Here is a 71,100-nt window from a genome sequence, read left to right as displayed (position 1 = left end):
TTACCTTAATATTGGGCATTTTAATTTTAAAAAGTATTTGATTCTTACAAATTAATTTTTAATATTTAAAAACTTTGTATTATATTTTAAAATAAAAATATTAAATTTTGAAAAGGTTTTTAAAGTATAATAATGTAACATATTTGATCTAAGTCATTGGAAAAATAACTATTTATAGTTTTATAAACAAGACAATAAAATTAGTAATAAATTATTTTATAATAAAATCTGTTTATTTTTATATCTATATTTAATGACAGGTTAAGATAGATATGTACAGTGAGCAGTATTGAATCTAAAACTCTGGTACAATTGAAAATTTTGAGGCCTTTTAAAAAAATGCCATTAAGGTATATAAATCTTTAACCATTTAAATTGTCTTTAGTATATTATCATACTTCCATTAGTCATCTGCACACTATACTATATCACTATGTTTATATTGTTTATAATACTTTGATAACAATAATTTAAAGGGCTCCTACTACTTTAAAACTAAAGGGTCACAGTATAATGCACTGTTAGCTATATCCAGCACTGTTGGTAAGCATTATATTATACAATGCAATATAACTGGTTTTTAAGTAAATTATCATTGGTAGTATTATTATAGGTTCATTATGAGAAACTGACTGATATAGTGCATTTAAAATCTTAAAATAATTCATAATAAATACAATAATAAAATACAGTGGCGTATTTAGGATTTTATCAAGGGGAGATATACGTTGGCAAATATATATATCCTAGACAAGTTATACTTATCACCACTGTTTCTAAAAAATGTTAAACATGTATAAACTTTTTATCAATAAGTACCTAAACATAAATATACATATCTGTTCTTTTGTTTTGAAGATTTATTGTTCATAGGTAAATAAATTTTTATATAAAATCGAAAAAACTATGAGAATACAATATACCTATTGATAAATATACAAATTTATATATAGGACAAAATTAGTAAAAAATAGTTTACCAGCCAATGCTTTGAATTTAAGGGTCTCAGTGCCTCCTCAATGCAGCTATTAAAGAAGGGCCCTTTTTTGGTACTCCGCCCAGAGCCTAGGCTCAGGGAAGGTAAAACTACAGCTACCTTTAAAAAAAAAAAAAGTTTGCATAGGTGGAAGTTTGGTACTGGCACTAGTGGGAGTGTTCAACTATAATGAGTAGTGAACTATAATACTGGATTAAAAATAAAATATTTCAATATTTTACTGTTTAAGTTTGATTATTATTTGTATTTCATTTAATTATTGTAATTTATTGTTTAGAATGCCTATTTATATATACATGCTTTCATTGCTTTCGCCCTGCGAAAATAGCAACCAAACAGCAAACAGCAAAAATTAAAATCATGATAATAGCCGGAACGTTATTGACAGCATTTTACGATTTACGATACAAATTGTTTTCAATAATTTACATATTTAACAGTACATGGACTACAGGCATCAACCATAATATTTCCAAATTCTTAATATATTTAATATTATAATAAAGTGTAGCGTTTTCAATAATTTTATTCTGTATTTCTACAATATATGTATGAAATTATTAAACCTACCAGTAAAAAATGAGCAAAGGTAGGATCTATTCCCCATATCACCCCTCCCCGTAAATACGCCACTGATAAGATAAAAATGTGTTAATGGAAAAAAATTAATACTTTAAAAAATTGAGGTAAAAAGGATATTTGGTTAGATTATGTGTGGTTAAACAAATTTATCATATTGTTACTTACAATAATAATACATATACGCATTTAAATATTCATACAAATTTTATTGAGAAAAAGTATACGGGACACTAGTAAATTATACAAATATTTCATTGTTTTTCATTTATTAAAACTTATCAAGCTTGACACTGGTGAGCATATTGATAAATATTAAAATATAAATTTATACATAAATATGTATAATATTATAAGTTCCTACTTAATACCTACATAAAGAATATTTAATGAATACTGATTTTAATTTAATTTAATAACATTGCCTTATGGTATGGAATCTTAATTTTTTTAATTTTGTTTTTTAAAAAATAATATAATATTTATATTTTATAAAAGGAAATATTATAATAAATACTAATCTTTAAATTATGACAATATTTAAAATGATTCTCAATGAAAAAATATAATTAAGAATTTTTAGCATTTGTAATTTTCCTATAGAAATAGAAATATAGAACATTTAATATACAAATATAACTTATTAAAAGGTTCAAACTCTAGTTTAAAGCATTAAATGTAATATTATATTTAAACATATTGCATATCACAATGCTATAAACATATAATAATTGATATGTAATAAGCAAAAAATAAATAAATCTTTAAAAAATATATTATTTTAATGTTAGTGTCTATATACATTTGTCTTTTGATAATATCTAAAAATTTTAATAAATTAATCAAATAATTAAATCATTAAAACCCATAAGATACCTTTTAAAATTTTTTTTTAAATTATTGTACAGATAAAAAAATTATAATTACCATTAATGAAGAAATATAATATATAAATTTATATAGAAATTATTAATCAGTCAATACTACAAGAAAAATTAAGTTGTGAAGTTTTAAATTAAAAAGTGGTGACGCTCACCTGTGCCTTTGGTTATAATAACGACTATAACTTCTAGTTCTGTCACGCGAGTTTGAATCACTCGAATACTTACTCATAATTATTCCAGTTCTTATTCCTGCAAATCAAAATTGAAACTTAATTATTTTTATTTTTATTCTATAATACACTTATTGGTTATTATTAAAATTTTTGACAAGTATGCAAAATCTATTTACTATAATCATTATAATGTAAGCAAGTTTTAAGCAACCTTCCTCCAAACAAAAACATTTAAGAATTATATATACACCAGAGTGTATATAGTTTATATTAAGTTATACTTATTTAAGTGACCTTAAATGGAATATATGATCCAATCACAATTTATAACACGTATGATAGTTTTATTTATAATATATAAATATTTAAACTATAATACAATAGAAATACTTTAAATATAAAAAACTCTATTCACGTAATTATTAAAAGATTTAATGAGGTTTAATTTTTTTCATTATCCAGTAGCACTATTATATTGGAGAAAGTAGTTTTAGACTAAGAAACATCAATGACAACTTAATAGTTCAAGACAATCAATTAACATTAAAAATATATATGTAGTTATAAATATCTAACCATTAGTTTGAATAAAAATGTTTATATATATATATATATGTTCAAGAGTTTAAATAAAAATGTTCAATCATTTATTTTCCTTTTATCTAATAAACCAATATGTAATATTATAGAACTGTTATGATAGTTAATAATGAAAAAATATATTATGAATAATGTTATATTTGAATTTGATATTTTAAATATGAAGATTAAACCATCAATTTATATCTTAATTTTACTTGAACTAAAGAAGTAAATTAATTTTTAAGAGCAACAGAATTACTGAAATCTTTATAATTTTTAATAATAAATATCATAGAAGATTTAATATATATATATATATATATATATATTTATATTTTTATAACACTTATTGAAAGAAAGAGTAAAATTAAATTTTACAGCAAAATCATTGATATTGAGAACTTTTTGACATGATAAGACTGAGAAGTGAATCCCAAGATTTAGATAATAATATAAATTTATAAATTTTATTTTAATATTTAAATTTGAACATATATTACTAAATATAAACCAATTACACTAAGTATTCAAATTTCAAATCTATATGTTGTAATGATATCACCATTTGTTACCTGTTTGATAGGTAGGATGAAATCAAACATGTAAAGCATCATGAATATTGAAATAATAGAATTTATATATAAGTATAGTATGATTTGACTAAATAAAAGCTTTACAAAAATCTGTGTAAATAACATAGGAATTCTATTAATATTATACAGAATTATCTGATTTTTTTTAGTAGCTGATGTTATACCGCTAATAAAACTATACAGGAAAACACATACTAATGGTGAAAACATCTGTTTAATCTTTTTTTTATATAACTGATTCAAACATTTTTGATACTATTTATTAAAATACAATTTGGATGATAATTTATTATACTAGTTACATCACCAGCATTTGATAAAGGCATAACAAAACTGGACTTCAAGAAATAGAAAAGAATCAGAGACAAAGCTAGATTAAATAGATATAACAAGTTTACTGCTAATACAAATTTACAAGTTCTAAAGAAAATATTTAGAATTATATCTAGGCTTAGGCTGGTTTCATAAGTAATACTATTTAATTAATTTAGAACATCGTTAATATTTAAGGACATAGAAAATAAGTTAACTAAGATAGTGAGGTACAGTGAGTTCCGCTTAATGTGATCACTAGTTTATAGAACCAACCGTTTATTGGAATCAAAATTGTATATCCCAAACCAGATCTTATGTTACTAATGTTTAAATAATATTTTATTAGAATCACCAAGTACCGGATAACTGAATCATTTTTAAGAACATTCTTATCGTTTTAATGGTATTTCAAACTTTCACTAACAAGAAACAAGAATTGTTTTGAAAAAGTTAAAAGGAGCTATTCAAAAATATGTTGAAAATGATACTTTTCAGTTGTTCCAAAAGTTATAGGTACAATGTACATATATTTATTTAATTTTAAATAATTAAAAATCATGTATATATTATATTAACTGAGTATCGATTTTAATTTCAGGCTAATATGAAAATGAAATTAGTAGATTCTCAAGTACAATCAGAAATAGGTAGTTTCTTTACTTTATTTTAAATTTATTTAATTTTTACTTATAAATATAAACTCATCAATAAAAAAAGATGTTTTATAGAATCAACCAATTAATATAATTAAAATGATCTGAACTAATAAGATCACTGATCACATTAAGCGGAAGTCACTAAATATTAAATCTGGAAAAATTGTAGCTGATCATATGAAACTGAGGTCGTTACAGATTTTATGTTAATACTTTGAATTAATAGAAGTTATTAACCTAACCTTTAGCTTATTTCAAGCAAATTTTATATCACTAATATATTTTATTATTTTATTAAGTTTATTATCACTAGTAGTAATAGAATCTTATTCAATTGATTAAAAAACATTTTTATAAGAATCATCCTTGGTTAGAAATAGTAATAATTAAAGTAATCAAATATAGATTATGAACAAAAAATTAAATATGTACATAAACAAGCACACAACAAGCTATAATAATATAATATAATATAATAATATAATATAATAATAATAATATAATATAATATAATTGATTTCTCATTGTTGTTTTTAACAACATAAAATAGATTTTGCATGACATAAATTTACTGTTGTACATTTTTAAGACATAGAAAACACATAACAGCATTATGTCCTCATACCAAATCAAACTTTTTAAGTTCAAGGTCAGATAAATTTAATTAAGAAACACATAGTTATATTTTATTTAATCAAGAATACAGTTGTATCATTTGACTATTCTTAGACTATACATGTTTAGATGTAAATTAATTTAATACTTTAACAGACACTTAATTTTCAATTTATGTACAACAAAAATATTACTTGTGTGTAGAAAATGAAAAGTTAAAAATTATTTTAGTGTCTTACCCACATCCAATGGCGAGAAATATGTACGTTCTTGATTCAACTAGTTCAGTAACGTATAATAAGAAACAGAATTTGAGGTACAAATCCCAATTATGTACGTACCACCAAAGTAGTAAATACAAATAAACAATTCAAAATTTCAAAACATTGTCAATTTGTGATTAGTGAAGTATGTAACATTTTTTAGTATAATCAAAACAATAATATTGATAACAGCTCTGTGGAGGTCGAATATAATATTATATGACTATGGTTATAATGGTGGAGGTCCATACCTAATAATAATATGTTGGTATAGTAAATACTATACGTATATGTAACTAATTGTTTTGAAGAGTGCACAGAACGTAGATAGATTTTTAACTGCCTAATTTCTGGATTATACAATTATGCGATGCGTAGATGTCGATGTGTACCTATACTTGCTTTTTGCTTACTATTAAAACGTGTACACTACTAAAACCAAATTACATATACATAAGTACTGCGCAATAAATGCATCGTGTATTCGTGTAAACTGAGAAAACCTAACATAAACTTTATTTTTTTTTTTTAATGCTTTTTTAGTATAAATTTATTTTTCAGTATGAACCATTAGATTATTAGAACGATAGTTGGTACAAAACCGACAAATAAATGAAAATAATAAACATTGTCGGTGACTGGTGAGCAACATAACAGATATTTGATCGACTTCCTCTATCTCTCCCTTCCGTGAATACTTTTATGAAAATAGATATCTAAATAATTTAGTTCCTATACTTACCTACATCAATACATAATATAAATAAATATAATTATATAATTTATATCTAATTATAAATGTATTCATATTAATATTATATTTTTTAGTAACTATATAATGTCTCCATGTATATAGAGTAAGAGTATAGTGACTATATAGGTACACCATATACCATATACATTCGTGCCAATATATATGTATATAAAGTTAAATAATAACTGTATAGATACACTTAGCCATTTAGGTATTTAAATCATTTTGCACGATTTTTCTCTAGTTATTTTATAAGTACAAATAATACAATAATATTATAAACATTAATTTAAATTATTAAAAAAAAAATACTAAGACAAAATATAAAAAATACCAACAAAATTAGACTTTCATGGATAAGGCATTTTAATATTTTATTCCAATAAAACACGAATTCTTTTGTTATAGAGTAATCATCTCATTTAAATATAATTATTCAAAAGTAATAAATTGCCAACATTTAGTTGTATATTGACATATTGTATACTTATAAAAAAAATAGATATATTATTTTCATAGTTTTGATTACAATATATTATATAATATTATAAAATGTTTATGTAAGAGTTCCAAACCTTTAAAATTCTATAAATTATAACTGGCGGAAACGCCGGAAACCATGGTAACACCCACATGGGTAAATATTATTAATAGATATACCTCTATAAAACATATTTAAGTTGTCACTCCCGCACCCCGGTTTTAATCTAACATTTTATACTATTTCATATAATATGATCGTTTGAGACGCCTTATTTCTCGAGATTTATTATAAGTAGTTAAATTACTACTAGATTTACTGGCACAACTCCACAGTTGTAAGTCTATATTGGTTTAATTATCGCTATGTCCTATGTATATTAGCCGTTTTAATATTTGCTTGTAAGGTCCAGTTTGGAATGTCTCCTGACCAGCCATATGAGGTTTTCTCATTTTTTCCTTAATGTTCAGTTTTTTTTTGACTAACATGATATTTCAAGTTAAGTTATGAGTCAAGGTGTATTCCTAAATACAAGATATATTGATAAAATAAAATGTTTTAATTTTAATATCATAAATTAGGTAAAAGATAATATTTAAATATACCAAGTAATATAGGCGGATACCCTGATAGACTGTCTCGACTCAAAATCTCTTTTTTGTCAATTGAATGATTTTCTCAACAAATTCTTCTTTTATTAGGTTTCAAATTCTCCGTATATACATAAATTGTACTTCATACACCCGTCATTTACTAGCTTGATGCTTTCGATATTTTTTTAATGCTCTTATGCATACGCGTAAATTTGCCTTATTAGAAGGAGGGCTAAAATTATAAGCATTATAAGCAAAGAATAGGCCCGAGGAAGAATTCGCCCCCCGCACCCCCTACATAAACATTTTACAATTTTCTTATAACATTTATTATATAAAAACTTCAAAATGATTTATTTAACGGCATATAATACATAACTTTTTATCGTTGTCGTCATAAAATATTAACTTATAACTCAATAATTTTAACTATATTACAAATTTACAATATAAAATTCATACATGAAGCTTAAATGTTCACATAACGTCATAACGTTATAACACATACCTATCGCGGATATCCTGATTAGGAATTACATTTTACATTTTATAATTTTTTCTAATAAATAACTTTAAATTTCTTGGTAAATTAAAAAAATGTAGGGGGCCAAGCACCCCTAAGTCCTCCCCCAATTTACGCCTATTGTCTTATAAAAACCAATATTAAATATAGTTAAACATATTATGAATTTTTGTCAAATATTTCTAAGATACTTATATTTGAAGTCCAAAATTACAAATAAAAAAGACAAATTGAAATTGGCTCCCAAATCCTTCAATTAGCACAACCGTGAAAAAATCTGTATACAATTATATAGTACATATAAACTTAAATTATTATTATTAATTTTATAATTTGATCCATAGGATTGCGTATTTGCGTACTTACTATGATAACAGACTAAGCAGTGAAAAAAAATTAAGTGACCCTGTCGTTGGTTAATAATTGTATTACAATATTATCCGAATAAATATTTTTAACAATATTATCGTTCATCAATGTACTCGATATACTTTAATGTTTACATTGTGTAAAATATAAGATCCATAGATCATCTCTATTCGCTATTCATAAACCATTGATATTAAACACATGGAATTCTTATCTACATTAAACACACGCTTTTTGGTCAGCATAACAAAGAGAGCAACGATGGTTCTCACTCACATAGATGCTTTAGAGCGATAAAGAAACTAACATTTAACATTTTAAACTTAATTTTTAAAAGTAGTGAAAAACTGAAAATAAAAGAGATGCAATTATTTTACTGCTAACAATACAGGTATAGTAAAACTATGAAATACTTATAAATAATACCTCAATGCCCGCATCCATAAGTTATCAATGACGAAACCTTAACACTTATATTTATTATCTTCGTATTATTATACTATTAATAATTATTATCTTTCTGTAAAATGTAATTGATTTGTCTTATTTATTTATTTTTTAGAATATTATAATATCCAAATATCCAAATATCCAAATATCTAATGGAAATGGCCGACAAAAAACCAAACTTCAGTGTAGATTATTACGATGATGATGTAAGTACCTACCTATTAAAATAGTAGGGTAGTATAGGAATAAAATAGTAAATAAACCATTTACATTAATTAAGTATACTTAATCAATGCATTTAGGTAAAAATGGTAAAATAGTTAACAATAAAATAATTATTCGTTTTTGTCACTGACACTTGATTATAACTTTCGTTGACTCCATCGATTCGAAATTATACTTACCCATTTTTCATTAATAAAGTAGATACACGAAACATGTTTATAATGTATTATTAATTATTATACCATACTATAATAAATTACTCTGGAATAATTAATAAAATATAGCAAAAAATGTCCATGACTCTACAAATAAAAAAAAAACCAATTTTCTATAAAAAAAAAAAAAAAACAATTACATTTTTAAATCCGATGTAAAGTAAAATTGACGTTAAAGATTAGCCCGTCATATTTATTGAGTAATTTTGTACCTTAACCACATCATTTCAACTTGAATGGTCATCGGTCTTACTAAAATTAAAGTAATAGTTGATAGTATGATATTATTATGGTTAATTAATTTCACAAGGATTAATGAAGGAGTTTAGTCGTAAAAAATAAAGACGTCTACTGACTATTAACACAGTTCTATCAGTATATTTATTAATCATATACACGGGTAAAATTATTGATTATAGAATTTCTCGCATACGTGCGTATTCATATTAGTCCGTGACTTTAATCAACGGTAAAATCTACTAATAACAATTTATTAACAATAACGAACGGCATATCGCATTGATTTGAATTTTGATTGTATGGAGGCGAGTGTAAAGTGAGAATATAGGTGATTGAAAACAAATTATCAACAGTCACACACCAATCAACCAGAAAATCGAACCTAGACCCTAATATGGTTTTTTAATTATATTTACTCGTATGTGTATCGTCACTATATCAGTTAGAACGATTAATAGTAATAATAATTGAATAGAATTATTCAAAAGCAAAGAGAGCGAAAAAAACAAAAAAAGTCCCCTTCTCAACACGGTCGTCGACGACGAGTTATACGGCCGCCGCCGCCTCAGCATCCGACGAATAACGAGTGACGACGACGACGCCGACAACGGTCGTCATCAGCTGTTCAACGGAATGCCATCTGTCCCGGTGCAAAAGGGTCGCGGAGCGGGGTTTTCGGTGGCGCGCTCGCTCCTCCCTTCGCCCCACAGCCGCCGACGACGCGAAGACGAATCCGTTTAATCTGCGTTACGACGAAACTTGTACACAACTTCATACACGTAACGTAATAGCATATACGCTACGCGCGCATAACATATTATACACACACACACATACACTCATTAATATATATATATGTATGTGTTGTGATCTTTTTTTCTTTTATTTGGTTTTTTGCGCTCTTTTTCTTTTTTTTTTTGTCCCCTATTCCGCCGGACCGGAGAGAAACATGCGGATCGCATAGCCGTCTCCACGATAGCGTACTGTTTTTTTTTTTTTTTTTACCGCACCGCAACACATTACAGCCCGCGCCTCCCGACGACGACGACAATTATACACAACAATACCTGTAGTAGTTGTAGTAATAATAATAATAATTATTATTATTTGATATAATTTCGCATCGCCTGCCACTACAGCCGTGTTCGACACGCAGACGTCCGCCGAGCGGTTTACCGTTTACCACAGTACATCAGCATCACCGTCATCGTCATCCTCGTTATTTATTAAATTAATATCAGTACTACAACAGTTCACTTGTCGTCGCACGGCCGATCGTTTCTCCGAATAATAATCACACAAACTGCATTGTTATCACCGTCGCCGCCACCGTTTTTTTAACAGTCGCTATTACAAAAATCGTACACTCAGTACTCATTAGACTATCAACATGTCTGACGACAAAGTAACCGGTCACCGACTCCAGAGTTTCAAACATAGAGGCAAAACCGAAATCGTAAGTACATTAGTCAAGTGTTCGGAATAAACACAACATTAACTCAATTTGTACACATTTTCTAAAGAAGTAAAAGATTGTTCTAGTTAAGTTCAATTTTTATATTCTTGCTGATCTTGAATAACATCTTATTTGTATGCAAATCAGGTTTAGATCAATTTTACTATTCTTGGTTTCCCCTAGTTAATTCTTTCAAAAACATTAATTTTGTTGAGTGTGCTTTATTTGTAGTGCATGTTATTTAAATGTCATTATACGTGTCAACAAACATTGTTCCTCAATATCATGTGAATTCTTTGGTGATGGTCTATACTCGAATATTTATTTAAATTGCTAGTATATTTAAGAGCATAAGCGGCGGTTTAGATTACTATGTAAGATAACATAGAAACACTTAATGCAGCCTATGATTAGACATTTATTGTCTTTACTAGGTGTTATGGCTATAGTCAAGAGTAGTAAATCTTGGTGAGTGTATATTTATCACCTGGCTTTGCCCTTTTTCAATGGGTATTGACTAAAAATTTGTATAAATTAAATGTTAAGTAGTTATGAAAAATTATTCTTCTACACTTCATAAGATATATATAGGGTGTAACAGGACTATTTAACAAACACAGTAATATTTATAATGGACATTTTTCAAATAGTCTTGTTACACTTTATATATATATATATACATAGATGTCTTAAAAATTAAAAGCATTTTTAAAGTCAAAGAAATTATATTTAAATATTTATCTAGAATCTATTAATTTAGTGGAATGTTGATACCTACTATCGTGAGGTTTAACAATATTACCTAGGACAATCTTTATTATTAATATGCTACATAGTAAACATTTTTAAGGATGGAATTAAATTATTATTTATTTATACTTTATCAGTCTTGCATTGTGCCTAAGAGAACTTCATACCCACATATGTTGTCTCCGTCTTTCAAGTTCATAACATAGCAAGTTTAGTTTATGCACAGTAGATCATATTTAGCTTCATTAGTTTAAAAATTAGAGTGAATCAACCTATAATGAAGCTTGATGGTAAGAACATTATTTATGTTCGTAAAAAACCATCTTATGAACACAGATAATGTTCTTAATATAAATTTTCATAATAGGTCAATTCACTTTAATTTTTAAACTAATGGAGCTAAAAGTGATCTGCTGAGCGTAAATTTGCCATGTTACGTACTTGTAAGACAAAGACCTATGCTAGTATGGTGTCCTCTTAAAAAATATTTTTCTAATTTGTATTTTCATATACATGTGTACCCTATATAATTACTTACAATATACAATTCAATATATTATTTACAGTTCCTAAATGGTTTTTGATAGGTTATGTATATATTTTCTTCTATTTCTTAATAATTTCATATTATCTAGGTAAAAATAGGCACTTTATGATTTTATCTATATTTATAATGTTATAATACAATATAACAGTTCAATTCCGATGGTTATATTAATATGTGTTAATGATAATCTAAACATTGTTAAATTACTTTAATTTCTTAAACCTCATGCTTCATGCTTGTGTAATAGATAATAACTTAAATTTTCTGTAGTAAGTTTTCTTTTTGATATAACTTCTAAATCAGGAAAAATCAGTAATTAATGCGTTCACTGACTGGTGTTATTTAGTAGGTATAGTTAATATATGGAAAATACACTTATTGGTATCACTAGCACCTATTTTTCAATGCATTGCAACTTAGTGTAACTATTAAATAACTAATAGTTTATCAGCGTTTCTTATAATTAATATTATTTAATATGTGTACAAGTTGTATGTTGATATTTTTCTGCACGGATACCTATTAATATAATCAGCATCAAAAATATTAAGTATAATAATATGTTGGGTACTTTAATACTTACAAAACTTTAATTTTACTATTAGATAAATAAAAATTCAAAATAAAATATATTGTAAAATTTGAGGTAAAATCTTTTAAAGAAGCTAAATTTAACATGCATCTAGTGATAGCTCAATAAATGTTTTTCATACAAAAAAATGCTTTACGTTTCAATTGATTAATTATTTATTGTACCTACCTACCTACAGAAATTATGTGTTGCTTTTAATTTAATAATTACTGTACCTATAGTTTGTTTTCCTATCTAATTATTTTTATGTTACTATGTAACAATACATAGTTACAATTGGATTATTGCATTTTTTCTATAATTATGTTATATTATTCTTAACTTACCTAATTTAATTATTTACAAAGAGTAAAATATTTATATATATGTTGATATAAAACTGTAAAATATACTTTTTATTTGTTCAGTGGTTAAAATACATCTAGATAGGTATACTAAATAAATAAACAATTATTAAAAAACATCCAAATTTACAATGATTGATCCACAAACCCAGTATACCCTAATAGTACATATATAACTGCTTTAATCATCAAGGTTTATCCATGTTCAATTTTGAATATTATTTATGGTATCATTGAAAACTAATTGAAAATATTCCTATGAAAAATGTTTTCTTATCATATTTATTCTTGTATCATTAAAATTAAATCATTAAATCCACAATTTTGTTTTTCATTAACAATATAAAAAAAGAAAACTTAAATTCTATTTATATTTATCTTTTGACAAACCTTATTGATTCTTATAGGGAATTATTTCACAAAGAATACAATATTGTTTGATAATATGGTTTAAATAATCAGCTGGTAAAATAACATTTGATAATAGTTTTATCATAATTTTTTTATTTATCTAACAAATTATAATAACATTGAGGTTTTTCAAACACTAATATTGTATTGGATAAACTACCACCAAACATTAAATTAAATATTGTGAACCAACTTCTTAACATGATTTAAAATGGCTATTATTTGTCAATTTAATAAATCTGTTATGCAACTTAGTCACCATACTTGCACAAGTTTTTTTTTAATTTTGATGTTGTTTTCTTATTATTTAAGTACACCGTATTAAAAAAAAAAAATTAAATAATAAATCTAGTACTTAAAACATATCTTAACATGAATATCAGTATATCACATAACCCCAAATTAATATATAGGTATACATATAAACATTTTTTTTTTTAAAAAAATGTACACAATCAATTTAAATTATTATGTAACTTTTTATAACTCAATTTCATATTTTTAGGAGCTTTGTCATTGCTGAGATATATAATAAATATATATAATTTTGTTATTTTGATGCAGAGTTGCAAACAAAATAATTAATTTAATGGTTCACTAAAATTGAATGAACCAATATCAGAGTTTCCTAAGTTATATTTTTGGGACATAAGCTCACTAGCATTTTAGCTTATTATTGATTCATTAAATGTTTAGTGATTGTTAATACAATTTGGCTTTATAATAAATAAATATGGGTCCTTAAAACTGTTGAATTCTCATATTCCCTGAAGTTTTAGAAATTTGAACAATTCAAAATTTATTGAAAAATAACTACTTGAAACTCAAAAAGTTTGAAAGAAATCATATTTGATATAAATATTATTAGAAATTATAATTTATTTTTAAACTATTCAATTGTGTAAGTACCTAATAGCTACCAAAAGCATTAATAATTAACATTTTAACTTTTTAATAGTTAAAACAAGATATATTTTTGTTAAGAATTAAAATTAATTAAAAACCTAAATTTAAAGTTCATAATTTCAAGATGTTAATTGAAATTTCAAGTTAAAAATAGATTTGTTTTCAAAAAAAATTTAGTTGGAATCTTATTTATAAATGATTTAAGTTTAACTCATCTCTGATAATAATAAATATGCTTATAAATATTAGTAGTATGATTTTTTTAAGTTACTTTTTTGGCTATGATACAATACACCAAACTACATATTTGACAAGAACCCGATACCAAAGTTGAAAAAATAATTTAGAAATGTACCTAATGATTTTATACAATGCTTCCATATAATGTATTTAAAAACAAATGTATCAAATAAAATAGTTTATGTATTACAAGTATTACACTTAATTACAGGAAAGGCGAAGAATTAGGAGTGAGGCAACTGTGGGGCTAAGAAAAAACAAGCAAGAACAAGAGTTAATGAAACGCAGAAATGTTGGAGAAGTAATGAATGGTAAATAATTATAATAAATGTTGCGATCTAAAAATGTATTAAGTATTTTTATTAACTTTCAGATGATTTAGACTTGGAAAAACCATTAACTGAACATGATCTACGTGCTTTAGTTGAAGAAGCTGGTAGTACTATTCCTGATGTTCAACTTAAAGCCATACAATCTGCAAGAAAATTGTTATCATCTGATCGTAATCCTCCAATAGATGAACTTATTAACAGTGAAATACTTCCTATCTTGGTTCGTTGTTTAGATGAGCATAATAAGTAAGCAAAATGTTTTTATATTTGTAATCTTTAGACTGAATTATGTATAGTAAAAAATACTCTATTATATGCTTACAAATATGTATCATTAAAGCCTTAAATATGCATAACAAACAAAATGAAGATAATTTTTGTTGAATGCAAAAAGCATCACTTAACACTAACCATATTGTAGAATTTTAGTGTTGTGTTACAAGTGATAGACATAAATATTAAAATTGTAATAATACATAAAATATTTCTGTTCCTGCATATGATTGTGAGAAAATAACTTTAAGAGCTAAGAACTATGTAGTTTAACTATTATACAATTCTGGATTTCATTCATAGAAACAATAGCAAAGCTTAGGACTCAACTAGTATAATTTGAAAATTATTTCAAGAATGCAATGGTAAAACCAGAAAGTTATAATCATGTAATCGTTATAATATAATATTAATAAATTTAATATTTATATATATGCATATATTTTATACATAAAATTAATTTTAATTAAATAAAAACTTATAGTAAATCTTGTAATAATTAATATATTAGTTTGTTATACTGTAAAAATATATTTCATTATACTCAAATAATTTATTTATAACTGTTGTTTAGCCCAACATTACAGTTTGAAGCAGCGTGGGCTCTAACTAATATTGCAAGTGGTACATCCCTTCAAACTCAGGCAGTTGTTTCAGCAGGAGCTGTTCCATTGTTTTTAAATTTATTAAATTCAACTAATCAGACAGTTTGTGAACAAGCAGTTTGGGCACTAGGTATTTAATTAATTTTATTTATTCAGTTTTTTTTTAACTAAATCTAAAATTTATAATTTATCTTGTATAATTTTAGGAAATATTATTGGTGATGGTCCGCAACTACGTGACTATGTTATAAGTTTGAGTGTTGTACCAAGGTTACTTCTTTTTATCAATCCAGCTATACCAATAACATTTATGCGGAATGTCACATGGGTTATTGTTAACTTGTGTCGAAATAAAGACCCTCCTCCGGCACAACATGTTATAGATGAACTTCTTCCTGCTCTTAATTATTTGATTAATAATAAAGATATTAATGTAATTAAAGCTAACTAAAATTATTTTCACTAATGTAACACTTAATAATTTTTATACATTTTTTTCTAAAGATTCTTGTTGATACTGTCTGGGCTATTAGTTATTTGACAGATGGAGGAAATGATCAAATTCAAAGAGTTATTGAGAGTGGTATAGTACCTAATCTAATACCATTATTATCACACAAAGAAGTGAAGGTTTGCTAACTTAAAAAATAATTTTGAATTGGAGTTATAATACTATAATTATTTAATGTTAAAAAAAAATTTAGGTGCAAACAGCAGCATTACGTGCAATAGGAAATATTGTTACAGGAACTGATGATCAAACACAAATAGTTCTTGATGCTGGTGCATTATGTCATTTCCCAGCTTTACTTTCACATTCAAAAGAAAAAATATGCAAAGTATTTATTTAAATATTTTTTGTTATTATTAGTTTGAAAAAAATGTTTGATTTTCTTTTTACATCTCATGAATACAATGAATTTTATTTGTTACGTGCCCATAGCATATTTAACTAATTATTATTTTTTTTGCAGGAAGCGGTTTGGTTTCTCTCAAATGTTACTGCTGGAAATCAAGTTCAAGTTCAAGCTGTCATAGATGCTGGGCTGATACCAAAAATAATTACACATCTATCAAAGGTGATAAGATTAGTTTTTAACACGGACTAAGATATAATGGACTGGCATCCAAACAATTTCGACAGACCTCAAATGTCTGGTGTTATCACGTATTATAAGATCTTAACTGTTACTAGCACGCATAGTAATTTAATTTTAAACTACAGACTATACAATACTTTCTACCCCCCTCACCATGATGATGCCAGTCCATTATATCTTAGTCCGGGGTTTTTAATATTAACTTGGGTATAGTATACTATAGATAAGTAACGATAATCTAATCATTTTCATTCATTATCTTTAGTTTAGATTCTGCTCATTAGTAGAGCATTGTGACTAAAGGAAGTGGTGAATAACTATTTTATCTTGCTACCATTAGCTAATAATGAACTGAATCTAAAATAATATAATAAGTAATAAATGATTGCATTGGCATTAGGTGTATATAATGTTATTTATTTAAATCTATGATAATAACTAATAAGTATGTTTTATATATTATTATATATTATGTATTATATTTTTATAATAACTGTAGAGTGAATTCCAAACACAAAAAGAAGCAGCGTGGGCAATTACTAATTTAACTATCAGTGGAAATAGTCAACAAGTAGAATGTGTTATCAGTGCAGGTGTTGTAGCTCCTCTTTGCGCTCTGTTGTCTTGTCAAGATAGTCAAGTTATTCAAGTCGTTTTGGACGGCTTACAAAATATGCTTAAAATAGCTGGTCCTGATGTTGATGCCCTAGCTAATTTGATTGAAGAATGTGAAGGTAATTTCATGTTTTTATATGTAATTTCTATGAGTTAATTATTAAATTTAATGCATTTATTAATTATTATTTACAGGACTTGATAAAATCGAACAACTTCAAAATCATGAAAGTGTTGAAATTTACAAAGTTGCATTTGATATCATTGAGAGATATTTCTCAGAGGTAATATATATATATATATATATATATAGCATACAATGCATTGATAATTTTTATAATTTTTATTTTTATTTTAGGAATCATCTTCACCTACACAGCCTCCATCATGCTTTGAATTTAATCCGGCTACTACAAACACTCAGTTTAAATTTTAGTTTTTTTTTTTTACTATCATTATTATTATTTTCAATATTGAATTAACGCGATTACCTTGGACAATAAAATATTGTACCTGTGATTTTTTTTTTTAAATCATTCGCGTTGCTTTATATCCAATTTGAATCAATTCATACTAATTCAATTAAAAATTATTATTTTTTCACATCCATTTTTAAATTGATATTAAATCAATTTGTTAATTTAACCTTGGGCAGAACTCTGAAAAAAGAAGGGAGAAATTGAGCTTTTATTAAAAGTAAATTGTTAACCATATTATTGTGTATCTAATATAAAAAAAAATATTTTTTCAATTTTATTTTGTGTACATTATGTGGTTAGTAATTTATTGATCACAATTTGTCGATAAAATTGATGTTGGCCATTTTATTCTAGTTTTGAGTATTTCATGAATCTAAATAAATTAATTTATTTTCATAGTAAAATATATTCGATGTTCTTTTGGCTCCTGTGAATTTAATAATAAATTTAAACTAAATGCTGTTGGAATTTTATTATTCATTTAAAATATTATACATTTTAAATACTTTTAACACCACACATTAAATCTAAGTTTATTTATTTGATTAATTACTTGACATAAAATTGTTGTCAAATTTAAATATTGGAATCGATTAACTGTTAAGCATTGTACCATGAAATATTTTTTGTATTATTATTTAGTCCATTGGTATTCACTTGTTTAGAAATAAAAATAAAACCTCAGATAATCGTACATAAAATTGACTATATTTTCAATGCATGTAGAATGTATTAATTTTGCTAATTTTTTTTCTTAATCATATTGACATTTTAACTTTATTTATAATTTGTATGCATCTTGAAATTTAATAGTTTAATCTCATATCAGTGGAATATTTAAATCACCACTATATAAGTAACATAACTTTTGTTTCAATAATTTATACTTTGAAAAAATTGATATCAAATATAATTGTTTAACATGTTAAATTTGATTATTTTTACTATGAGCTAATAGATGTTTTATTTATGATCATATAGTGCTTTTAATTTTAATGACATTGGTTGTTTAAAAGTTATGAACTTGTTTGCTACTTTAAGTGATAATTTTTTTTATACACATTATGTTATGTTCAGCTCAATTTCACCCTTTTTAATTGTACATCTATTATGTTATATCCGTGATAATTTTTTAATGTATTTAGTATTGTTATTAAATCTACGTATTATAGAATTTTTTCATTAAAACATAATTTTACTTCCAGTCACAATTAATAAATGTAATTCAAATGTAAAATATATCAAGCCTATTATTTATATGCAAATTTGTTGAGTGAGCATTAAAAGATAAATAGCTTTATCTTCACATTTACAATTTTGTGTAAATTAAAAAATACCATGACAATATTGTATGTTTAACTATACTAGTTTACTTATTATAAGAATATGAATTTAAAGTGCTATGCTATGTGTAATAATTCAAAGACATCTTGTACATTGACAATTATTAGGCTGAAGTACTCGTTTTGTTTTTCCTTCAACCATTGATACTTTGCTCCCAGATGGAAACTTAATGATAAGATCTAACGAACCTTCGTTTATTTCAATATAATTTAAATAATTGTTTGTTTCGATCATTATGTTATTATTGATGTTTAACTTGTTATCAATTTTTTTTTTTGTAACTGTGCTTTTTATCTGGCTTTGTCTAGACTTGTTCAATACTTGATGTTTCATATTTTTAACAACCTGTGACAAAATTAAATTATTTGCATTTAAACATATTTTTATATTCAGTTCAAACAATTTATAATTTACCCCATCATTATGAATGGATAAGCTCCGTAATTTTTTCGATAATTTTTTTTTTGGTGGATCCCATGGTATTCTCTCCTCTGGTATGTTGGTCTAATTGTTAACATGACACAATTTCATTATTAACTTAATATATTTATGTTCTGTATACAATTATTTTCACCTTAGAAATTGACAAATTTGGATTACATGCAATGCACCTTTCGTTTTTTACTTCAGTTTGTACTTTACCAGACTCTGACAATTCTTCAATATCAACAGTTAGTTTGTTATTACTTTTTGTAAATAAATTGACTCTATGAAAAAACCTAACGAATCAAATTAATTAATATGTGCATTTGTATGTAAATGTATTTTATGTTAATTGTATTTAAAAGTAAAGAGTGTTACCCTATTATTATTTTCAATTAATACTGCTCATTGTTTAATTCACTATTTAATATTTTGTACTATCTCGTAACATTCTTTTTACCAGTGATTAGTCCCATTTAAATAAACTTGTTAAGTGAGTCCACAGTTATTTTGATATTATGTACATCTCCATAAAAAAACTATTTTACCCATTATGATTTTATGTTCTTATTGTGGAGGAAATAAGATAATTAAAAAAAAATATACATGATCATACTTTTCTATTTTGTCGTGATCTAAATTACAAATTTTATTTTAAGATTTATCTTTTTTCTTGGGAACTGAAATTTATATGTTGTAAATATATTGAATGTAAAATATCGCTGTTCGATTTAAAATATAATATTATACCTATAATCTAAATGTATAAAATATATTATAGTATTATCATACAATTATACTATCCAATATCTACAAAATAGTCAAATAAGTACCTTATTTAGTATGTAATGTAATGTTTCTATTGATTAATTCTCAGTTGATATAAATATACAATTTTAAATGCTATAAAGTATTTTCTACATTTTTAATAATAATAATAATAAAATGCTCATGGATGACAATTGTTAATATAATTTACCTTACACAATGTTTTAACATCTAGAAATAATTTATTATTTTTGTGATACTTGTAAAAAAGAAATATTAAATGCTGGTTTCATTGAGCTTTAGGGTCATATTGGCATTTTTTCATTAAATCTTAAGTAGTTAAACAAAACTCAAGGTTATGTAGGCACTAGTATTATACATTATGTACTAATACTACAGTCTTACTACTGCCACTAGTAATTGTCAATTATATTTAACTAGCTCCCTACCTATGAATAATAAGTAGCATTATTCTTGTTTTCATGTGTGCACAACACATATGTTTGTACTTTTTTAATGTTTAAAAATTATAGGTAGGTAATCAATGACCTACTTAGGTTGTTCATAATCCCATTGATTGTCTACTCGTTTAGTGCTCATTATTTCACTCAAGTGTCGCCACAGAATACCGTTGTTCAATAATATTTGTGTACACCTCTCTCGTTCCTTTTGGTATTTCTTTGTCTTCAGCACTATATGCTGCCACTCCTGTGGTGGTGTTGTATCCACCCTCGCAGTGGCTGATTTGAGCTGAAATATTCACAGAAAGCATAAAAAATAAAACTTAGTTATGTTTTACTAAAACTTAATTAAAACATAATGGCCACTAAATAAATTTAAAAGACCACATTAGTTTACAATTGATTCATATTAATGTTTTGTGATTTATGATTGTTTATGCTACCCGGGCTTTGACATAACTATATAGTGTATATATAAATATCTAAATGTTAACCTATACAAAAATTATTAACAATATTATATGATGCTTGTCCCATAAGAAATAAATTTATTTTGTCATGGTAAATATGATGATCTGGGTACACATTTTTTATTGCTCTTAATCATGTTAGCCTATTCATTATTATCAGCTACAATATTTTTTGTTAACGGTAACTTTTATTCATAGGTATTGAAAAAAGTAAAGCACATAATTATGTATTTTAAATTATTGATTATATTAATACAGTGTGAAAGGTCTGGAAGTCTAGGAATCCTTTATAATTTGTCCATTATTAGAAATATTGGTCATGTTAAAAAAAATTGTGGCTAAATAATATGTAATACCAGGGGTATTTCTTTCCATTTACTTTTAAAACATTGAACATTATTAATAAAGTATTAATGAGTTGTATTATATTATATAAAAGTTAAACCATTAAACCTATTACATTTATTTTCAAAAACCAGTATAGTAAAGAAGTGTTCTACCTAGTACGAAATTGAAAAGTACTAGTACATGATGAATCATAGCAAACACATAAACCTAATATTAATGTAATATGTTATGTAGGAATTCAATATAGAGGACAACTAAAGGAACTCACTTTGACTTTGTGCTGATGATATAATCTTTGTTGAAAAGGCTTCACAAATAATTCTTCTTTACGTGTCAACATTTTTCTATATGTGTAAAAAAAATATTAGTTAAAGTTTTTTTTCTTATTATTATTTGTTATTTTATTATATATTCTATACTGATAGAGCTATTATAATTACTCAAACATCATTTCAAGCAAATAATAGATGCCTGCAGTTTATATGCATATAAAGTTATACAAATTTAACTTAGTACCAGCAAATGTCTAATTATTTATTTATATTTTAAAAATTCCTGTTTAAATAACTGTTTAATATCACACTACATACACTCACATGACGTGATGTCTGTCTTACATAATATACCTAAAACACAGTGAATTTGCGTTCAACAAAATCAATTTTATGGTATTAGCTTTAATATTAGAATAAATTTACCTATTATCAGACTTAAAGGTACGGATATTATCTAGACCATCGCATACGTTTTTATTGATATTATTATTTTAAAGTGAATTATACTTTTTATTTATGTAAAATATTACAACTTTAAAATGCTCATAACTCATTTTAAAATTGTTATATTAATAAACGCTTATGTGCTGGCTGGCCTAGATAATATTCTTTTATTTAAAGTTTGATAAATGGTAATAGATAAATTTACTCTAATATTAAAGTTAAGAACATAAAGCAAATACTATTAAACGAAAATTTGTTATGTTGTACACTTGGCTAAACAGGTACTTGTTTAGCTATAGTTGTACGTATGTTCGTAAGTAAGACAGAGAAAACACGCGCGTGTTATACAGGATAGAGTATAAATTAAAAGATACCTACCTACACAGTATGGGTACCTATTTATAGTTTATACTACAATAAAAATAAACACAAATCTGTTTGAACTTTTAGAATAAAAATAATAAAACGTTATTTAAATGCATTCAATCGGAGTAAAAACATGTCTACGTCGACCGATTAGAATAAAAAAAAAACAAAGAAAATACATCATTAGATAATAAGTAATAGGTACTACGACCCCTAATGATATTATCGTCATGTGCAAATCGGTAGTGTATACACTATTTTCAAAACGTGTAAACATAATACGTGAGTAAATCAAATAATATCTAATAATATAATATAATATATGTTAACATAGAATACCCTTCGCCGATATGACAATATCAGCTGTATGGACGAAAATATACGACGATAGACTGTATATTTAGACGACGTGTGTAGAAGTAGAGCCCTGGCCGATTGCAGTGGCTGCACGAGTTTACAGTGGACAATGTAAAATGATTCACTACCTTCTATTGTCGAATAATAATAATATATATATAGGAGGTATATTATCACGAGGCGAGTGTTCGTGTGTACGTTGCGAGGGCGATAAATATTTAGAAAACGAACGTACCGCCGTTAAGTCGATGTCCCTATGGTAACTATACATTAATTATGTATAGGTATAGGTATTTACAAATAATATATATATTTAAATAAACTTGAATTTGTAAAATCTTAAAGTGATTATTATAAATGCTTTTATAGTTTTATGTGTATTTATTCCTAATACTTATATAGTATTATATTTGCAGAGCGTAGAGCACAGCACGTTTTAAATAGTAGGTAATAATGCCTATAGGCAGGAAGAAAGTTTAGGAATTTTATTTGGCCGTAATGTCGGTCTGTGAGGTTTTTTTTGATTTTCCTATCGGATAGTACCTACATTTTTCTGGCTTTCAGAATATCTAGGTCAAGTGCTTCGACTCTTTTCGGAATTCGGCGAAAAGAAATAAAATCCACGCCCGGATAACCGATTCGTGTCGGGCGGTAAAACAATCGTCTGGGCCTTACGAGCGCCGAGTACACCTGCTTGATAATAAGCTATCTATGAGGTTTTTGCAAATTTGATTTTTACGGATGATTATCACGGCGCTGTCTCGTGGTTAGTTTACGATATAAAGTCTGACAAGACTAGTCGTAAGAAAAACAGTCGTCTAGCTTTGGTCACCTAACTTCACACCCGTTTTTATACGGTTGATCGGGGTGAAACACGATTGCGAACGATTTTCCTTTTTTTCGCAACACGTTATACGATTTTTAGTGTAATGTTGCCAAGTTGTACGACGCAGTCTGCTGAGTCCACGGAGTAACAATTTTACGATCGGTTTATCGTCCGAGTCAGTGGTGGTTTTACCGAATAGGCCACGGAAGGGAGGCAGTACCTCCCTTGAAAATAAGAAAAAATACCATTGACTATTTACTAATATCATGGACATATATAGCACGTTCATGACTAATAGACGCGAAGTGATTGCACGCCGGGCGAGAAAAGATAAGAGGGCGCTTTTCGGTGACTGAGTGACTGTAAAATTATCGTATACCATAAAATCATAGAGTAATAGAGTATTACTCTATGCATATTGCATAAAATATATTATGCCATTATAATATAATATTAATATTATCATTCACCAATGCCTGTTCGTCGTACGTGTTTATACTATCAACCGCTGTCTGAATTCAAATAAAATTTTAAATTTGATTTTATAATTGATTTATTTAAACATGGGTTATAAATGTATTATTTGTGGAGTTGCGAAGCAATGTGATACAAAACTATTCGGGTAAGTTAATTAGGACCTGAACCATAATTTAAATATTGATCTAACTTGCAAGGTAATTATTCATAATGAGTAATTAGATGTGAAGAAAACAAATTGATAAACAATGTTGTGCTTGAGTTATTAGTTAAAGGCGGAGCATAGCATTTTTGAATCCGTAAATATTGCCGCGTTGTAGCCGTGACGTCATAATCTAGGATATTTTGCGCGGACAATGGTCTCATCAAACGGGTTTATAATGTTTATATTGTTCTGTGTTTATATGGAACACAGAGTAATATTGTTTTAGGGTATTATACTTTTGAAGTTATAGCTTTCCAAAGTTTGCAATTTTACGTTTATACGAATGCGCAGAACATTGCTTAATAATGTCGCGCGGTCGCGGGAGGACCTCGAGTTTAGCATTTAATTATACTTACGAGTTATGTTACTTTAACATACTGCTGTAAATTAGGCATAATTTAACCTCAAAGTAGTGTTTCATACTATGATTTCGCAGCATGAAAAAAATAGTAGGTTTTTCAAACACATTTAACGAATAAAAAAAAAAAAAAAAAAAAAACCGAAATATTATTACGGTATATTTCTACTTTATACCGGGGCACCGGGCCCCTAAATTTATAGCCATTTGAAGTTGATCGTTTTTTGTAATTTTTGCATTTGTTTTAAACTCCAAGGCCTACTTAAGATGTTTTTACACAACAAGTCGAGGAATAATTTCGATTTTTTTTTCCGAACGCAATGTATGAAAAACATGGTACATTATAGCGTATTGGATATGCGTAAAAAACGCAAAATTGCCAACTTTTAAAGGCTATAACTGAAAAATGGATTAGGTGTAAACAAGTAAAAGATATGTATAAAAAAAAATTTCATTAATAAATTGTACCCGCAGATAAAAAATAATGTTTATAGTTCTGTTTTTAATACAAGTACTATGGATACCCATATATCAGGTCAATCATCATTCACCAACCATAAGAAGCAACTTGTATCAATTATAATAAATACATATATTACATTAAGATTGAGAAGTATAGCAAAACAAAGTGAAAATTCAAAAATTATTATTAGTAAAAAGTTTACTAAATAACATTTAGAAACGAATAAAAGATGTCTGCGGATCTTTGTTTTATATGACATAACTATTATATCATAAAAGATTTTGTTAAATTTACTAATCATAACTATTAACTATTAAGTCAATGTTTTTTCTATAAGTATGTTATTTTCTGTTTTTTAAAAAAAACTTATTTGTTGTTAATATTTAAAATTAAAAATTATATTATATTTTATTTATTTTATTATGTTTTAAACACTATATATTAAATTACAGTTAATCAAAACGTTTTAATTAATTAAGTTAATTAGTTCTATAGGAAGCTGTGTTCTAAACAAATATATGTATATATATACCTATCCTATTAACATCAATAACATTTAACACATTGTTATTAATCGACTCATCGTATTGATAATAAATACTATTATAATATAGTATTTAAAATCAATTATATAAGTAAGTATACGTAAGTAGCCGATATAATAATTAACTATTATGAGTAGGTACCTATTCAGTAGGTACTTCCTAGTTTAATGGTGCTTATTAGCTGAACAAATAATAAATGTACGTATTTACGTAAAACCATCGAGTACAATAATTGTACGACAATTTCCATAAGCGTATTATCCTAAAATTAGCACACTTGTTGTTAAGGCGGGCTACATCACAACGAGATGTTTGCACGCCGCTCGTTATGATGTTGTTATACACACTCCGTGTCTATTAGCATAAAGTCAATGAAAAATACATGGTTAATATTATTTAAATTATAAAATATTGTTTGTTTACATTTTCAAGTATAGATACTATTATTAAAGGGAAAATAAATAAAATCTATGTTTAAGTTATGTATTGTAATGAGTAAAAAATATGGTATATAGTTCTATTTTAATATTAGTATATAAAAATTAATATATAGTATTTAGATTGATATTCTTAGCTCATTACTTTATATATATATATATATATATTTATTAACGTATAAATTTAATTCGGGGTGTGAATAAGAGAGTTTTCCTTTTATATAAATAATATGTGTTAGATATTTACTTAATAAATTGCAGCCTATTTATGCCCATGCATACTGTTACCTACATCAAGTATGACGACCATAGTCCGCAAATAAAATATTTGTATCAATTTATAATCATAAGAGCCTATATTATTTTACCTATTCTTTTGGTTGGAAAATTAACATAATTTTCTTGTTAAAAAAATACACAACACTGAGGCAAAATTTCCGAATAATAATAAATAAAATAAAATAATGTGATCCCATGACATAAATAAAATAAAATGTTGTTTGTATTCTTCAAAGGAAATTGTATATATTAGGTGATTTTATTTCACTAAATAAATTCAGCAAAAAAAATCATTTATATTACAAACAATATACAATAAAAAAAATACATTTTACTATTATTGTGTTTCTTTAATCTAATGTAATAAAGCTTTGCATTTCTAAACCCTTGTGAGCGTGTTGCCATTTATTCGTTTTACAAAAAAAAAAAAAAATTCCGGAAGCATGAAAGGCATTGAAAATTGTCATTAAACTATAAAATATGTCATCGTTACATTATTATAATTGCGTTTTATTAAATTATTAGTTTACTATACTCATATTTTACCTATATTATTTCAGAAAGCAACAGTTCTTCGCCAACGACCATACCACGTTGAATACACCAGTTCTCGTCCGATCACTGAAGTTAAGCAACGTCGGGCGTAGTTAGTACTTGGATGGGTGACCGCTTGGGAACACTACGTGCCGTTGGCTTTTTTTTTTTCTTAAACCATACCTTCACGATATAATTTTTAACTAAAATATAGGTTATTTTTGATAGGTACGTTGATATTTTTTTTGTTATTAGTTAATTTATTGTTATAGTTGATCACTGACTGTTGTTTATTGATGCATCTTTAATTGTAGTAAATACTTTATTTATTTTGACAAAATTAATAACGTCTTCATAAACTCCGAATGTCTTGTGGTCTCGTGCGAGCAGCGCAGCTACTACGCCATGGTTTAAGATTATACGATAGGTAGGCAAGTTTCAGAGGGCCCAACATTTTTTAATATATAGATACTTACATATTACCACACTATATATTATACCTTATATTCACCACTAAAATGTTTCTACTTTTAAAAATGTCGAGGGGAGGGGTGTCCGGACGTCTGGACCTCCCCCGGTTAGAGCCTTTGGCTTTAGTATAGGTCAGGGCCTAAAATACTGTGTCCCCTTAAAATCAAAGTAAGTCCCCTGAATGACAAATGTGTGTCCCAAGTTTTATAACATGTTTTTAGTTTTGATTGCAGAAATAAGTAATAACATATATTTAGGAATTTCAACACAATTTAAAATATTTTGAACTTATTGTTGTATTTATTTTATTATTTTTTAGTCCAGTATCATATAAATAATATTGATGTGACAGGTACATTTTGGGAGTTATAACCTCCACAGATTTATTTTGCTATAGAAATCGGTCAATGCCCGAAGTTAAATTAATAAGTGTGTCCCCTGAAATTAGATGTATTTTAGGCCCTGGGTATAGGTATCTTAAACCGTGGACTATACAATAATAATAATAATAATAATAATACAAATGCAAATAAATTATGATAAGTGATAATAATTATAATGAACAACAACATTGACGTCGTATTTTTATATAGTCTTTAGAATAATACGATTACAAAAAAATTGTCTAAATCAAAAACTATAAATACATTACATATAGTAATAGATATGTCGTATAAAATAAAATAGAAAGTGCTTAATGTATAAATACATTTCATTTTGTATTTTTTCTCGTCTGTATAATGATAACTATAAATTGTAATATGTTTTTGTAATTTCTTATAATCATTAAAACTCGTTTTATTAATAATACGCATTAATACTCATTTTTAAAGAGGTCATAAACATCACATTACCTATTTACCTATCGGAGTATTATATTTATAAGTTTGGCAACAGTTGTCAGAAAACGTGCAGTTTTCGAGGATCCATATAGTATTGTCATCAATCATCATACTGTAACCGTCCGTAATAATCGTGTCTCATCTATTTTGGTCTTGAAATAGGTTCCCAATAAAATATCAACATCATCATGCTGTGCGTCGTGCGTGTATAGTATGCGCGATCCGTAGTTGATATTGGATTTTCACTATTGCCGATTATTACTGTCCGATAATACTCCGGTATTTGTGAGATACACATTCCTGCAATAGCCAATAACTATATCTGACTTACCTATACGACATGACTGGTAAAAATTTCATGTCCCAGCGAATAATATTTTAAAATTACAATGAAGCTACAAAATTCGTTATTCTTTGTTTAAATACCTAATTTTGTTAAGATTTTAACTTCAAATGTCTATGAAGGAAAATTCTATATAAATATTTTGTAGAGTTTTTGATTTCAACATGAATTATTTATATAAGGAACCTATGTTAAATTTTCAAGCCTTTGCTGTATAAATTGATTTAATGTATAATACATTTTTGACATTTTTGTGATTTTGACAAATTTTATCTCTAAATAATCATTATGATAAATCGCGTTATTTAATAATCTAATATTTTTTAATAGTTGTAAAAGAAATTTTTGAGGGACTTGATAGTAAATTTTCTAAGCTTTTTAATTAAAAAATGATGAGGAATCTAGAAATTAATTTTCAAGTTTTTTGACAATATAAACCTATATAATATTGTAGCGTAGAAGACAGAAGTGGTACAAAAATATACCACCGAGCGGTCAAGTATTATTTAATCGTGTATCGACGACGATCATCAGATTATTGTATCTAGATTAATGAAGACTATAACAATATTATATGCCTTAAAAATATCTTAACTATGGAATTGTACCTACACGTTATCGGAATTTTCGTAACGATTGTCCATCGTCATTTGGTTATCTATAATCGAAAATCGGCAGTCATTCCGCATTCGTTTGGAATCGAGTTAATTATTTAATACTTACTGTATTTACTCGACTCTCAAAGAAAACAAAAACAGTGTTTGAACATTTAAAATCGCAAAAATGAAAGTTAAAAGGAAAAAAGATGCGTAAATACTACAAATACACATTTTTCTCATCTAAAAAAACAATAATAAAATAATAATAAAATAATTCTAATAATAAAAGAAAATGAGGTGATGATTTATGTAAGTACCTACTTTGATTAATTTATATTTTGTTTTCATAACCTCAACTTTTTGTATTTCGTACATTGTAAAGGCTTTTCTAAATACAAAAAAATTATGACCCAGAGATACGGATTAATCGATTAATGTATTGCACTACGTATTGTCAGAAGATCAGCCTTATGTTCAACATCAAAACAAAACAAGTAATAATTCATTTTATCAAAAATATTATTTAGTAGCGGTTAGTATTGATCTGTGTTAAGATGTTTAAAACATTTAAATTAATTAAATATGGTTTTGTTCAAAACAAATGATTTAAACAGCATAAACAACTAAAAAATCAATAATTAATCGCCTTAGTTAGTAGCTAGTACTTACCAGTACTGGGCACCATAGTTACTTTTATTTAATACTATTCTTTTTAAACAAACAAATTTATAAAATAGAATCAGGAATTAAAATACTTAAATAGTAGTCATTCACAATATAGACTAGTAAGAATTTTACTAATTTAGTTTTCCAAATTTATACTTCGATAATACCTTAGTTCAATATTTTATGTTTATTTTTTATTTTATAACACAAAACATAAATGATAAATGTATTATTTAATCATAATTCATAAAACTATACGCAGACGAGTCATAATATTAAGCAACTCTTTAAGAAACGAAATTTCAAAGAGTATTAATATAAAATAATTATAATTTAACATAATTAACTACTTTTATTATATTATTTATTTTTGAATTAGTTATTTTAATAAAATAAACATTTTTCAACCATACTTTACAATAAAATATTTTTTTGCAGTAAATTTTAATATATTATTATTATGTGGAATTGAAAAATAATAGCTATTGCTAAAGATCTAAGGACGGGACCGGAGCCTCTACATAATACGTTCCTAAATTCAGCACTATAGATGTGATATGTAGGATTTATATTATATTATTATATTATTGACAAATAATAGAATATAGTAAAAACATTACATACAATAATATTGTACATTTTATATATACCTACATAAATTATCGATAACATAAGTGTATTTTATAAAAAATACAGACGTACTACGGATAATATTAACTTTTGGACTTCGTTTCCATTATTTTCCTATTATTTCAGGATATTCATAATAATAATAATAATAATAATAAAAATGTTTGGTCAATACAGTTTCTGTTATGTTGTTCGCTTTATGAACTTTATCTAAACCCTAATGGTAACACACTTATAATACATAGCAAGCTCAATGCTCAACTATAACTATTATAGTATAACATAGATACTATTTTAAGCGGTATTATACGATGTTGTACTTTTTTACTATCTAACACGATTGGGAACGATTTTTTGAGCGACGTCGTTGTTTATTTACATTTTTAGTAAGCATCATCTCGTGTAATGTGTAATATGTAATATATTAAGAACATTAAAATATTATAATGTTTATTTTGGACACAAATAAGAAATTAGGGACATAATATTATCGATCTTATTATTATGATTTATTATAACCTGTGTCTATAGTAGGTATATAGAGATTCTATACATGTAACAAATACAAAAAATATAATTGTTTTTCAATTGTCATTCAATAGAATGGATTTTATTTAAAAATAGTTGTGATTGTAAAATTAATAGAAAATAAGCAAACATACGAGTATATGATAATCATAAATGTCGAGGTGTATATATTATCATACAAAGAATTGTTTCCTTTTATTTATGAAAAATAATTAAACATAAACATAACTGTTGAAACTATGAAAAAAAAAATATTATACAGAATATAATGACGTATAGTTGAACATTTAGTATTTTAGTAATACTCAAGTAATTAAGTATATAAATAATAGTTTACATAAAACATTATTCCTTTTAGTATGTTAACACAATCCTCTTCCATATCTCTATCTACTTGGTGAATCACGGACGAAAAGTCCGGGGACAAAAAGTCCGCTTTAAAAAAAGTTGGACAAAAAGTCTGAAAATACAAAATATTTTATATTTTTATATACCTAATTAATATTTGTTTTAAAAATTTAAAAATGTACACATATTAATATATTTTTGTACAACTCACAAAAATATAACGGAAATCCACTAGATTATGATATACTATTTTTTTTTTAGATTTAGATTGTCGTGTTTATAAATAATAAAAAAAAATTTATTGTTTGTTAAAATGTATTTAGTTACAAAGAAATGCTAATATTGTTGTAATCAATTATATAATTATAAATGAAAATAAGAAAATAGAAAAAAAATATAATAATATAATGTGTGTAATATATAATATCATTAATATTTACAAACATTTTTAAATTTTTAAACTTTTAAAATAAATATTAATTATATAAAATATTTTATATTTTCGGACTTTTTGTCCGACATTACAAATGTACCCGGACTTTTTGACCGATTACCCTATTTGGCTACAGAAATATTCTATTTCTGTAACAAAGCTCAAAATTGACATTAAATTATTTTGTTTCCTATTTTCTAATTGTCTTTTAAAATAATTGAAAATCCTATAGGTTGAAATTCGTTTTTAAACTCGCTTTCTAAATTTCCCCCTTTATTTTCTAAATTTTGTAAAATTTTGTTAGCTGTATTTTTTAAAAATATTGATAAAAATTGTATTTTTTCATATATGTCCCAATTGTTTATTTAAGCTACTTTTTCGTATTGTATTATAAAAGTTTTATATCTCCTTGACCGAAAAAATTAAACCAGATGTTTAATCAGCATATTATTTTTATCCATTCTAATATTGTTCGAATTTTTATTTGCTATTTTAATATTTTTCTGGTGTGTTTTTTATTACAAATTTTGAGGTACTAGAGAAGGTAGTATTTAAATTTGAATCTGATTTATTTGGACTCTCGATATCTTCATATATCTGTTTTTTATGGTTAGGTTCCATATTTATTAAATTACTATTATAATTATTATCATTTGGTCTAAATTATTTTGATATAAATTATTGCTTCCTAGTGTTTAAAAATTTAAAATTGTATCTGTCTGAATTATTAATTTATTTGCGTTATTTTCTAAATCGTTAGTTATATTTGTTATTTTGTTATTAATTATATTTGATCTATTCCTAGCGCTATTTTCTTATTTCGGGGCTTGAATCGCTCAAATTACTTTCTGCAAGTAATTCTTTAATAGCAATTTTGTTTTTAATTGAATCTTTTTTAATTTCATGTTTTTGTTGTTCGGTTAAGGTATCTTTGATGTCGTTTAATTCTATGATCCCTTTATAATATCTAGTTAATCTAGTTCTTTAATTGCCAACGGTTCCTACACTAATTAATTGTTTAGATTTGCATAATTCAATAAGTTCTGTTCTTTTATGTAAATAAATATCTATTAATTTAGTTATCTTTGAACCTATAACTATAGATTCTTCGTCATTCAGATCACAATAAGATTTTGAAACAATTTTTGAATAATATACTTAGGTTTAACACTTCGTCACTGCTCACTATTTGATTATTGAAAAAATTAAATTTTAAAATTTAGTTAAATTAATAAAATAAAATTTAAATGATTGAAAATTAAACTAAACATTTTATTTGATTGCTAAAACATGTATAAAAACTAAATTCTAATCTACAATTACAATATTAATACGAATATAGTATATTATTACAAAAGGTTGCTCGCCTTGCTGTATACGTGTAGACGTACAGTAAGCAAAACTGTACTCGTGCGGACGCGGTACAATAAGCACTGTCTTCTGTCATTTCACTTGTACATAATGAAAAAGGTGACAAGGTTGAGATACCAGAGAATACATACCAAAAACGTCTCCGACTGTGGATAAGTAACCCCGTTAGGCCCCACTTTGTGATATCACCATATAGGTGACACACAATTAAATCTACTATGCACGCTTTACTTTCGTACCCTTTAGCTGTCTAGCGAATGACACTCTCTAAAATAATTTAGAATGGCACTGTTAACTCGTGAGTTGTACAATGGTATGCGCTTAGCGTTTGTCAATTTTTACATTCATTCCTAATCGGCTGGAATAACTCAAAGATTACATACACCTAAATACTTTGGCACTATTCAGTTTCATTAAAACTTCATTGGCACATAGTACGTATATCCCGGCGCTGTTCCCATAGGTGGAAATCCACTGAAAGAGTTGGGGAGACTAAGATTTTTCTCAAAAACCAAAGCTGTGGGAGGCTACGTCTCCCAAACCCCCTCATAAATAATTCTAAACAAATTTAGAATTTAACATTGGAAAAAAATTTACTGAACAACTGAACAAAAATATAAAATTACTGTCCAATTATTTTTTTTTATATTTGCAATTTAATAATATAATATATTAATATTATTATAATTTGTATAATTAATTCACTACAAAGCTTAAAAAAAACAATTAAAACACATTTTGTTAGGCGTTTTTTATGTTTTTAAACTTTATAGCAATTGTAGTGAGTTAACGATTGAAGATAAAGTTCTGCAAATCTTCACAGCACTTCTCCTAGACAATGTGAATCTAACAAGACCCAAATTAACAAAATCCGTTCTCTGGTTTCGGTAATCTACCATGTTAAATGAAAATCCAGCAAAAAATAACTATTTTTTTAACTGTGAAAAATTATTATATATTATATTTTTAAATTAATATAATTTTACATATTTTGTTTTATTCGACAGACGATAAAACAAATCATTATAGGACAGTGTTCCAACTTATAATTTTAATTTTCGTATAAAATATTATGTAAAATATTATACAAACAAATTTATAATATAAAAATTATTATGTGTTATATTTCTAGTTTTTTTAAGAATATAATGTATGAAAATGAAACTACAAAATTTTTATGTTTGCAAGAATGTTTTAGGGGGCTTGGTGGGCTTTTTTTTCAGCCCCCTCAAGCTCCCCCCCCCCGATTTTCGCCAATGGCTGTTCCTATCAAAGGTAAGAACGTAAAAATGACTGAAATAATAACTCATAGACTCGGGTATATTAGTAGGAAACACTTTTATTCAGGCGTAAAACAAACATAAAATTTATACTAATTCGAAAAACACTTTAAATGCACGATCGTCGTGTCCATGACTATTTATTACCAGGTATTACACTTTTTTCTAATAGATAGTATTTTTTTTCTAACATACTTCATCCGTCAATGTAAATATTACTATTTTTCTGTGGTTTAATTATAACTTAAGAATATATTAATCAACTGCAACCTTTAGAAAAAACAATGATCAGGAAAATGGCAATGTACGTCTTAACTCATATGTAATGATTCCTAGTGTTCACCGTACAGAACTACAGAACAAATAATAAAGGATAATTTAGGGTATATATGTACTTTAAAAGTAAAAGCACTGAAAGGAAAATGTATGTTCAGTAAGAATACTTTTACAATTGTGTGAACAAAATAAAGTTTTATGTATTTGTATTGTTTGAAGTTATATGAGATACAAGGAATATAAAAATGGATGTTCAGCAATAGGATCGATATCCACAAATATGAACGAACAGACATTTTTTATTAGGAAGCTGCATAATCATCTAGTATAAGTATATATCTATTATAAATAAGTATTCTTGGAGAACAATGTGTAAATCATAGCCCTACGCCTTATTCACCCAAATGTTTGTACACGGAAGCCATTAAAAAGTAATATTAAATACAAAAACTTGTAAGGCTGTAAACATAATTATTAGAATTATTAATTTGGTCATTTCATTTTCAGTTGTCCAGAAGGGCATACAACTACACCTACCTGCAAGCGACAGAAAGAATGCGCCAAATAAGAAAATCCATATGACCATATACCATCCAACTCCAATGAATCTATTACACTTTCATCAACTTTTGGAAATGGATGAGAATCAACATTTTATCCTCACATTTCAGACACAACCAAATCTGTTAAAGTTGATATTATTCAGTCCAAAAAAAAATAAATATATATATGATTGTTTTAATTTACAGATTCTATCAGGTGCCATTGATGGTAAATGGAATATTATCTGGCTTAATATATTGCAAAAAAACTTTTATTCAGAGCATAAAGGTTGAGTTATAAAATGTAACTTAAGATTATTTTTTTTTCTTATTTTTAAACATCTGTTATTAAAAGTTTTATACTATAAGTCACAGTGGCTGAATGCGATGGTACATTTAAGACTGTCCCAAAGACAACAGAAAATGGTTGCTACCAACTATTTACATTTCAAATAGTGTACAAAAATGTTGTAAGCTTTTATCTATATTTATAGCAACTATGAAACTGTTCATATGAAAATTAACGTTCATTTCTATTATAAAGCTATTTTTAGGTATATGCATTTTTAAATGGCAAGTGTTATTTCGACTAAAAAGTTTAGATGTGTGGAGTTGGGTGGTACGGGGTTACCCCGCAAAATGTTTGTCCACTACTCCGCTTGTCTAAACTTTAAATACGTATAACTCATAAACTACTCGCCCTAAATTCGATAATTTTTTAATAAAAACGTTGATTTTTTAACAACTTGAAACTATGTGAAAATGTTTTCAAAAACATGAATACTTTTTGAAATAATGAGTGGTTCATGATAAAAGAATCACCCCGTATAAAATAAAATAAAATACACTACATCATCCGATCATCGTCAATTGTCAATAGCAAAAGGCGTGCATAACATTTGCAAATTAAAATTATAGTAGGTACTATTATAGTAGTAATATAGGTACATAATGTAACATTATGGGTCAGATATATTATAATGTATGTTGTATAAAACAGTGCCAAAAACAATTATATAAAACTTACTGTCTACTGATATATATTAAACAACATAAACCCATAGGCGGAGATTTGATTGAACTTTAGGGGGGAGCTTAAACCTTTCTCTACAAAATAAGCCGTGGGGGCTTTGCCCCCACACCCCCTCACTAATATCAATGTATACAGGGGACGCCGTTTATAAGACTCACAGATATAAGGTTCAGTCGCTTATTAGACTCAAAATCGTCTGGAACGATCCGGACGTATCCAAATACATTATAAAAAATTCGGTCATAAGACTCACCACTTCGCTTATAACACTCAAATATTGTAAAAAAATAAACATTTTTGGTTAAAATTTAGAAATAAATTGGTTTTTAAAAATTACATATTCTTGAGGTTATTTCTGGTTTCAATTCATGCTTTTTAATATGTGTATTTACAACAAATTTTATCGCATTTCACATTTTTTGCAACTATCATTATTGTAATATGAATACGAGAAATATATTTTCGAAATATTAATACTCAAAACAAACCAAAATCACAAATATTTTTCATAAATAATAAATACATCATACATTTTTTATAATTTTTTATTAATGTATAATAATTTTTATAATATGTATAATATGTATTATAATCTTAATTTTTTTATCAGCATTTTTAAATTCATTAAATAATAAATGTGTAATGTGTAATATTATATGTATTAAAGTAAATTAAAATTAAAGCAAAATATATAATAAAATAAAATTCATTAATATGTAATTCAATTTTTTTTTCCACTTCGCCTGTATGATTCATTCGATTTAAGACTCACTTTGTGCTAGTCCCAAAGTGAGTCTTATAAGCGGCGTCCGCCTCCAATACGAGTTAACTACTAAATAACCAACTAAAAAGAAAACCTACTAAATACGCATTGCTAACTACATATGTACTTTAAAATCATTTATTTATAATTCAATAAATATTTTATTATTTTAGTATAATAAACCTATTTTGATTAACAAATATATTAATAACGTTCTCAATACCTATTGATATTGATATCTTTTTCAATGTATATAATATTGAAGAGTTATTAATTTTTTCAATCCGTCGCGACTATAGTAGGTATATGTTGTAATGATTATTATATTGATTAAATTTCGGGAAAAAATATATTTCGTAAAGTTTTAAGATTTTGGCAATTGCCAATTGTTGTAAAATAAGCCCGACGTCCGGCCGTCCACATATGACTTTTGACTTTTAAAAATGTTCAATAATTTTGGTGGGGCTTTCGATCTTTTTGGGGGGCTACTCCCCTCAACCACCGTCTATGCATAAACCTAACCATAACTTATCCTAAAAAAATCGATTTTGTCAAAATCTGGTTATGCGAAAAAATTCTCGGTTTTCGATATCTTTTTAGGGTTTTTCCTGACGCTTTTGAAAACTACTTTTACTTTTATCCCCAAAGTACCAAATAGCTGGATTTTCCTTTTCAAAGAGGGGCTGAAGTCAAAAATCAAAGCATTAATTCTACTCCAAAACGTGATGGCAGACAAAAAAAAAACATACATTATTGTAAAATCAATACAATATTCTTCACTCCGTGCAGAATCTAATATTAAGTACAAATATACGTAATAGACCATAATACGATAGGAAATAGGAAATATTTTACCAACGTTACATTTTTAGAATATTTAATTTTTAAATTTTATAAAAATAATTAAAGTATAAAACATTAAATTAATTATCAGACTTAGGTACAGCTCAAGTGTTTGACTATCGACTTATTGAGGGGTATTGTTGTTACGTTAAAATTATATGATTATTATGTTTTATAATAACTAATAATGTAAATGCACTTAACTTCGTGACATGATGGTAAAATTATTCAAATTTTTTACTTAAGTATTTGTAAATAATACACTACCCTCACACATGTTGTCACCATCTTATAAATATACAGCATTACAAATTTGTGTTCAGTAGAACCAATTAGTAACCAAGCCAGGAATACCGGCTAGCCAAGCAACCCAAACCAACCTCGGACCTGGAGGCCAACAGCCTGCAGGAGCAGCTCATCATGTTATACGTAATGGCTACATCTGAAAAATATAGAAGTAAATCATTATTATACAGTAAAATACTCAATATTAACTTTAATCTTATAATTTATAAAAATTTAAAATTCGGAAATTATTTTTACTGTGGGCCAATTTACCACTATAGCGTTATAGCATAGTCACAGCTAGAAATTGTCTAAGACACTGGATGGTTATAATGATCACAAAAAATACAAATAAAGATTGGAAAGTTATTTTTTTATAAGGCATTACATTTTTTATAAAATATTCAAATTATATCCACCCCCTCACACACACACACACACAAAATATGGTTAATATTCTTAAATAAATTATTTTGGATTTTTTTATGGGGAGGGGGGACTAAATACTTTTAACTTGAGTTATTGAAAATCAAAAACAACAAGAAATTCAAATACTGATACATATTAACGTTGATTTGCAGTTAACGTATTTACTATTTTAAATAATTAAAATTTGTAAGACAATTTTCATACTTTAGCCCCTTTGGGGACGCAACTGGGAGAGGGTACATTTACATGAGATAAATAACGGGTTTTCCCAACCCGTTTTCCATATGACCGCAGATATGGAAATTCCAATAAAAAGCTGATTGCAAGCATAATGAAATGTTATACAGGTAATAACGGTAATGTAAGTAGTCAATATCGCGACGAAAATATCAATATTAATATTATAAAATAATTACAATTGTTTACCTGGTTATTTATAAACAATACGTTCAATATTTATAATTTTCAGTTAGCCAAAGTAATTTTACTACAATTTATAATATATTACGTTTTATATAAGGAAATTGTAGCCTGTGGGCTATTCAATATAGATTACGTACTATTCAATAATGCACTATATAGGAATATATTAATTACTAAGTACCTATACAAATATTACAAAATGCTTACAACATAAAATATCAAATATGTATAAAGTTATAATATTACGTTAAGTGATGATAATAATTTTAAAAATTAATTTGCATAATTATTAGAAAATATAAGATACATATTATGTTAAAGCTAAAAATAGTATTCAAAATTATAAAAAATTGTACACTTATCTACAATTAAGTTTGTAAATGTAATATTGCCCGATACCGGCTTTAATTTATTATTTCAGATTTCAAATATTTTAATAAAAATAATATCAGGACAGTATAAGCCATATGGTGACTCTAAATCTGTGGTTGGGTAGGCTGCAACCTACATTGCTTACGCCTTAATTCAGGTCTCCGCACAATTGGTTCTGCTAATCGCATATTTGATATGTGGTGTCTTGTTAGTAGGATATTAAGACAAAGACAACATATATGTGAGGGTATAACGTCCTCTTAATCAAAATTTATCTCGCAAGTTGCTAGTTAGCAACTGTAATATTTGTTGAATACGTTTGTCCACGATTTACTGAACTCTATTATAATATTATACCAACTATTAATTGACTTATTTAATTGATTATACTTTGATAATTATCTAGAACGATCTATATGATTATATAAATAATAATTTAAAGCATTCGGATTTCTGATCAATTATATATGACAAATCAAATGAATTCACAACTACTGTATTTGTATATCTTATCTGTTATCTATTTTTATTTTTCATAGTTTGAATATTTTTATATTTTCGTCATGAACAAATCCGATTATTTTTACTGAATATTAAACATATTGCTCGTATTAGTATTTATATGATAATGGTACTAAAAACACTTAAAACAAATACAAGTGTAAGTTCAAAATATTTGAAATTTTGTTGAAATTTCTAAATGTTTGTTATTACTTATTTCTGCAATCAAAATAAAAAACACGTTTTAAGACTTGGGACACAAATTTGTTAATCAAGGGACACACTTTGATTTTGAGTGGAAAGATGTGAACTTTTTTTCCTATGAATAGACGACGTAATATTGTCGGGATGTAATACTGCCAGTTTATTGGCCCTTAGGCCTTAGTGAACCACCACTGTGGTGGTTCTAGTGTTCGATCATTTTAGGGTGACCGGGGTGCAAAAGTACAAAACAAGTTCCAATATCAGTACTATAATTTAATGATATAATTAAAGGGGGTATATTTATTAATATATGGTATATGCTATGTAGGAGGGTGTTACATAAGCGTTAACAGGTAGCAATCGAAGAATTATATTTAACACTCATCAGTCCACACTAGATGTTACATTATTATATCTCCAGTTAATCATTTTTTTTAACGTAATATTTGAGTTTTTATCTCATATTCATAGGCGGCAGACATTTGGTTTAATTTTTTGGGACTAGAGTAAATCTATATAAAGTAAACCGCGGTGGCTACGCCCCCTCACTCCCTATCAAATATTCTATTAAGATCAGTGGTGTAGCCATGCGGGAGTGGGCTATACCCCCCTATCGTCTGTATTAACTTAATATAAAAATGAATTGTTATTGTTAATTTGATGATTACCTATTTATTTATTTTTCAGTAGTTTGGGTTTGCCACCCCCCATTTTAAAATCCTGGCTACGCTACTGAGTAAAATTGTATACAAAACATTTGACCTGAATATATTCTGCAGTAGACTGGTTTATATTATTACTATACGAGTAGATGTATTATACTGATATTTTAACTGATCACTGGTTTACGTGTTACCTTGACAATATAATATTTTAAGCGATGTGGTCCCGTTCTTTTTCTTTTAAATCTTACCATGTCATTAATTTCATATTATAAGTGGATTGTATAAAATTTTTCCACTTATATATTGATCATTTTTTTTTTAATTTGGTGGGCGTAACTCCGTAAATGAATGTCCCCCCCTATGCTCATGATTCAACTAAAAAACATGTTTACCCCTTCCATTTAAAATACTTACTACTATTATTAATTAATAATAACTATTATTCACTAAACTACATAATATGTAGGTGCATTAACTACTACGGCAGTCCATCATATAAATAATAAATATTGTAAATTAATTATAGTAATCACCATCACGTATCGTAAATTGGTAGCGGTGGCTCCGTCGTCGTCGACGTATGTGTAATATTATTGGGGCCTGGGGGTACGTCAATCACCACGTGAAATTCGTTATATTTGTATAGACATTCTGAACAAACATCCCGCATACGACACACATACACCCGTGCGTGCCTCCCCATCATCTAGACTCTAGAGGTTGTAATAATTGTGCGCGAACATAATATACGGCATCGCGTTGCGGGGCTTAAAATAATCCTTTGGCGCACCAATGGAAGATTTGAACAGCGGCTGAATCGACCGGATGCTGTGCGACCGATAGAAAATTGTGAATTCACCAAACACAATCACCCTCCCTTCCAACGACCAAATGGTCGACGCCGTTGGAGATGATGTGCGGGTGTGGGAGCAAGGCGCTGACGTACGTATTCGGTCGCGCACGCGCTCGCCGTTCAAACGACAAAGTTAAAACCCATTTTTCAGATCATCAATATTCGATATTTACATACGACCGGAGAGTATGCGATGCGCGACGTTGCCGGACCCGACCGTCTGATCAGTTGCTTGTGGACGGGGCTGGTTTGACAAAAAAGTGACGGCGATGCCACCGCAGCGGCGTATTGCGCAGATAACGAGATCGTGGCAACGGTGGCTCGCCCACCTGCTGCGTCACACCGAGACCCGCGCCCGAACATTTTTTCGTCGAACACACGACTGTGCGCATGTATGACGTTGTCGGGATCAGCTTGTACGAGTACGACCACCATCACCGCCGTCTCATCATAATACGTACAGACACACATACACACACTAGGTAAAACGATGATAAAATTATTATTATTATTGATATCTATGTTTGTTTTTACGCCGCTCTCGCTCTGAGTGAAAATGAAAACGCCTTGCGACTGACTTTCCATGTATATTGTATGCTTACTTGTTGATCAGTAACTAGCGGGTCTTTACATTTTTGAAAACCCGTACCAGACGCCATATTACCTATATATTATTACGCGAACGTTGTTAAACGACAAATCCTTAAATTCAAAGAATATATGTTTGACCAATTCGTTTCGCCTCTAAAATTATGACTATGCTTTTTTTTTAGGCACCATCCTGATTATTTAATATGCGTTTCAAACCCAATCTACTTATCTATTGAACAATTATTGTTTTGATTATGCTATAAGTCATTAGTAAATATTAAATTTAAGCATTACAATTTATAAAATTTCAATACACAATTAGAATAATATCAAATAATATGATACCTAGTAATTTCAAGTCCTAAAATGATAAATGTTAAAACTTAATAAGTTATTTATTGAGATAATCCTCTCGATGAATACTTGATTTTTAAAAATAATAATTTTATTTATAGGACATTTTAATAAATAAAACAACTATTATATAGTATATACTCATTTTTGGATCATTCTAGTTATCTAGTTAATTCTATATTAAATATTATTAATGTATTGTATAATTCTTTATATATTCAATATTCATTGATAATGAATAATTGAATAATATTTGTTTCATTAATGACTCAATCATTAAAGAACATGCATCCATCACATTTAAATAATTCCTGGAGAAATGTCAATAATTTAGGTAAACATGTAGTGGATATGAATAATATACAAAATCATAATATGATGCCAAATCCTGTGACACAACTGCCTCAAAGGTTTGTTGAAAAAAAAAAAAAATTGTTTGGTTGAAAAATTAATGTTTTGTATTTTATAGAAATTTGTCATTAACGATGAATGACATATTGAATAACTATATTGGCAGTCAAAATTCAGAGAATAGTTTCTTCACGTCTGGACATAATTTTTCCCCACAATCCAATTTTTTGCCAGAATTGAACTGTAATAATAGAATACATTCCAATTTGAATAAACCTTACTTTCCTTTCATCGATGAACACAATGTATCCGACAATAGACCAAGGAATAATATTAGTGGCCAAAATTCTAACACTGAGTCCAGTGTGTCCGCAGGCAGTTCTTATGGTAAACATTCTCTATTTAAAAAATATAATCATATGTTTAGTTGTAAGTTATTCATTTTATTTTTATGCATTTATTTGTAATAATTATTTTATATTTGTTAGGAAAATCAATGAAAACATTTAAATCAAATGGAAATGAATTTAAAATGAGAAAAAAGGATTTCCCAGCATTACCTGGGTCTCTAATGCAAAATATCGGTAGTACTCACTCTTCTATGGAAGATTCAAATGAACAGAGTGTAACAAATATTGATTCTGGGGTGTTGAATGATGATAATATGGAGCAATACATTCATTTTAAAACAAGAAAGTTTAGCAGAAGTCAATTAAATACAGACTTCCATATGAATGGCACTGCTGTACCACCTACACCAGGAATTAAAATTGACGATGGTCTCTTGCGTATAATTTTTATACTTTTTTTTATTAATTAATAAATACATTTTTTATTATTTAGATAAGGTTACCAACATACCTAACAGTATGCTAAGCGATCAATTTGGAATTATTGGTTTTTTGGTTTCTTTAAAAGCTAGAGAGGATAATCCTGGTTTGGTGACATTGGTTTATGGAGAAGATTTGACAACACTAGGTATAAACATGAATTCCCCTGAAAACATTTACCCGACATTTGCTGGTCCATTCCAAAATTCTTCATTAGGACCACATAATGGTGATTTTGATTTACCACCAGAATACAGGATTCATGACAAAATCATGTAAGAAAATAAAATGTTAAAATGTGAATATGTATTTTAGTGAATTAATTATTCATATTATTTAAATTTCAGGAATAATTTGGCTCCAATCAAGTTGTCCAAGTATCAGGAAGATTTATTGTTCTATCTTTTTTATACTTTTTATGGAGATGAAAAACAGATGTGTGCTGCTAATGAATTGTTAGTTATGAAACGTTTTTATTTTTTTATAATACATTTATTATAATTCCAATTGTAATATATGTATATAATATTTGTTGCTATAGGCGTAAACGAGGTTGGCGTTACCATATAGGATCTAAAGTATGGATCACTCCTGCGCCTGGAACTAGCACATTAATAACAGATAGTAACATTAGATATGGCACATTTTATGTATTTGATCCGCAGTTGTGGTGCAAAGTGTTGAGAGAATTAATACTTGATGAATAATCATTGATCATACCATTGGATGGATGTGTTGCAATATGCTATTTGCATACTGTCTGGTACATAAATAAGATAAGTCTGGTTTTAATCGACAAAACTATTCGATGCGTAAATGTCAATTAATATTTATTTATTTTTACTACCGTGACCTTGCACAAAATCCGTCCAAAATTTTATAATTATTGTTAATTCATAATGTTTTTTTTTTTAAATTTAATTTATGTACTCTTACATTTTATAATAAGTTTTATGGACATTTGATGACAAATATCTAGATAAATAACTGCCATTCCATTATAATTTAATTTTTAATAGTATTACTTTAATTTATTTAGCTGTGATTTTTCATTATATTATTATGATTTTAATAAATATTTATATGTACATTATATGATGTATTTTAATTTTATAGTTTGTTAACAATAATAATTTAATAATTATGATAATATTATATATTTTTCACACACTGTGTGTTCTGATAAATTTTGTGACATTTTGGTGCATTGTACAATAAACTCAATTACACCTAAAAACGTATGTCAAACCTAACCAAGTGTTCAATACCTAAAATATCAAAGTAAAATAATAAGGATGTTGTACACACATCACACGCACAGGTTGGTCTTTGTTATTTGCATGTATTAACCGTTCTACAGTGTTGTGATGGTGAATAATGGGAATGGAAAGGTATTAGTTTAATCTAAGATTAAGAGAAAGCTTTATCTGCATATTGCGTTGTCTCTGTCTTACAAACGTACAATATGGTAAAAACCGTTTTACATGAGTAAAGAACACTCAGCTGTAGTACAAGGCATTCAACTAAATTTTTACACTAAAAAGAGGAGATTTTGTACTGTGCGATATCGTTTATATTTTTTAATGTCAGTACTACAAAATAAGTTATTCAAGTTTGAAAACCACAAAATATTCAAGGGTTTTGAAACGATAAGAACTTTTTTCTATAGTGATAAAAGAAAATTAAAAACCATATTGCACACTCAATGTTTTCTTTTAAATAGCGTGAAAATTGGATTGTTCGACTTGGACTACAACCTCAGTGGACCGTGTCCGCGTGAAACGGTTTTTACTATGTTGCACGTCTCTGAAAAACGGAAACAACACATGCGGATGTAGTGTCCTCTAAAATATTTAATTTAATCTGTTTAATTAACAATGTCTAGTTTGGAGGGAGGTTAACTTCAAAGTTCTAGCAGTGGAGAATATCTGCATATCGGATAATGTTCACTGTCTACGATCCAACTTGGTTGAAAGTTACAGGCTTCCACTAGTCGCAGCTGTGTGAATGGAGCAAGTGTGGTGGTGGAACGTATTCTACAGAACGCGTCTCGAGGAGATGAACATTAAGCATCAGTGCACTACAGAACATGATAAATTAAAATGTCATGCTACAGAATACAACTGAAACGTCTGAAACGAAAACCGACCGCGCAATTAAACTGATAACGCCGTTTTATTTAGTAACCCACGTTATCACTTATCAGTTATCACCAGGGTTAAGATTTTTAATATGAAACAGTATGTGTTATTTGCGACTTCTGATTATTGATTTTGTCAGTAATGTCCACGAATCACCTCATGATGAGATAAATGGTGTTGTTTTTATTTTACACGTTTTTGTATATTTTTGATAAAATCCATACTATTTGCATTTACAAGTATTGAATAAAATTAATATTATTGCATATTTCGATTATAAGAATGCTAAAAATGCATGTTTTAAAGTATATTTCATAATTCATATTTATAATTTAATATTAATATTTCTTATTTAGTTCTAGCCCTGCTGATTGAAGTATAAAACTTGATTTTCTTGTCAAACATAAATTTTCTGATTTTTCAAACATAAAATTCAAAGTATTTCCACTGTTGAATGTGAATTATAAATTATTTTATTTCTCAATTATATTAAGAGTATTAAGACAAACAAACAATCACTGATGTATTTCAACAAATAAATATTTTGTTTGTAATTATATTTTTGTGTTTATCTTATAAAAATTTAAATGCATATTTTACAATTTTTTATTGCATACAAATCCTAGTCTTGGTTATCAGTTTATCACCAAGGATCGATGCCATAGAATTGAGGTAGATATTATTATTATATATTATAATAGAAGAGTTGTCAACTCTTATTACCTTATACTAGTCAGTACTCAGTATTCACTATTAAGATAATGGCCCGAAAAAATTACAGCAGCATTACTTTACATAACAAATTATAACTTATAACATAACTTTCACTGATAGCTCTTAAACTGACAGGGCTCTACATTTCTATAATCTGTAGTTTGTGCAGTGTGATTTAGTATTAGGTATACTATTTAGACTACCTACCTGTAATACATTTATGCATCAATAAGTATTATGTTGGGTCGCATGAAAGATTGATTAATTTAATGGTTCAATAAAATGTGATGGATCACATAAAAGATCACTAAATCTTGTTTTAGGGGCTGTTTTTTGTTAGCTCAGTATTGATTCATTAAATATTTACCTTGTGATTTTTCACACGATCCGTCATTAATGTTATAATTTTAAATAGTGTTCTACTTAAAAATAATATTTGTACTTTTAATTCACATATTTTATTGGTTTAGAAATATATTCAATAACAGCTAGTAGTTGTTGTTTATATTAATCTTAATTATTAAGCTACATACCTACATATTTTATTTTAATATTTTTATCCAATTTTTAGATCTTAAGTTCTATACTAGTGATCTTTAGTTTCATGTAATATATCTTGATCATATTATATCAACATATTTTTTTATTGGTAGACAGATCCGCACTAGTTTTCTTAATTTAAAAATTTGTTATACTTTGTAACCATGTTATACAAATTCATATAAATTATAAATATAAATCTTATCAATAAATTATAAGCCTTAGCAAATATTGTTATGCTTGTTATATAGTAGGTATCGAGAAATATAGGAAATAATGTACTGAAGGAGTCTGAAAGATACAGTATCAAAGGCTGGTTGATTTCCTGTTCTAAAAATGTATTTTGTTTAGGTAAACTAGAGTTAGTTAACATTTAAGGGGCATAATTATACTATTTAGATAAAATAAATAATAATTATATAATGTATATAAAATGTATATTATATATTGTCTTTTGAATAACTTATCTAAAAAGAGTAGACTTATGAATAAGAAGACTCCTAGAGAATATTATAAGTGATAATATGTGAATACTGTTATTATATATTATACATTTGATACTTATCTATTATGTATTTTCAATATGTCATTTTAAAACTGTTTAAGACTGGGTTTGACAAAAATGAACAAGACATAAGCAGTATTTTAAAATGGCAAATAATATTGTAGTCTTAAATTAATGAATGTTAAAATGTGTAAGGGGATTAATGGTTTTTCTATTTTAAATAAACCCTTGTACCAAATCAAAACAATAATAAACCATTAATTTAATTTTATATTTAAAATGATAATGACTAAAATACTTTATACTATATTATATTCTAATTATTGTTACATATTACCTAACCATACAATTTAAATTTTGTTAATAATTCATAAAAATGAATATGAATTCTTTATATTGCATTCTTTATATTTTAGGGTATTTTAGGCCAACAATTATAAAAGTAGTGCCACAAAAATTAAAAATGAGTATATTATAATGTCTAAGGTTAAGCCAGGCATTTACAAGTAAGACCATGGCCCTACCTTTCCCATCCCTGGTGCCCCATACAAAGAGGTATTAAAAATACTTTCCAAATATTTTAATAGATATACTAAAATAGTAAACAAAATTAAAATAACATTCCTGTTTATCAATGCGATCTCTTTATTTCCTAGCAACTATGAGTACTATGACATTAGTGTATAAATAATGTATTAATTAATAATTGTTTGTTGGATTCTGGTTTATACTTTATTCAAAATAAGAATACATTTGTGCTAAAACCAGTTTTTTTTCTATGAGCATTGCTGGTCCATATTTGTAGTAAAGCCCTCTGCACAATTTAGTATTATTTCATTTAATTAGTAATACCATACCTTGTTTGATATACAATTTTAGACTAAATAGAGTTAACAATACTAAGAGGATCTAATAAATTGAGGACAATTTGGATTATTAGATAAAAAGCTTTTAATGAGTTTTAAATGTTAAAATTAAATAAAATTATACACTCAGCAAAACAGTTTAGGATTCCATCTCTTCGCCTTGTAACTCTTTAAAATACGCAGCTTTGGATTCCAAAACACGTAGTTCGCATTCAGCATTAGCTAATAATATCTTGATTTTCTTTTGAATTTGAAGCGTCAATCTTCGAAAATAGGCTTCTTTTGTTAAAATTTGTAGACTTTTATACCTTCTGTAGTAAAAATAGTTTTAATTAAACAAAAATGCTTATTGTTAAATGTAATATTTACATACACAGTTTTTTTTTTTATATATATCCAAGATGTACTTTATATTAAGTGGATCAATAGTATTAGTCTATTTTTGATATGATAAATTAACTTTAATTGTTAAAAATATAAAATATTTTACTGAAGGGTAAAAAACTAATGTTTGAAATTAATACAAATAATATATATTATATTTAATGACTCTTGATATATCTCTCAAGCTATAAATAATTATTGTTAATACATATATTTCAACATATATGTGATTATGTTAGATATTTTAATACTTTGATTAGATAACTCTTTTTTTCTGACCAAACGCTATTTATTAAAATATATTACTACAATTATTGAATACCTATTATTTTTAGTGGCAATCTCTAGACATTGATTAAAAATCTACTAGTGGTAAATATAGATAAACATTTCTTAAGGTTAAATTTAAAATGGGATATTCTAAAACATAATATTATGATGAGAGATTTAGTAGTATATATACATTATAAGGAACCAATTATGAATGTTTTAACAAGTTGCATAATTATGACTATTCAGTATTCGAGTGATATCTCAAGCTTGTTAAAAATGAACATAATTCAATACAGGTTTAACTCATAAAAATTGTTATTTTAAATTTTAATATTCAATAAAAAAACAAATTAAATCCAGCAGTCTAAGGATTCAAATTATTATAGATAAGTGTAAAAAATATTCATATTAAAGTCTGCATATATATGTTAATACATTAATGTATTAATCTAAATGTGAATATAACAATTATAATACTTAATGGCTAACCAGTAGTCACAATATTTCTAAAACACCATTACTTAAGTGTGAAACCTAATAAAATAGCAAATGTAGGTTATCAGGAATCAAAATATTAAGGATTTAAGGGTTGATATAAAAGCATATGCTGGATATTACTATCATTTGTAATAAAAACCTTGTATTTAGTTTTAAATATAAATTCAAGATAAACTTTCTGTGTCATAAAAATAATCTTCCGATTCTATAACCACCAATACAACAATAAATATTGTTTTTTTTCATGAACCTATCTTATTTTATCTTTAATGAATTTGAATTAATATTAAATAATAAAATAACTTACGCCAATTTAACGAAATGAGATAAATGCCAATTGTAGGGCTTTTCTTTTATTAATTTCTGTATGTGTTTAGCGATGCGCAAACCCAATATGCGCTTAATGAGATAGTAGCCAGGGAACCGCTTTTTGTTCTTGTTTTGGAAGATCAAATGTTTGCGTGCATTATAGTCAGTTTTACCTTCACGACGCCTGTTGAATTTGACTCGATAACGTTTACAGTATTGTTTGTTTTTAACAACTTTAACGAAATCCTAAAAGTTAGAACGACATGATTAACGTACATAATAATTGATCGTCGATTACAAAAAGATGCCTTTTAGATAAACCGAGTGGTTGGCAATTTTATCTGGTTAAATCTGCGAAAGTATAAAGGGGAAAACTTAAAACGAATTGAAACAAACATATTTATTTATAATTTATTTCGATTACTTACCATTATTAATACGAAAAATCACAAACGAACGAGTAAAGAATAGTGAATTCGCCGACACGCCGTGCAAACTGCAAAAGTAATGATTATTGAATATTGATTTCTAAAGAGAAGTAATAACACTCGAAAAGAGACAACAATCCAAGAAGGAGTTAACGCAAACTAAAAAGCACGGACTAACTTAATCTAAGTAGATATACATATATCTTAGTCCGTGCCACGATGTAGAGAAGATAAAGTGACAGCACTCCTGTATCTTTCAATCACGGACTAAGATATATAGGACTGGACACGAAATTGTAGGAGGGTGTGAAGTGGTTGTCCACGAAATGATATAGAATGAGCGGTGCACGAGGGTTATTTGATCTCATCAACACTAGCGCTAAAGCGGCCTACCTATGCACTATAGTATTAATAAATTATTTATTTATTTATACACTATAATATAGCCATTAGCCATGAGGCACATGGCATGAGCTAATTTGATTGGGGTGTGCTTGAGAGGGTTAGCACAGGTCAAATCAGAATGTGGGTTTGATGAGAAATTTTTTCAATTATTAAAAAAAAAAATTCTATTTTAAGTAATGAACAGAAACATGGAATGCTTTTATTCGATGAAATTATGCTTCGTGAGAGTATTCATGTTAATTCAAGTACTTTGACTTACTCTGAGTTAGAAAATCTTGGAAAAGATTATCCACAAGACCAAAATACAAGTTTAAAAGCAAATCATGGTCTTGTGTTTATGTTTCAAAGTCTCTCAGCAAATTTTTGTCAACCAATAGGGGTGTTTGCTTCAAAAGCAACTGTTTTAAGTTTAAAATTATATTCTATGATATGTTTGTGTAATATATACCAAAAATTAAAATTTGTTTGTGTTTGATTAAAAATTTTTTTGCGTTAAACTAAAAATGTAAAGTATCTATGTATTTGTGAAAAGGTATTTTCCTTCATGTAAAGCTTTTATTAATTAAAGTAGATTGTTTTATTATGTATTTGTGTGTAACTATTAACTTCAATAGGAAATTATATTTCACTAGTTACTATAAATGGATTCATCAAATATCAATATATTAGCAACAGAAAGCTTTTATATTATACTATTGTTTATTATATGGTAGGTAAGTGTTTTGTCCTCTTAATTATAATATTTGAATTAGGTTGGTACCTTTATATTTTATTTATTGATATTTAAGGTATTGTATTAGCTCAACTTGTTATAAAAGCTATTTCACTATTGGAAACAATTGGTGCGAAAGTTGATGGAATAGTATCAGATGGAGCTCAGACCAATTGTAAAATGTGGACTGAACTAGGTATACTGGCGATAAATGTCATGTTAAAAATCATGTTATTCAACCAATGGATGAGAGTAGAAAACTTTAAATGTTTTCTGATGCTCCTCATTTGATTAAATGTGTTAGAAACAGACTTCATGACAAAAAAGTTTTCAGGGTAATACATTTTGAAAATACTATGTTATTTTATAATATTTTATAACAGTTTTTGTATTTTTATAGGTTAATCCGAAAAAAACCATATGTAAGTTGGTGGCATTACAAAAAAATCCATGACCTTGATGTATCACAAAATATATCAATTCCTACTAGAATATGCCCTAAAATAACAGATCGCCATATAAATTTAGATAATTTTTCTAAAATGTCGGTAAAATTAGCAAAACAGGTATACTTATGTGGACAATTTTCAGTTTCTAATATTACTAAAAAAAGTTAACATTGTTATGTTGCAGGTCTTTAGCTATTCAATGGCATGTGGTATTCAATTTTATAGAGAAAACCAAAATATTGAATTCCTTAAAAACAGCGAAGAAACAGAAAAGTTTACATTATTAATAAATAATTTATTTGATGCTCTTAACCGGGAATTCCCAAGTGAAGGAATAAGAAATAATAGTTCAGATTTTAAAGCGTGTTTAATGTTTTTATATTAAAAATATATAAACATATTTATATTTTAATTTTTTAATTTTAAACATAAATATAGTATCTATTATTATTTTGATATAAAGGTTTTATAAGACAGTTTAAATTGGCTTGATGAATGGGAAAGTAATTTTGACAATAAAAATATTACACAAAATGAATTTTTAACTAGAAGTACGTCAGAAGGGCTCCGTATAACCATTAAATCAACTATTGAATTAACTAAATATTTATTAAATGTTTGTGGTTTCAAATATGTTCTTACTACTAAAATGAATCAAAACCGTTTAGAGATAATTCTAGCTTCTATGAAAATATATATTACTATTGTAGTGTAATAAATCATTGATTTTATATTTACCATGGTTTTTAGCAATTTTTTGGAACTGTTGGCCAAATGAGCATCCAACAATGCCAACATTCTTCCAAGTTTATAAATTGCTTTCCATTTATTCTATCTTAAAGCCACCCAAAACGGGTAATTGTCAAATTTTGGATTCTAATTTTCCTAAAGTGGCCTATAGTGATCTAAAAGAAATATTCAATGTAACACAGTCAGAAAGACAAGTAAAAATTAATAAATTACAAGAAAAATTAGATTCACTTGTACAAGAAGAAAATTGGGACCCTATAGATAATGTCTTATTACAAGATCATAATTGTTGTGCTGAAATAAAGTCAACTGCTAAGGATTGTGTAATTTATTACATATGCGGATATTTTTGTAGAACAATAAAAAGATATACAAAATGTGATAAATGTTTATTGGCCTTAAAAGGTAAATTATGTATTAATATTTAAAATCTAAATTTATATATCTAACATATCAATCATATTTTTAGGGACAGCTACACAACCATAGGCTTTACTTACAAATACCAAATCTAAAGGTTTTTTTGTGTATCCCAATTTTCAATTATTTAAATTAATATCAGTCATTGAAGAAGGATTGAATAAATTTGTGACCATATCCAATGTTTTCAAAAACACTGTTGATTATGTTATAGAAAATTATCCGGAAATGATTAAATTCCCTTGCTTTGAGCATAAATCGGAAATTATGACAATTATTTTCCAAAACAACATTGTTATGAGAACGAAGCAATATAACTCATAATAGAGAATTAAAGAAAAATACCTCTAAAAAAAAAAAGTTGTCAAAACTTCAATCATCGCGCCTCGTCCTCCATTTTTCTATCAGTTTCTTTTGTACGTTTTTTTTGGAGCCTTTCTGTTTTTCCGTCTTTCGTCTTTCATGCCTGTCGCTGAAAACCACGTTGTGATTTTGTGATTTAGCTGTCTGGTAATTATCGTCCGAACAATCTCTATTGTCAACGTACTAATACGTCCCCCCCAGTTTTAAGGTTGTCATTATTGTACCACCAGCTACTGTGAGTCGTGGTTTTCGTATTTGTAACATCGTCATTGCAGGCATAGTGCATTTGAATTCATCGCACTGGCTGAGGGTTAGGTGGTCGTAGCACGCGGGCTGTTATTTTTTATTGTACACCCATTTTATTGTATTATATTACGTTCCCGGTGCGACCGCGTTGGGATAAAATCCGCCACCTAACTCAGTCACTGTGAGTATTAGTCCACCCTGTGATTTATTCGTTTGTGTAAGCCCAACGGGCTATTGTTTATATTTTATTATTTATTTTATACACCTGTTGTATTATTGGCATTAGTTGCATCTTCGCCAACATAGGCGTTTATTGTTTTATTACTTTATAGCGAATTTGTTATTGTTTTATTTGTATTTTTTTCGACATTGGCATTTGCCAGATTACATAATATACTTTTTCATCATATTCTAATAAATATTATTATTATTATCTTTGTTCTATTTCTATCTAAATTACTAGTGTGCGTAGCGCAGCACGTTCTGTTGCCTACTTACAGTCGTGAAGGCATCTTCGTTTCATTTTTATACCTTTGAGTGAGGCCGAGCGCGGCAACAGTATTTGACGGCGCTTCATGACACAGTTTTAATATATCAACCTTTTTTGCTAAATTATTATAAGAAACTATTTTTGCCGATATTGGTTTAAATTTTATCATAAATAATTTATTATCACGAGTTCCAACGACTTCTATTTTTCCATTTTTAACGAATTAGCACATTTTTTATGTGAGATCATATTATTCCTTTATTCAAGCACGCTCCAGACGAAAATAATAAATTTATCTTTATTTCAAGAATATAAAACATCTGACAGATGGACCTTTCGTCCATATTCTATTTGCAGACAAGTATATTTATGCTGTCTTTACCATAAGCTAGCTGTAATTTTTGTTCCGGCTTCAAAACCCATTTCCAGATTATTGCTTACTGTTTATAGTCTACAAATCATTCAATATGACTCGACATATGGTCACTAATAGTTAACACACTAATAATCTACACACCTCTGAGGCTGTTTTTCTCATTTAGTTTCATGATAGTTGAATTCCTATGAATGTGTATTCTGAAGTCACGTTTCCAATAGCCTTCTTGCTTGAGGTAATTATACTTTCCTGGTCTTTTATTGTTGTTAGAATTTTCACGTTTACCCTTTTTTGAAAAACTTTGTTTTTGTACTTGTACGAGAAATACACTGTTTTAACTGGATGGATTTTTAGATTAAATTTTATTGTAATAATTAATTCATAATTATTTTTTTTTTGTTTAAACATTATACTAATGTATGATTGTAACTTTCTAAAGTTAGTTTACAGTTTATAGATTTTATACTCATATATACATTCATATATATCACATAATATTATATTGAGCTTCTTATTTAATAAATTATAAATCTATAAACAATGTTGTTCATATTCACAAAATTAAATCATTATTATACGTTATTATTTATAAAACAATATATTAAAATTAACAAAATACAATTATAATTGTAATATTATAGTATTATACCCATTTAGTTACTTTTAATTACTGCCTAATTGGCAATCAAATATGTAATAGTGTATTATTATTATTAATTATTAATGTCATATAAACAAATAATTATGAATAATATGTTCAAAAAAAGGTAATTAATTGATTAATAGCCCACAAGTATATTATAAATAGTAAATACGTATCATATAAAAATAGTAATGAAAAATAATTATATGTGTTTATATCAATATTTAAATACTTTCATTAAGCACTTACAAAAAAGTAGCAATATCTTAATAAGCAATAGGTAGTTTAAAAGCTAAAATTAATTTAGGTATTTTCAATTTTTAAAATGTCATTGTTCGTTGTAAATTATAACACTACCTAGTACCTATAGCTAGGTACATAATAACTTCTGAATAATATTCTAACACGGATTGTTTGGTATTCTTTATTCGTTACGTATTTTTTTTTCAAAAATAATAGGTATTAAAATACCTTAAAATGTCTTAAAAAAACTGTGATTATGACCTCTGCATGTATTTTAGATACTTTAAATTTGCGGTCTATAACATATTGGCGTAAATAAACCGTTTTGGCATTAATTTTATTTTATTTCAATATATACATATTTGTAAAAATGAATTTAATTATGATATTAAAAGTATACTTATGTAATCTTTATTTTTTTATTGTATTCATTAACGGATTAACGACAAGATTATAGCTTATATTATTATTTATTACAAATGATAATTATACAACCATACACAATAAAACGATACTTAAATTTTAAGTACTAATAATTTAAAATGTGATAAAAAATTGAATCGATTAGATTAGTCATCAACCGGCCAATCGCAAAAATGGATGAAATTTAATAATATAATGCTATAATAACTTAATTAAATTTAAGGTGAATGCTATTTAAAATGTATTATTCAATTAATCATACTTTAATTATGTGCTATTCCTCTTAAAAACTCGTAGTTTTATGATAACCATAGTCACTAACATTTGAAAATTAAGTCGACGGTTTACAGCCATCGTAAACAATTACATAGGTACATTATACATTTTTACATATCAGATAATAAACATTGTCTTATCTGAACGTGATTATAAATCATTAAATTAAAAAAAGGAAAAATTGACTTCACGCCTAAATGGGCGAGTCCATTTATGGACGTGCTCATTCGGCTCAGTCTTACAAAAAAGTAAATTCTCAAACGACTCACGTCGAAAAAGGTTTTACGACAATGTAAATTCCCAAATGGCTCCGGTATTTTATAACACAAATTCCTCCTCAATTCATACAGACTGTCTCAAAAGAGGTATGGTTAAAAATGTGTTGGTGAACACTAAGTAAATTATAAAAATTAAATAAAAAAAGCATATACTATCGTATTATTGTGAATTAAATTTTTTTTTTTTTTTAACATTTATTTGAATATATACAATCTGTAATAATGGTTACAATAAGCATATGGGCTGAAATTACAATTGTTGTGAAGTATTTTTTTTTTCTTATTTATTTAATTTAAAGTAGTGACAAATTTAGGTATCTACATCGCGACACCAGCGTCTCTTTAGTCTTCTCGGAGGATTATCTGGAATGTTTGCGGAGGTGTGGGCGAGAATAAGTGGGTTGGGATGGTTTGTAAGGCGAGAGCGGTAGCGCTTGTAGGAGGATGTGGCCACTTCGGCTACAGTCGGTAGTCCAAGATCAGAGTGTAAAGTATGGTTGGTAACGTAAAAGGGAGCGTTGGTGATTATACGAAGAGTTATTGATTGGAACGTTTGCATTTTATATATGTTCGATTTTTTTCATAATTACCCATAATTGGATACCATAAGCCCAAATGGGTTTCAGAAGGGTTTTGTAAAGCAATAGTTTATTCTTAAGGTTTAGCTTGGATTATTTGCCTAGCAGTGGGTAAAGACTTTTTCGTCTGGAGTTAAGTAAGAGGCGTTTTTGTTTAATATGCTCGGCCCAAGTTAAGCGTTTGTCGAAAAGTAGGCCTAGGTATTTAACTTTGGTAGCTGATGGTATTATTTTGTTTACCAGAGAGACAGGAGGGACTACGCCTTGTCTGAGAGTAAAGGTTATATGTGAAGACTTTTCGTTGTTTATTTTTATTTTCCAGTTTGAATACCATACTTCCATCTCATTAAGATGATTTTGTAGATGTTGGCTGGTGACAAGAGGGTTTTCATTAGAGGTGAAGATGATTTTGTCGTCGGCAAATTCAGCAACTGATGTATTAGGAGAAATTGGTTGGTCTGCGGCGTATAGGTTATAAAGAATTGGGGACGAAATGGCACCTTGGGGGACGCCCGCTAAGATGGGTGCTAGGTTTGAGAATTCTGAGCCTACTTTAGTCACAAAGTGGCGATTTTCTACATATGATTTGAAGAATAGGAAGTAGGGAGGAGGGAGAAATTGTTTTAGTTTATACAGAAGTCCAGTGTGCCAGACTTTATCGAATGCTTGAGCAACATCGAGTAGCACTGCGGAGCAGTACAGTTTGTTTACGAAGGAGTAAGCAATGGCGTCGGTTAAGCGGTGAATCTGGTGTATGGTGGAGTGCTTGTTACGAAAACCAAATTGGGTATGAGGAATTATGTTTTTGTCGTTAACGAGCTGTGATATGTGTTTGATAATTAATTTTTCACAGAGTTTTGAAAAGAAAGGGAGGAGGCTTATTGGGCGATATGATGACGGAATGTCAGGGGGTTTGCCAAGTTTCGGGAATAAAATAATTACTGAGTCCTTCCATTGGAGAGGCATGTAAGATAGTCTTAATATAGAATTAAGAATATGGGTTAGGTGAATAATTGCTTTTTTAGGGAGTTGTCTAGTTACCTCTGCGGTGATTAGATCTATACCGGGTGATTTTTTAAGAGGAAAAGATTTAATATAGTATTGAACCTCGTTTGGTGAGAACGGTTTGGGAGCAAAATAGAGAGGTAGTGGGGAGAAGAGGGAGTTTTCAATATTTGTGTCTAGAAGATTGTTGTTAATATCATTATGAGGTTGAAAAACTTTCGAGAGGTGTGAACAAAAGGCGTCTGCTTGATCTTTATCTGTTTTGCACCAGTTGCCGTTACTATTTTTTAGTGGAGCTTGGGCGGTTTTCTGCTTCAGGCAGCTGCGGGTTGCCCTCCAGAGTGATCCACTTTCTGCGGTAAGTGAGGAGGTCCAGTTATTGAAAGATTCATTTCTTATTTTACTTAACATTCGTTTTAGGGATGAGGCAAGATTATTGAGCAAATTTTTGTCTGAGGGAAGTCTAGTACGTTGCCATCTAGCTCGAGCACGGCGCTTTTGAGTAATTAGTTCTCTAACGTGGGTGGGAGTTAAATGGGAGTTGGCATGATAATTTTGGATGGTAGAAGAATTCCAAGCAGCTGATTGAATGGATTCGGTGAAATTTTGAACTGCATCCTCCACCTCGTTTGGGGTCTTTAAACTAATATTGAGGTTTATTTTTGAATTTATTGTTTCACGAAATTTAGTCCAATTCGTAGAATTGTTCGTAAGACATGCTTTGTTTGGCTTGGAGGAAGGATGACCGTCTAAGGAGAGAAAGACTGGAGTATGATCAGAGCTTAGGTCTAATAAGTTTTTTATTTTATGATTTAAATTAGTTGGAATTTTTATAACGAAAATGTCGAGTATGTCCGGACGCTTTCTGGTAGAAGTAGGCCAATAGGTCGGATTTGGGGGATTAAGGATAGTGAGATGATTGCTGGTAATTGATTGGAATAAAGAGTGTCCTTTTGGATTTGTTGAGTGACAGCCCCAAGTTTGGTTTTTGGCGTTTAGATCGCCTCCTACAATGAAGTAGCGACCAAGAGAGTTGAAAAAGGAATCAAATTGTGAAGACGTGATTTTATGTTTGGGGGGGACAGTACGCTGCTGTAACGGTTATTGACACGTGGTTTAAGTTAATATTAACTATCGCCGCTTGTAGAAAGTCGTTATTAACTGGGGAGGGGGGCAGCGGTAAATTGGAGTGATGATCTGATAATGATGGCGGCACCACCGTGGGCGGTGTTGTCGGGATGGCACGAGGAAAAGGTGTTGTACCCGGGAAAAGAACATTTGGAGTTGGACGTAAAATGTGTTTCTGAGATGAATGCTATGTCTATTCGTCTTTCGTTTAATGATGTAATTAATTCGTTTCTGTGATTGGCTAGGCCATTGGCATTCCAAAGTAGGATAGCTAGGGACTGAGAGGTGAATGTGTTATTTAACATTTTGAGCGAGAAGACGATCGAGGACAGTGGTGAGGAGAGATAACAGCGGGTTAATTAAAGCTTTAAATTCACTTAGAAAATTTGTCAGAGAGTTATCATTGGATTCTGTGTTGGGAACGTGGCCTGATGTTGCGTGGGCATAAGTACGAGGGGGTGAGTTTATGTCGGGTGTTTGCTGCTGGGAAACTTTACAATTATTAATATTTATATTGTTACGACCTTTAGTGACGTTGTTTTGGGTGACATGATTGTTCGAATTTGGCTTCCGGAAGCGTTGGAGGTCCTTGTAGATGTGGCATCCCTTATAGTTCGCTGGATGGTCACCCTCACACAGGGCACATTTGGCAGGTGAGTCGTTTGATTTATTGCAACTGGAGGAAGGATGGTGGCCTCCGCAACGAACACATCTGGGAGAGTATGAGCAGTATTTTCTTGTGTGTCCATATTCTTGACAGTTGTGACACTGGATGACATCTTTACGCTTGTGTGGTTCCTCTATTTTTATTTTTGTGTGGAGTAATGACGTTACACCAAAAATGTCTTTATTTATTTTGGCTGGCTCCAGGTCGACGAAGAACATAGGAAGTTTATTTTTGGTGGTTTTTTGTAGAACGTTGGAAACTTACCTGACGGAGAATCCAATTTCTTCGATTGCTATTCCGACTTCAACAGTTGGAGTAGATGGGTGAAGGTTTCTGACCACTACTCGGAAGGCCTTTTCCTCCTGAGGTTGGTACGTGTGGTATTGAGCTTCTCTATCTTTCAGAAAGTGGATTACTTCGCGGTAATATTTAGAATGTGATGTTTGGATTTTTAAATCGTTTATAGATGATTTGCAAGTAAATGCGTCTGTACCAATTAGTTTAATTAGTTCATTGCGCACTTCAACAAAGTCAAGGACACCACGGACATAAATTGGTGGCGGAAGTTTTCTTTTATTATTTTGGTCATCGGATGGGGTTGAGTTGTCGTGGGAAGTGGGATTGTTTTCGATGTTTTCGATCGCAGTGGTGTCATCGATTGAAAGTGGTGCAAATCTGTTTACCGTTATAAATAATGGTTTGACTTTCTTAGGTTCGGGACTGGCAGTGTCTGTCGATGAGTGGTTTCGCTTCGGCGTATTTTTGTTTTTTAGCGTTATGAATTTATCATCGTTTTCGTCCGTTGAATCGGCAGAATTGAATACGTCATTTGAACCACACTGTATACGAGTTACATGTGAACTATTTGTAGTGCCGGTAGATCCTGTTCTTTGTTTTTGTTTAGAAATAGCTTGAGACGAATCTTGATTATGTGTGTTTTTGATTAGTGTATTTTTGTTACGATAAGTGTTGCTTGCAGTTTGATTGTTCATTATAAAAATACGATAATTGTCGGTGAATCAGAGTAATCGCCGGTCTAAAAGTCACCGCGCCGGCGATGCCTTGGAGAAGAGATAAGAGAAGTATGTATCATACATTAACGTATTTGTATGTACTTACGGCGTATTTTGTCTTTTATTTTAATTCCCTCTATGAGGATTGTAGCCGCTCTTAGACGCAGGGGCCTACTACAGTATTAGAAACTGAGACGAGTGGTTGTTAGCACGAAAAAATCGGGTGGAATTAAGGCGAATATTTTTAACATGAGGATTAACGATAATTGCGTGACCACACGGTTTGGCTGTTCGCGCGAGGAATTAAATTTAAAAGTTAAAAATGTAAAACATATATTTATAGGTATGTATAAAAATATTAAAAAAAATTAAATATTTAAATTATAGGTAAACTTTTTTGGCACAATGTTTTTATATATACTCCATACGAATATTTTTGCCGAGTACATGTGTTGTATAATATATAAATTCGGTATAGAAATTACGTTCAATGTTTCGGTAATTTTGGTAATTTCAATATTATCAATATATCTTATATTTTCGGTATTCACTTTTAAATATTTTAAATTTAAAAATACGATATACCGGTATATACAGTGCTCGATAGTAATATCTACGTCCTAAATATTACGGTAAAAAATAAAAAAAATGATAATATTCAACATCCATAATTTATTCAATATACTAAATAAATAACAAAATTAATAACTTTCGTTTTTGAAATAAAAAATCGTAAAATTTGTTTACTTATACTAGAGACTTAGAGGAGCTAAAATTGTTATATCTAACGGTTTAGTGTTAGCAGATTGGGAATTTACCTGTTTCTAAATTTTTTTTCGACGGGAACCGTTTAGGAATTTGCCTGCATGTTCGTAAAACCTTTTTCGGCGAGAGTCGTTTTGGAGGGTTTGGACCAATGACGCCTAACATACAATTTTTTATTAGGTTCAGTATACCAATTGCACTCCTTATATTTTGAGGTCAGTTTACCATTTGTGCTTGTATAACACTTACTAAAATGCTTGAAAATTAAAACGTATTTATTGATCAATTTATTACTAGTTAAAGTGACTAGGTATAATATATTTTATAACCAGGGTTCGAAACCCTAACCTGTTTGTGATGGTACATTTTAATAATCTATATAATAGGGCATAGGCTGCACATAAGCGGCGCGTTGCATTCGTGTAAACTAGAAAACGTAACATTTCATAACATTGTATTCTCTATTATTGATAATACTATCATTAAAATTTGCAAGTAGTGTACTATTGTTATTGTTAAAAAATGCAGCTTGTGACTTAAATTTAAATTTAAAAAAAATGATTTATTTATATTATATAATGTATTAATACTCACAAAAAAATCGGTTAGTGTTTTCATTTATTATATAATGATTTTAACTAACTAATACATTTTCCTTAGGTAGTGTAAAATGTTTTGAGCGCAATTGGTATATAAAATGGTACTTTTGGGCGCAATTGGTAAACTGCTGTTTTGGAATAAACAAATAATCGACGGGAGCCGTTTGGGATGCGCCGGTAAAAATTTATTGATTTGATTTTACAGGTCGATCGATAATTAGTATAGTAGATGACGTTGGTTAGCATTTTTTAACATTTCACTATTTTCACTGCTACACCTATGATTTAATTCTTATATTTAAAAAAAATGGATTTGTTTAATATAAATAAAAATATTATATTTAATATTATAAACATGTGCTAAAATTTTCGTAAATAAATTTTAATACTACCTCCTTCAATTTTTGTAATTATTATGAATAACAGTCTTCAAATGCATTGTGAATACAAAGTGAAAGACAATGCTGAAACTGACATTGATGTTTGGCTCTGTTGGATATGTGATATATCGTATCTGAAATTTAACTTTTTGATTAATATTAGGTATTTATTCTTGCATAATATTTGATTGATAGATTATCAATACAAATCAGAACAACCTTTTATCATATTTTACTCCGACAGTTGTCAATATTATAATTAGGTTTTTGTTAATTCATTTTTAAGTATTTAATTATTTAATTTTTTATTCTACTATTGTTCAAATTTATGTCACATGGAATAATGATTTGAATAACATTAAAACAATAATTGATGAATGATAACAATGTTTATTTCACGATTATAAAGAATAATAATCGTGGTTTATTTGACTTCTTAAATTGTTATAATTATATTAATATTATTGTTTTGTATTATATATGTTTTTATCTATGTGTATGATATTTTACCTCTATAAATTTCGCATCAGTTTTCATATTTTTTTTTCTGTTAACCCTTATGTTTCATCTATTTTATTATTTTTATCACTTCTACCTATTATTAAATATTAATGATGAAACATTAATTTAAATATACTAAATGTTCATAGTTTTTTTCCTAGAATTTGAAGGTATTCAACTTCTTAATTTAAATTTGATAGTGATTTAACATATAAACGCAATTTAGGTAACTTGGATAGAATATATTTATGTAAAACTATAACTTTACGGTTTTTCAGTAATCTTAGAACTAATTTAGTTATTACAAAAATTATGTAGAATAATATTTTTGAGGATTTGGAATAATATTGGTTTTTGTATTTATTTATCACTTCACTTCACTTTACTTTACTTTATTTATTCAGCATTAAAAATAAAAATTGTTTGTTAAATTAAATAGATTTTAAATAGTTTTAAGATTATATTTAGATAAATTAATATGTCAAACCCTTGAAAATATTATTCTATATAATTTTCGTTATGGGCGTTATTATAGCTTGTCCATGTTTCGCGTGGATTAGAGAGGGAAAACAAATAATGCTCTGACATAGTGACATCCTTTAATAAATCAAAAAATATTTTAAAATTTTAAATTCATCAAACCAGTATTTTACGGTAATGTCTGATTTATTAGCATTTATCAATATTTTGTTTTTATTTTCTGCTCATGTATTATTGCTTGTTGGTTCTGATTGGCTTAGCATTTATAACGTTTATAACGCAGCATTTATAATTATGTTATTAGTAATTAATGGTAATTGCCAATTGGTTTTGGAGATGTATAAAAATATTCTTTTAATAATATAACCGAAACTGATTTTATTGTACTGTAAATAGAATGCAACCTTATACTTCATAACATATCAATAGACTGCGCCACATATTAGATAAAATAAATCTAAACACTGTCCCAAAACGAGGCAAACGAAGTGTTTTGTACCATTTTACCATCTCGACGTAGGAAGGTTCGATCGCGGTTTTAATCATCATTATATATTTCAATGTAAATAAAATGTTGATAAATTAATCGCATTCTAAAAAAAATATTCTGTTATTATAGACGCGTTACTATTAAACAAATAGTAATGTAGGATATAATAGGTATATTATTCAAAGAAATTCTTAACAATTTTCTCAAAATTTTTTATATTATTTTGTATATACTTATTCCTTTGTAGAATGGACTCAATACATATCTCCCACCTAGTGATACTATAATACATTATTTTTGGAGGTTTCCTATACAAAAATGTTATTAAATTAAATTTCGGATAACTTTTATTTCTTAATATTGAAGAAGACTTTTCTTCAAAAATTACATTGTCTGAAAGTTCACTATTTCGTATTAATACGGTATTGTATACAGTAATATTATACTACAGTATTGCTTAAACTTAAAAATTTTACATCAATATGATGATCGATGATGTTTCTTCTAATTTATATTTCATGAAGTAGTGTTAGTGCATAAAGTATAAATATAGGTCAATTTAAATATTGGCAGACAATTTATCATATAAAATTCGGATAGTTATTTCACTATTCACTAATAGTCATAATCGAATACGCTACATTGCCATATTGTACCTACTGAAGTCTGACGGTAACGTTTATACAATTATACGACAAAGAAGAAACATTAATTGTAATAATTAATTACCAATGTTTTTTCTTATGTTGAGTTAGCTTTTTAACATTTTTGTAAACATTTAATTGTAGATAGATTATACATTATAAATAGTTAATAATCGATAGGTAGGTATTAATCCAGAAAGTTGTAAAAAATAAACTCGTAATATTATTTTAAATTTTGTTATTTCTGTATTATACACGTCTTATTTTTCTCATGATTGTTTTTTTAGATTAGAGTAAAAATTAAGAAAATTCTGTTATTATTGTTATCAGTTTATCTTTGTTCAATTTTATTTTTAAACATACATTAAGATCCTAAAATCTGAGAAAACTCATTTTATTTTACATAATTTTTTAAAAATGTTATAAATTAAGTATTCACAATTTACATTAAAATAAAAAATAAATACAACTATAATAATAAACATTATTTACAATTTTTTTCAAGTTGATAAATACGCCATAGTATATTATACATTGAACGACTGAACAGAATAGTTACAAAAACAATTTTAGGATGTTGTTTAATATAGCTGCATAAATTAATTATCATGACTTACATTGAAATTACCATAACAATACCAAGCGTTCACGTCTATCAAAATACGTAATCCTTTATCCGTATCAAAAATCATAGTCATTAATCATATATTCATTTGAGTTTCAGTTATTGAACAAAAAAAGCTGTACTCTCTCATAAAATATCTCAATTACTACGTCTAACGTTGTACACGAGTACAAATATAAAATTATTTTTATATTTTAGTTTATGAAATTCACAATTTAATAGGTACACATTTTATTAATATTAGTATGGTAATTGATAACAATAACTAGGTAACAAATCTCGAGTATGTTTATTATTATTTAACGTTTATAAGTTTTAATAAGCAACTTTTTTTTTCATCATTTAGATGCTATGGCATATTTTAAAATTGATTTGTTTTTGGATATTGGATTTATTTCCTTAATACCCTTGTTAGTTAGTATTGTACGTCATACATTTTTAAAAATTTGATTGTTAATAGTTATAGGCATAATATCAAAAATAACTAAATAGTTCTATTAACATTACAAGTTCTATTATCTTATAGTACCACTGATCATAGGCATATTTTATGTGTGTATATTCACTTCTTATAAAATAAAAATAATAAAAATAGTTGTTAATAATAACAAAATAAATTTTTTATACTGAACTGAGTTCTTTGGCTTTGATTGGAGTAAATGTTATTAGATACAATTAAATTATTAAATTATTAAGGAATAAATACAATTTAAATTAATAAAAATACATAAAATGTAGTTCCGATTGATATTGATTCTAATGCTATTGTTCATTAATTATTTAGTAACAATAATTTCATCGTTTGAGTATATTACATATTCAACAGATGATCCATGTTAGGTATTCAAAATTTTACAAAAATGTATAACGTCTGGGATAAAAAAAAACCCTGTATTCGTGTCTAAAATGCAAGAAGTAGAAGTTTAATAGAGTCTGTGTTTTACCCGGAAGTTAAAAAAATGAATAGTGAGTATGCTCAAGTTTGGAGTGTTTAACTTAAATAGTATAGACAATATTAGACACGCATAAAGCACAAACATAAATTTGTAGATGGTTAATTTTACTTATAAAATACTGTTTAATAATTATAGTAAGTATAGTTATAAATTTGGCGGAAGGAGTTTTAACTACCTAAAATACATAAATACAATAAAAACAATTTTTTTATTTTATTAAGCGCCGGCTTGTTTATCTGTTACACGACGAATAAATTGATTATAATTCCTAAGTAAGAATAATTTTACTAAATTTAACTGTTGTGTTTAACATGTTTTTATGTTTTCAAATTTTAATGCATTGATAATAAATCATTTGTTATATTATTGAAAATGAACATCCAACGTCTACTGATGTATAGTAAGACATATTTAAAATATATCAACTACTAGGTGTCTAGGTTGTTAATGTCTAGTGGTAAATGAACCAAGTAAAGGTTTAGAATGTTTAGATAGACACAATACTGGCTAAAAGCCCAGAACAGATGCAATAAACCAAGCTGTTTTCGAATGTAGGTACCCACACCAGCCTCCGAGGTAAAAATGTATGTGGAATTGATAACTGGAAGAAAATAATAAGAGTGGTTGACAAATTCGGGGGAAACGGAACAGACCAAAAGGCTCGTCGTCGTTGTGAATAAGTGGCGGCTCATAAAGTCTCCGCTGACGCTACGTTCCACTTGGCACAGATGTTATCATCGTGTGGTATCTTTAAATACCGGAAGTCGAGTTTACGTGATATTTTGAAGACTTGTTTTCCGATTTTTCAGTCATTAAGCGTAACCTCTAAAACGACCGACAATAACCACCGAAACGTTTAGATAAAGAAACGAAATTTTAACCTTGATCAGACTTATTTTTCAATTGCACGGTTGGCCAATGATTTAAAATATGTAGTCTCTTAATGTTATTTTAATCTACTACTATACCACTCCAAGGTGGGCGAAGTTAATTGAATGCACAAAATCCGATCTACCATTGTATTCAATTTAAATGTGACTGTATATTTTTTTTTCATATATTTCGTCATATTTTGTATAAAATAGAAAATAATATCATATAGATAAATTTGAGTATTTTTGAAAATTGTGTTAATATCATATCAGTGCAAATTTTTATGTAGGTACTCACATAATTTTTTTCACTGATCGCTGATTAACAGTATGGTGCATTTAATATTAATACAGTTGGTTCTTATTATGGCGAACATTGATATCTCGAATTTTTCGCTATTTCGAGTACACAAATAATATTTTTATTACGGTGAGAAAAAAAGTTAAGCAGTACATTCATTATAGCGATTGTGATTTCTCGCGTTGGTAGTCAATATTTGTAGTAATTTGTATACAATACAGTGAAATGGAAAACAAGCGTAAATTAACTGTCCTTACGATTATTAATTTTTACATTCTTGCAAAAAAAAAAAGTAATATTAAACAAACCGTAATGACAGATTGAAAAAAAAATAATTTATTCATTATTATAGTTTGTTGATCTGTATGTACTATAATGTAGTATTAATACTTTAAGTAATTAAATTATTTACTATTTTTTTAGAATTTTAATAAAACTCGATATCTCGAACATTTTCCTATTCTCCTTGAGATTCAACATAACGAAAATCTGCTGTACTTTTGTCAGTTGTATAATTATCCGTCAACTACGTAATTTGTGAGAAAAGTCATATTCATTGTTTATTCATTTAGTTGTTTTGTGTTTGCGTCTTCTTGGAAATATCCAAGCTCTACTGCCCCGGATTATTGGTTCTGTGTTGCGCCTCCATCACTCGACTTACTCCGTCAGTTATGTATTTTTTCCTAGTTCAGCCGGTATCATTTCAACTGTGCTTAAGCTTGGATAAGATATTTTCCACCACCACAATCGGCACCTTCCTGGCTCAGACAATGCAGCTGCTGGACCTTATAGGCAAATCATTCTACGGGAGATTCGTATTTATCATACAGTAAGCTGCGGCTTCTACTAGCCACGGATCTCGGCGTTCTAAGAATAAAGAGGCGACTGACATCATGAATGTGTTTCACCCATTACGCTGTGTGTTCGGTTGTGTTGGTCGAGTCGAAATAGAGCCAAGATATAAGAGGATAATGTCAATTTTCACCTTACACAGGCAGTGTTGAAAGCACCCATGAATCTTCAAAATGACATGTAAACTCGACTTCCGGTATTTAAAAATGGCAGATAGAATTTTTTAAGCAAAATAATTAATTAATTCTTTGTTCTTATTATATAGGTATATATCGGAATACCGAATTATTGATGATAAAAGCATTAATTGCAAAATTACAGATTGTAATAAATATAAAATCATTAATAAATTATTAACTATAGGCATATGCAATGTGTATATACATATACTTACACAAAATGCATAAACTATAATTCAATATTTATTAAATTGTTTCGAAAAAAATATTACATAATATATGTTAACATAAAAATTACATTACAAAAAAAATTTGCTCAAAATCAAAAGTACAGATAAATAATATCCATTTACGCGTTGAGTAGCTTTTTATATAGAATTTAAAGTAAATACAATAGGCAGTCGAATAGTAATCCGAACTTTCGTGTAGTTGTGTAGAAACAACGTACATTTATTATGTAAAAGTATTGTTAATGTTTAAGCAATTTTGAATTATACAGATAATCAACTGCATTCTGATTTCTCAAAAATAGGTTTAAAAAACAACTAAAATATTGTATTAAAAAGTCCCAAAAGTCTTTTACGTACTCAATTCGCGATTCGCAATTCAGATTGTTGTTGATCGGGTAATTAAAAAGAACTATACCTAAGTATGTATTGAGCACGTCAACAAATCTAACAGCATCGGAACATTAAAAACTCGCCACGCATCGCACTCGTGGCGTACAGGGATCGTTTATATATTAACCCGCACGCTATTGTGCTGCGAGGAACGTATAGAAAATTAATACCGCTTTATTCAACGCGGCTTAAATCGTTGATGGGGAGATAAATCGACGGCGTAACATTCGTAATTCGATCTGAAATATGATCTATATGACGTAGAGTTTTTCTTCGTCCGTGCCCGGGGGCTTAAAGGGATTTTTTTTATTGTTATATATATATTTTTTATATTTAATCCGAGACGATGTCTCGAAATCTACGATGGCTGCAGGGACACGCACACACACGACGCACTAAACACACAGTGGAGACACGTCGTCGTGGTGCACGTTCGGTCTTCGCACGACATCCACACATATGGTTATTATTGTTGTTGCCGTCGATGAATATCTCGAAAACAACCGTCTGTCTGTCTGTCTGTCTGTGATGTGTCTGACTAAATTGCGAAGAAAAATATACGCGCGCGCGCGCATGGTTGTGTGACGGACGGGTGAGTACCTGAACGTTTTTTTTTTTTTTTTTTGGTAGCCCTATTATAATTATTATTATTATTATGATGAATAATATGGGTAGCTGATAGGTAGGTACCTAGCTATATCAGCGCGTGACGACAATGCAAGGAAGAATCGTGGTAAAGTCGGAATCGAATAAAAGGCGTGACGGTGACGGTAGGCTATAATACATACCTACTATATTATGAGAAGGAGACATGTATATAATATTATTTACACACACACACACACACACATGATTAGAACCGCCTAAATCAATGCCGCGACTATTTTTGAAATATTTAATATCTGATATTATTTTAATCATTAGATATGCCTTATAATCTTAAAAATAATATATTTGTTATATCTACTACTAGCACTACTATAATTGTCTATCACTACTACTACTAAAAAAATTAAATATATATTTTTTACAGTTAACATATCTAGTCGATAGGAATTTCCATTTGCTATTAGCTAGCAATACAAATAGTACAATAATAATAAATAATGATTTATAATAAAATAATCAAATATGAGTTATATTAATTTTTAATTAATATGATTAACAAAGTTTCCAGGGTATTTGTAAGTTGAGGGAAAAGGTACTAAACAATCACCAGATTGAGATTAAAAAAAATGTATTATTGTAAATATTAAATAATTTGTAGACTTATTTTTCCGTTCTATTTGATATTATCATCGTTGAAAAATAAAAATCTCTTGTTCATAAAATGATTCAGTAGATTAAAAT

At 27.8% G+C, this 71,100-nt stretch overlaps 4 protein-coding genes, 1 non-coding gene and 2 pseudogenes across 5 annotated transcripts in view; 4 read left to right on the top strand and 3 right to left on the bottom strand.

Moving 5' to 3' along the window:
- LOC113557072 (serine/Arginine-related protein 53-like) overlaps nucleotides 1–5,787 on the bottom strand; it is an 8,269-nt gene extending 2,482 nt beyond the window's left edge. Inside the window, exons 1-2 of the mRNA XM_026962367.2 lie at nucleotides 5,634–5,787; nucleotides 2,613–2,709 (exon numbers count right to left, since the gene is read on the bottom strand). Coding sequence (XP_026818168.1) covers nucleotides 2,613–2,689 — 77 coding nt within the window. The 5' untranslated portion in view covers nucleotides 2,690–2,709; nucleotides 5,634–5,787. The remainder of the gene's footprint in view (nucleotides 1–2,612; nucleotides 2,710–5,633) is intronic.
- A 4,720-nt stretch (nucleotides 5,788–10,507) lies between these two features.
- On the top strand, nucleotides 10,508–19,136 carry LOC113556040 (importin subunit alpha-4). The gene is made up of 11 exons (XM_026960752.1): nucleotides 10,508–10,963; nucleotides 14,965–15,064; nucleotides 15,127–15,331; nucleotides 15,933–16,093; nucleotides 16,170–16,396; nucleotides 16,468–16,593; nucleotides 16,668–16,802; nucleotides 16,938–17,042; nucleotides 17,563–17,797; nucleotides 17,874–17,962; nucleotides 18,037–19,136. Exons 1-11 carry the CDS (start codon nucleotides 10,898–10,900, stop codon nucleotides 18,112–18,114), a joined length of 1,527 nt encoding a protein of 508 aa, XP_026816553.1. The 5' UTR covers nucleotides 10,508–10,897; the 3' UTR covers nucleotides 18,115–19,136.
- A 421-nt stretch (nucleotides 19,137–19,557) lies between these two features.
- Nucleotides 19,558–23,531, bottom strand: LOC113558100. Its single transcript, XM_026963614.1, has 7 exons — nucleotides 23,396–23,531; nucleotides 22,240–22,315; nucleotides 21,246–21,442; nucleotides 20,064–20,220; nucleotides 19,916–20,005; nucleotides 19,784–19,846; nucleotides 19,558–19,680 (listed from the first exon to the last, which is right to left on the bottom strand). The coding sequence occupies exons 2-7, from the start codon at nucleotides 22,309–22,311 to the stop codon at nucleotides 19,558–19,560; spliced, it is 702 nt and encodes a 233-aa protein (XP_026819415.1). The 5' UTR covers nucleotides 22,312–22,315; nucleotides 23,396–23,531.
- A 4,048-nt stretch (nucleotides 23,532–27,579) lies between these two features.
- LOC113559506 lies at nucleotides 27,580–27,698 on the top strand. Its single transcript, XR_003406006.1, has one exon. It is a non-coding gene; the product is annotated as a 5S ribosomal RNA (ribosomal RNA).
- A 7,326-nt stretch (nucleotides 27,699–35,024) lies between these two features.
- On the top strand, nucleotides 35,025–36,179 carry LOC113558101 (annotated as a pseudogene).
- Nucleotides 36,180–42,275: 6,096 nt separating this feature from the next.
- On the top strand, nucleotides 42,276–45,070 carry LOC113558102 (annotated as a pseudogene).
- A 4,198-nt stretch (nucleotides 45,071–49,268) lies between these two features.
- Nucleotides 49,269–51,285, bottom strand: LOC113558103 (60S ribosomal protein L5-like). The gene is made up of 3 exons (XM_026963616.1): nucleotides 51,022–51,285; nucleotides 50,592–50,839; nucleotides 49,269–49,440 (listed from the first exon to the last, which is right to left on the bottom strand). Exons 1-3 carry the CDS (start codon nucleotides 51,022–51,024, stop codon nucleotides 49,269–49,271), a joined length of 423 nt encoding a protein of 140 aa, XP_026819417.1. The 5' UTR covers nucleotides 51,025–51,285.
- Nucleotides 51,286–71,100: the final 19,815 nt, after the last annotated feature.

The sequence above is a fragment of the Rhopalosiphum maidis genome, chromosome 3 (assembly GCF_003676215.2).
Source record: "Rhopalosiphum maidis isolate BTI-1 chromosome 3, ASM367621v3, whole genome shotgun sequence".
Classification (NCBI taxonomy): domain Eukaryota; kingdom Metazoa; phylum Arthropoda; class Insecta; order Hemiptera; family Aphididae; genus Rhopalosiphum; species Rhopalosiphum maidis.
Note: the sequence above shows the minus strand (reverse complement) of the source record. Positions and strands in the feature narration are given on the sequence as shown.

What these genes read in the sequence shown, in the direction of transcription:
- LOC113558100 (XM_026963614.1), bottom strand. Translation starts at nt 22,311, where the DNA reads ATGTTGACACGTAAAGAAGAATTATTTGTGAAGCCTTTTCAACAAAGA. An exon ending in TTTCTAAGGTGAAAATAATT is followed by an intron (nt 20,006 to 20,063) that starts GTATACAGAACA and finishes GTTAACAATTAG; the next exon opens with ACCAACATACCAGAGGAGAG. An exon ending in TATCCATTCATAATGATGGG is followed by an intron (nt 19,847 to 19,915) that starts GTAAATTATAAA and finishes ATTTTGTCACAG; the next exon opens with GTTGTTAAAAATATGAAACA.
- LOC113556040 (XM_026960752.1), top strand. Translation starts at nt 10,898, where the DNA reads ATGTCTGACGACAAAGTAACCGGTCACCGACTCCAGAGTTTCAAACAT. An exon ending in TAATTACACATCTATCAAAG is followed by an intron (nt 17,043 to 17,562) that starts GTGATAAGATTA and finishes TAATAACTGTAG; the next exon opens with AGTGAATTCCAAACACAAAA. An exon ending in TTTGATTGAAGAATGTGAAG is followed by an intron (nt 17,798 to 17,873) that starts GTAATTTCATGT and finishes TATTATTTACAG; the next exon opens with GACTTGATAAAATCGAACAA.
- LOC113558103 (XM_026963616.1), bottom strand. An exon ending in TCTCATTTCGTTAAATTGGC is followed by an intron (nt 49,441 to 50,591) that starts GTAAGTTATTTT and finishes TTTTTACTACAG; the next exon opens with AAGGTATAAAAGTCTACAAA.